Source organism: Tripterygium wilfordii, chromosome 10, assembly GCF_013401445.1.
Source record: "Tripterygium wilfordii isolate XIE 37 chromosome 10, ASM1340144v1, whole genome shotgun sequence".
In the NCBI taxonomy this organism is placed as follows: domain Eukaryota; kingdom Viridiplantae; phylum Streptophyta; class Magnoliopsida; order Celastrales; family Celastraceae; genus Tripterygium; species Tripterygium wilfordii.
In genome coordinates this window covers 4459394-4531482 of record NC_052241.1, presented here as the reverse complement: position 1 = coordinate 4531482, position 72089 = coordinate 4459394, and the positions used below count along the sequence as shown (strand labels likewise).

The window sequence follows — 72089 nt, the reverse complement described above, 5'->3', positions numbered from 1 at the left end:
CATACATGGCTTGTTCGTGAGCACACGGTAGTCCATAGCTCCTACGAAGGTGACATCCGCATTTGTAAGCAATTTGTTCAACATCTTTCAACCGCTCAAATTCGATCAACATTAGATTCAACGCCTTGATTGAAACAAAACCACATAAATCCCGAAGGTGCTGTATATTGAATCGGTGTTGGACGATGGTTCGACTTCTCTCAATGCTAGCTTTGATAGCTGTATCCTGAGACAAGATAACCTCATGGATCCATGACATGGATATCTCCATGTCTGACTGTGATGAGCTCAAATATCTTTTTAGCTTGGCATGCTGACTCTCGACCCTATTAGTCGTGTGATTCCCAAAATACAGATATCTGTCAGTCTAGGCGGATACAAACATCTTCTTATATGGTGTCAGCCATACATCTTTCAAATATTTTATCACTACCGGGAACTTCTGTAAGACTACTTCAAGGCGTTCCATATTACTTATGTATGCGCTCTCATTTTTAGACTCGATCACCGTAGTCCACATGTGGTAGAATGCATTCCATGCTCTATTGTCTTGCATTGATGGTTTGCACTTGGTTAAAATACTTTGATAGATGTGTCATCTACAAAGTAGTTTCGAAGCCTCTGGAAATACCTGAGCAATCGCTTTCGTCAGTCCCAACTCTCTCTCTGTAACGATAACTTGTGGGCTAGTGCATCCATGTATTGCGGATCGCAAACATTCCAAAACCGCAAACATTCCAAAACCCATGTATAACTGGCCTCTTTTTCTGAGTTTAAATATGCAAACACTATGCAAAAAGTCTGACTAGTTGAAGTAATACCAACAATTTCTACGAGAGGCAACCCCTACCTGTTGGTCTGATATGTCGCATCCATCAACAACACGTTCGGGAATGCACGCAATCGATCTAGCGAGCCAGGATGTGCAAAGAATAAATCTTGCGTGCATTGTATATAGTTCTGATGGTGCTCAGTTGTTTGGATCTCGTTTTTTCAACTCCGTCAATATGTCTCGCGACTTGGAATTCCGAGCAGACATGTCAACCATAATTTGAATTTCAACTTCAGAAAGCCGACCGGGGTATGGATGTCTCTCCATATATGATGTTGAATCATGATTATGCTCCGCACACACCACCTCCACCATCCAATCATCTTCGTGCGTCATTTTCCTCCCTCTCAATTTGAACGGACATTCTATTTTTTTGGTGTCAGTCTGCTTCAGTGAGGGTTTCTTGCTTTGATAATTGCCACCGCGATCACATTTGAATTGTAATCTGTATTTTTTACTGAGCCCACCAATATCTGATCTATAAATGACGATGATATATCCCAATTTACTTCCAGTTTGTTGAACCCAATCGATCAACGATTGCCGTGATTTGAACACCTGATAATGTGTTAGATCTTATTAGAAACTTACGAATATTCATTCAACATAACAAAAGAACTCATATTTTGATAGACTAAAACATTATACCATATCGGTTTCAAATTCACATCTATCGTCAACTTTGACATTATCTGCCATCTCATCCGCATGTTCGTCTTCTTGCTTTATTTCGGCTGAGATAAAATCACCCTACCAAATAAAAAATAAACAAAATAACAAATACACTAAATAAAAAATATTTACATAAAATTATTAAATCAGTATATGTATTTACATGTTTGCTTAAATTGTTTGGCAAATGATAGTCGAAAAGATCGCTGAAGTAATCCATATCCACAATAAATCTCAGCTACACTTTAGCGAAAGTGGGAGTTACGAACCGATCTCGTCGAGATGGCTAAAGGTGGAGATACTTGCACTAATTAATATGAGAAGTAGGCTCGATTCAAGGTAACAAGAGATGGGTCCTAAAGGCCCACTTTGGGAAGAGATTTCAGTAGGAATGACGAGGTTGGGTTACAAGAGGAATTCCAAGAGATGCAAGGAAAAATGGGAGATATATATAGGTGTATATACAAGAGGTACAAGAGGAATTCACGCTTGTTGGAGCATAGTGGTCTCACGTTTATTGACCATGAATTATCAAAAAAAGACAAAAAAAAAGAAGCAATTGGAGCTGGGTTATAGAGTTATAGGTGGGGGTCTGAATATATATGATTCTCATGAGGTGAGTTCGTGTTGCATATTTACCGCTCAAATAATTGAGATAACTTATAATTGTGGATCAAATGCAATTCTTTTCTTTTTTGTTTTTTTTTTTTGAGGAACCAATCAATATAATTCACAATAATATCTATCACGTATTCCCATGCAAAAAAAAAAGAAAAACAAAGGGATGGCGTGGGAATCTCTTCTCACATTTGTCTTGATGAAAGCTTTTTGAGATTCTTAATGTCATTGATTGATGAGATGATATAGGGACGGTTTGTATAGAGTTATAGGGAGGGGGTTTGAATAGTGCTTCCCTTTTGTCAGGTTTTTGTTGATTTTGTCGGTTCGATTTTTTGTGAAAAAATGTGTAAATTTTTTTTATAAAAAAACCCGATCAAGTCATTCGATTTTGACGGTTTTTTTAACAGTTGTACCAAATAGTATGTTTACAATATATATATACAATACAACCCAGTTGTAATGGAATTGCATGTGGTTGCATATTTAAATTATAAAAGTATGTCTGTTAATAGATAAAGTTGGTGAGGAGGGAGATATATGAAAGAAAAAAAACAATGAGATTGTAGATTCTTTCGGAATTTGTGGATTGCTAATAAGAACCACAAAAATCGATGATATTACACACAATATGTATACATCACTGTATGTGTGGGAGAAAACTTCGATAAAATATATAATTCTAGGGGTCACTGGCAATCTTTCAAAATTCACAAAAAGTGTTAGAGGTTCCTTGATTGGAGGGATTTTGGCTAAGATATCTCGAACAATCAAATTAATCATGTATTTTCTCTCAAATATCAGTTTGGTATTAGTGTAAGGATCACTTCCCTTTCTTTATTTTTCTTCTTCTGTTCTTGCTCAACTAGAAAGTGTCAGTTGCTTCTTTCTTCCTCTTCTTTCTTTTTTTGTCTCTTCTCTACCATCGGCCTCTCACGACTAGACAAATCATGTCTAGACTTCGAGCGATTCTCACTCTATTTTACCATCTTGAAGAGTATGTCCATGGATAACGCATCACCTTCTATATCATCAAACATCCCGTCTCCTGCAAAATGAGCAATTGAAAATTTAGGTAAGAATCCTACAGAATCATAGCATAAAGAAATCATTATGCACCAAATATTTGCTCGAGTACTTCCATAGACTAGAATTGTTCAAATTGTACTCAGTTAAAATATACTTGCACGATCTTGTAGCCTCGGATAAGTTGTAGAGTGCGTCTACTCGTCTGCTCATCTCTTCACTCTTTGGCCTATGTTTCTGAGTGTTTTTGGTTACTGCAAATGAAAAATATACAAGACTCAGTAAGATTAGACTTGAAATTAGAAAGATAAATACTTACTATTTGTCAGATGCCAATGAGATATCATATCCCCTCTAGTGCCATAAACCAATGGTCCTCTGGCGAAGAAATATTGTCTCTTCCGTGGTTGCTAGACACTATTCCAAGGATTAAATCCTTCTTGCCACGCCTTTCGTACCGAAGTGTATCTTCCTAGCTTTAGTATCTCTAATAACTCTTGCAAGTCGAATTCCTTGTTTTCCATCTCCCTCAAGCATTGAATCCTAAGAATTATTCTCAAACTGTTTGGCATCCACTGACTAGGACTGACTCTATAGAAACTACATGCGTCCGCTAGCAGTTATGGGATCGATGTGATAGAAATACCTTAAACATGATCTCGTAGAAAACAGACCATCCAAGAACCTCGTGATCCACACCTTCTTAATATGAAGTATGACAAATTTCCACCGATTTTGAAATTTGTACAATTTTTGTAGGCGTCCCATGTCATCCAAAGACATGAAAGACTTCGGGTTTGAAGCTTTAGGCAATATAGGCCCTACAATGGTATCATGTCTCTCTATTTGTTCCTCTTCTCCATCCTTCCCAGGAAGCCAATACTTGGATACATCTCTCTCATCGAAAATCCCTTTTGAATTAGAAGCAAAAGCCCTAAGACTATCTACCTTATCCTCACTGTCACTCCCAAAAGTGCTCGAACGAACCATTCTCAAAATTCAAAGAACAAGGGATTAGGGATTACCTTTATGAAAGCAGATTACTAGGAAAATCCTCTCTCTAAAAATGCTTTGATAAGAATTTAGTATCAAAATGGCAAAGTCTCACAGACCCTGTTTTATATCAAATGAAATGTCATTTTGAAAAGATACGACTCTCAAAACAAAACTAATCACTTGATTTTATGATTCTCAAAACGATGCCCTATGTGGAACGACGCATTTTACTTTTCAAAGAAATAAATAAACGTCACTTCAAAGTTAAACGTGTCTCTCCACCATTAATGCACACGCTTTTTGCTTCACACATGGCATAGTAAAAATCATATTTTTATCGCATTACGATGTAATGTCTGTGTCTTTATAATTACAACATATGAAACTACATTTAATTGACTCTGAAATATAGTCTTATTTGTTATACATTTAATCTTTTGGGTTTCGCGATTATCCTGCCTTTAGATTTCCTGAAAATTTTGAAATATTAATTTATGTTTATCATAAATATCATCTTCCTTTGGAAAATAAATATAAATCCATTGACTTTCTTCTTTCTAAGGCCATAGAAATCTTTCTATATGCCTTCTCAGGTTCTATACAGTTGATGTATAATTTCAACTTCCATACGCCTTCTTAGGCCCCATATAGATGATGCATAATTCCAGCTCCTATATGCCTTTTTAGGCACCACATAATTGATGATAATTCCAGCTTCAAATACAATTCTTACTTACTTTATAAAAATGATATATTGTAAACTACTCTCCAAGTTTCAACTTGGAGAGTGGGGGACAAAATGTAGTGGCCAAAATTCATATAGGCCCACTAACCTTGAAATTTGGGTCCAAACCCAATGCTTGTATGTTCTACAGGACCACAAACCATTTAGGCCCATAGTCCATATGGCGCCTCCATCTAGCACAAGAAACAAACGTCATTTTTACGTCATACCTGATATCCACAATGAGCATGATTTCAGACGTAATACCATCTGCACATTGACAACATAACATCATAGTCTGACACAATCCAACTACCACCCAATAGCCACCAATGTTATACCAATCAACAACCCATTAGCCGCCAGACGCCTAACGCCAATTCAACTCACATTGGGCCGTCACTCACAGATTGACTGCAAAACAGTTTGTACATCAACAACCTTACTTGAGAGGTAAGGCATTGTCAAGTATGATTACTCTCCCATATAATGCAGATAAAGCTTGCTTGTACGCTTCACAAAAAAGCTCTATATTTCACTCTCTACATAACACGTGCCCTATATACATGCCTTTTAAACATTTAACCTGACAACACCGTTTTTTTTTTATCCTGACTCACTACTTTATGCATTAACAACCTTACTTGAGAGGTAAGGCATTGTCAAGTATGATTACTCTCCTATATAATATCAGATAAAGCTTGCTTGTGTGCTTCATATAAAAGCTCTATATTCCACTCTCTACATAACACGTGGCCTATATACATGCCTTTTAAACATTTAACCTGACAACATCCATTTTTTGTTTATCCTGAGTCACTACTTTATGCATTACTTTCCACAAAGACTTTATCGAAATATTCATCCAAAAGAACACAAGTTGTTACACATAATTTCAAAATAGATACCACCTATATATAATGCTCCCCCATTTCTGGGAAGTGGATACTCATTACAAGCTTAAACACTAAGCCTACCCTCGAGGACTTTCTCATCAGAAATGTCAGCCCAAACACTATTCTCTAACCAGTTTTTCATCTACAGTCATCTTCTTTGTTTACCTCACTGACTTGACCGTTGGAACCTCTACGGTCGACACTCCCCCACTATGGTCTTGGAGCTTCTCAAGGCTCTATCTCTTGTGAAGTTTTTCTAGAATCAAGGTTGCAGACGATTCCCACATCATCGACAGCTAACTTGTTTCCACATGAAACACATGCAATAAGAAACAAGCACAACTAACCTATAAAAATATGTAAAATCCACATCAAATCAGATTTCAGATGATAACAAATCATAAACTTTCTAAATTATAAACCAAAACGACTCCTTCAATTTGAGGACTTTGTTAGTTAATATATCACTCTCTTTCTTTTTCTTTTTTCAAATTTTTAGTAAGTAATCTTATCTATCAGTGTGAGGTTTAAGTTTGAACAACACCAGATAAGGTTTTCATTTGGACATTCTATCAATGTGAGGTTTAAATTTGAACAACACCAGAAAAGGTTTTCATTTGGACATTGATATGGGCTTAAACTTGGGCTCTCAGACTCCAGTGCACAAAATGACAAAAATATATCACTTAAACGACAAGACAACTTGGGACAAAACCTAACACGTGGCCACAAGGATATTGCTAGGTGATTAACTTATTATGCCTCGTAACTTAAAATATGAATGCTAGGTATTCATGACTGGTTTTAATATTAAACTAAGAGCTCGTTTGGTTACCCATGTAATGTAATGGTAATTGTATTCACATTACATTAGTCAAAAGGATTTTTTTTTCTTTCAACTATTGATCGGGGTTTCATTTTCTTCCCCCAGCTTTTTTTTTCTCCATTTTTCGTCTTCCAGCTATGGGAAACTACCCCGTTTGTCCCTCGAATAAATTCGATGATGGAAAAATCCTATGTGACATCCTATTGTTCATCAGATCAGATTTTTCCGGCGTGCCACAAAGGTGCCACACAAGCATTTCTCAACCCCAATCTCACTTGAAGGACGAAAATGGGAGAAAAAGCTTATGGATGAAAATGAACTCGTCCCATAGTTAAGGGACAAAAAGTACCTTTTTGCCCATTACATTACAATGTTTGGTATCCATTAATTTAAAAATGTAGTGTAATCTAATTACTTGGTAATCAAGTCATTTTCAAAAACAAGTAATCCAAATACCATCTAAAATTTGGTATTGTGATTACAAAATCAAATATTTGTTCCTTGAACAAATACATCCCCATTGATTATAAATTATTTATAGTTGTATCCTTACATATTAAAGTTCGGATCAAGGATCGAGTCTGGGATCCAGGATCAGGCTCAAGATCCAGGCGAGGATCCGGGATCAAGGCTGAGATCCAGCTCGGGATTCGAGATCCAAGTTCAGATCTACGATCTGGGCCAGGATCCGGGATCGAGGCAGGGATTCGGGATCGCACCCTAGATTGGAGATCGGGGCTGGGATCCGGGATCGCGCTAGGGATACAAGATCATGTCAAGGATCTAGGATGAAGCCCGGGATCCGGGATCAGGGATCTAAGCTGGGATTCGAAATCGAGGTCAAGATCGATGTCGGGATTCAAGATCGAGCTTGAGATCGAGTTGAGGCTCGAGATTCGACCGGGGATCTAGGATCGAGGTAGGGATTAGGGATCGGGCTCATGATCCAGGATCGGGGTCGGGATTCGGGATCGAGGTCGAGATCCAGGCGAGTGTTTGAGATTTAGAACCAAGATCGGGATCTAGGATCTAGGTCGGGATCAGACATGGGATTCAGGATTGGTATCGGATCCAAGTTTGGGATCGAGTCCCAGGATCACGCCCGAGATCAAGGATCTAGCATCATGCCTGTGATATTGGATCATGCCCGAGATCCGAGATCACGCTTGGGATCTGGGATCTGAGATCGGGTTAGGCATGAACTGGGATCAGACCATGGTTACGCCCGAGGTTCGGGATAGAACCCGGGTCAGGTTGTGATCGGATCTGTGTCAAATCGGGGTTTGGGATCCGTTCCGAGTCATGTTGAGATTTGGGATTGGGTTCGGGTCATGCAGGGGTTCGGGATCGGGCCTGGGTTAGTCTAGGATCGGGTCCAGTACAGGAACGGGGTCGGGCTAGGCTTCAGGACTAGTTTTTGATTTTTTTCAATAATCTTTTTAATATATGTGTATAAGAGAGTAATTTTAGAAAACACTAAAAAATGGAATACATTTTCATTTTATAACCCAAACATCTTAATAGGATTAACTTGTAGATGACATTATCAGAATTGGATTACAATTACTATCGCTATACATTGAACCAAAAGGGCCCTAAGTGGATTTCAACATTTGTGAATGAACCACTAAATCTGAATTTGTTTCACGGTTAACCACTGGATCTGATTTGATGACACAGAAATGATACCATTCCAGATTGTCAAATGTACTATATTTCATATCTTAATACTCTTGAATCATTCAAATTAGGCAGATATGGTCATTATTAAACTTAGAAATTATGTCTATACTGTAGTGCTCATGTGGAGAAGTCTAGGCATTTTTGTACATACTTTCCTAAGAAGTTCAAAAGTATATTTGAAAAAATGGTATAGCGTTGACACATGCACATATAATATATATATATGTTCTCTGCATTGTTTTCATCACCCACAGTTTCTCAGTCTCATCTGGAGGAGACAAAGTGTAAAGAAAATAATTGACAACCCATGATATCTTGACCAAAATCCATTAGAAAACAAAGGACTCCTTTGAAAAACTCAAAAGAGGACAAACAAATTGAAATGCTACTTTTGCTTTCTTCTCAATCAACGACAAGGTTTGCTCACCTAAACAAGTCCCCAATATTTACCAAACAAGACCTTATGCCCTACCTTATAATGTGCATATATAGCCTGGCCTACCTTGATTATTTATCAAGACATGTATACATCGGCCTTTGTCTCTCTCTCTCGATCTCTAGATGACATAAATATGTCTTTGCTGGCTGTGTCGATCAGTGATTGGGCGAAAAGGAAAAGGCCAAAAGAGAACAAAATGGGGACGCAACTTCTGGTGTAGAGGGGCATACTGATGCTTTCTATTCAGCAACTACCCTTTTGAATGTTGCCTAGGAATTTATATATTTAAGTAGAGATGCGTAAGAACAATAACCGAATAGACAGAAAAGCATTCACACACACCAAGTTCTCTGTGCATAATTAATGTTCATAAAGAAATCCAAAGGCAGATGCGGAGTACCTTATCTTACAGCAGATAACCATACATCCAACTACTATCAGCCCAAAGCTGTTACTTGTCCTAACCATAAATAGCATGGAAAGTCTAAATCTTTCTGATAGAATTCTGTTTTAAGTTGTAGTGAAACGAAGTCGTATTATGTCTTTATTTCAAAGACTTGTATACGACATCGTTTCACATCTTCTTCTTCCCTTCTTCTATAGATGTTGTTTTCTGCCCGTTGGAGCTGTCTTGTCCTTGGAGCCGTTGTTCTCGTCAGGATTCAGCTCTATATTTTTGTACAATCTGTGTTCTTGTTTTTCTTAAGTTCTTTGAATGAAATGATTCTTGCTTCCGCTTCCAATTTCTGATTTTACAGCTCTGTTTTTCAAAACCTATTTCTATTAACTTTTATGGTATCGGAGGCGATCGATGGCTACTGATAAATCAAAACATCCTGAGAATTCAACCTCATCTGAGGAGTCAAGTTCTTCTTCCACTGTTCCAAAGCCAACTCCTGTCAACCCTAATTTTGAACTTGGGGGTCAAAATCAAAGTTTTCAAAATCCTTACCGAAATCCATATTACTTGTCTAATTCTGATTTCACTACAACTTTGGTTCCCCGAGTTCTTGATGGAAAGAACTACCACCTCTGGAGGAATCAGATGGAGACAGCTTTGCGAGCAAGGAAGAAGATGTGCTTTGTCGATGGATCTCTACCTATGCCACTTGAAACTCATCCTTCTTATGAAGATTGGATCCAATGTGATAGCTTGGTGAAAACTTGGATCACAAATTGTGTATCTCAAGAGCTTTATCCAAGTGTGGCTACTGCGTCTACAGCAGCTGATTTATGGATGGACCTCAAATCTAGGTATTCATCTGGTAACCCTACTAGGGTATTTGATTTATCTCGTTCCATTACAACCATTAAGCAGAATGGTGCAACTGTTGATGAATATTTTGCAAAGATAAAGGCTTATTGGAATGAGTTCTATCAGTGCAAGCCACTTAGAGTATGCAAATGTGGTAATTGTACTTGTAATCTGGGAAAGGATTTACTTGCTGACAGGAAGATGGATAAATTAATTCAGTTTCTGATGGGTCTGGATGATGCATATGAGCATGTTACAAACCAAATATTGATTATGGAACCACTGCCAGATGCAGACAAGGCTTGTGCACAAATTGGGTAAATTGAGAGAAAGACTACAATAAACCAGAAGAAGCAGCCTGTAAGCACACAGGAGACTATGGCTATGCAAGTAAGCACAAGCACTGCAACAAAAGACTTCAAATCAAACAAAAGATCCCACTCTGAAAGGGATAAGATTTCATGCAAATATTGCAAGAAAGTTGGACACACTGTGGATAAATGCTTCAAGCTAGTGGGTTATCCAAATGACAATGATGGTCAGCAAAAGAGACAGAAATCAAATCCTTCATCCCACTCTGAGAGGAAGAATTATAATGTTAATCATGTTGATGCTGGAAAATCAGTACAACTCTCACAAGATCAATTGGGTCAACAGCTGCTGGCTTTCATAAAAGCAAACATTGGAGGAGCTGAAAATCAAAACTCTTCTGTGTCAGCAGTTGGAGGTAACTTTTACAATCCTAAACTTGATTCTGAATGGATTCTTGATACTGGTGCCAATGATCATGTTGTATGTTTAACTGATTTTTACACATTTTTTAGGAAAGTTGAAAATGCTTATGTTACATTGCCTGATGGTAGAAAATATAAGGTGCATCATATTGGTGACATTAAATTAGGAAATGACTTGATCTTGAAAAATGTTCTACATGTGAAAGATTTCAATTTGAACTTGATATCTACGAGTAAAGTGACTAAGAATAGGAAACATGACTTGATTTATTCCTATAACAAGTGTGATCTACAGGACAGAATCACATTGAAGAGGAGTGGGATAGGAACCATCTATAGAGGCTTATACTACCTTCTTGAGCACCTGAAGCCAGTTAGGAGAAGTGTAGCAGCAGCTGAGCATCTAAAGCCAATTAGGAAGCACATAGCAGCAGTGACTTCTGAAAAAGAAAATGTTTTGTGGCACTTAAGATTAGGACACCCATCTACTAAGATTACAGAGATGTTACCCTCTGATTTTTGTAAAAGACTGGATGTTTGTAATATTTGCTGCTTATCTAAAATAAAGAGAAAACCTTTTATGCTTAGTGAAACCAAAACTACAAATTCTTTTGAGTTGCTACACATGGATATTTGGGGACCAAATGGGGTACCTTCAATTGATGGTTTTAGATACTTTCTTACTATAGTTGATGATCACACTAGAGCCACTTGGGTAATTTTGATGAAGAATAAGACTGAAGTGAAAGACCATATAGAAAATTTCAATGCTTATGTGAAAAATCAGTTTGGCAAAAACATCAAAATAATAAGGACTGACAATGGGCTGGAATTTAACATGTTAGATTTTTACAAAAAGGAAGGGATAGAACATCAAAAGACTTGTCCCTACACACCACAACAAAATGGTGTGGTTGAGAGAAAACATCAGCACCTTCTTAATGTAGCTAGATCATTAAGACTGCAGTCTAGTTTACCTGAATTCTTCTGGTCATATTGCATTTTAACTGCAGCATACATTATTAATAGGCTCCCATCTAGAATTCTGGACAAGAAAAGTCCATATGAAATTCTTTATCAAAGGAAGCCAGACTATGATGTACTGAAAATCTTTGGTTGTCTTTGTTTTGCTAAAATCCTTAAACCTCAAGGATCAAAATTTGATCCTAAAGCCAAGATATGTGTCTTCTTAGGTTACCCTTCTAATGTGAAAGGATATAGAGTTATGGAGATTGAAACAAATGAAATATTTGTTTCAAGAGATGTGATTTTCTATGAAGAAAATTACCCTTATGAGAATGCAAATGTATCTACTCAAGATATCTTCAAGGAACTTGAACCTCAAAAGGGCAGTTCCTTATCTCAACCAGAAAGCTCTTCTGGTCACCTTGACAACAAAAGAAATAGAAAAATACCTGCATATCTAAAAGATTATGATTGTAATGCAGTGATAGATTCAAAATGTGTGGCATCTGCCTTACCTGTGAATGACTATGTTGCATATAATAGTTTTATTGCTGCCATTAGTTCAGAACATGAACCTAAGAATTATTTTGAAGCTTCTAAATCTCCACAGTGGTGTGATGCTATGAATAAAGAGATTTCTGCCCTTAATGAGAATAATACTTGGTCAGTTGTAAAATTACCCCAAGACAGGAAATCCATAGGCTCAAAATGGGTATATAAAATAAAATACAATCCTGATGGAACTATAGAAAGATATAAGGCAAGATTAGTTGCCCAAGGGTATAGCCAAACACAAGGTTTTGATTATCAAGAAACATTTGCACCTGTTATTAAAATGGTGACAGTAAGAATTTTCTTAGCTCTTGCATCAGCTAACAATTGGATTGTGCACCATCTTGATGTTCATAATGCATTTTTGAATGGAGATTTGGATGAAACTGTGTATATGAAAATGCCTCCTGGTTTTGAAACTCATAATGCTAATTACGTATGCAAATTAAATAAATCCTTATATGGTTTAAAACAGGCCTCCAGACAATGGAACTTAAAATGTAAAGAAGCTCTAATTAATTTTGGTTTTATACAATCTAGATGTGATTATTCCTTATTTATATATAATAGAAATGAATCTAGAGTTTTGTTACTATTATATGTTGATGATATGGCTATTGGAGGCAATGACTTGAAATTGATTGAAGAAGTTAAATCTTACATAGCCTCTTGCTTCAAGATTAAAGATCTGGGCGCTTTGAAATACTTCTTGGGATTAGAAATTAATAGAACTAACCAAGGGATGACTGTAAGTCAGACCAAATATGTTCTAGATCTTCTTTGTGATGCCAATTTCAGGGATTGCAAGGACATTAGCTCTCCAATGGATATGAATTCAAAACTTTCCCAATCTCAAGGAGACATTCTACCAGATCCTATGACTTATAGAAGGCTAGTGGGAAAACTAATCTACTTGACATTAACAAGACCAGATATTTGCTTCACTGTGAATTCTTTAAGTCAATACATGAAGGCTCCAACAACTCAACATCTTCAAGCTGCATACAGGGTACTCAGATATCTAAAAGGAACATCAACTCAAGGATTATTATTTCCCAATGGCTCAACCAATACTCTCCAAGCTTATTGTGATGCTAGTTGGGCTTCCTGTCAAGATAGCAGAAGATCAATCACAGGTTACACCATTCTTCTTGGACAGTCTCTTGTGGCTTGGAAATCAAAGAAACAGCAAACAGTGTCAAGATCATCGGCTGAATCAGAATACAGATCAATTGCATCGGTTACAAGTGAAATCATCTGGATCAGGGCTTTACTTCAAGAACTTCATATTCGCATTAACAGGCCAATAGTGATTCATTGTGATAGTCAGGCTGCTATACATATTGTAAACAATCCTGTTTTCCATGAGAGAACCAAGCACATCGAGATAGATTGTTATTTTGTGAGAGAAAAGGTTGACAAGAAGATCATCACTCTTCAGCATACTCGTACTCATGCTCAACCTGCTGATATGCTCACAAAACCCATGTCAGTTGAGAAGCTTCATCAATTTATGTGCAAGCTCAACATGGTTAACACTAACCCATGTTGACCTTGAGGAGGGGTGATAGAATTCTGTTTTAAGTTGTAGTGAAACGAAGTCGTATTATGTCTTTATTTCAAAGACTTGTATACGACATCGTTTCACATCTTCTTCTTCCCTTCTTCTATAGATGTTGTTTTCTGCCCGTTGGAGCTGTCTTGTCCTTGGAGCCGTTGTTCTCGTCAGGATTCAGCTCTATATTTTTGTACAATCTGTGTTCTTGTTTTTCTTAAGTTCTTTGAATGAAATGATTCCTGCTTCCGCTTCCAATTTCTGATTTTACAGCTCTGTTTTTCAAAACCTATTTCTATTAACTTTTACTTTCTTCAAGTAATCAAGTCTTTCATCCCTCAACTATAGACGTGGTTTCATTTTTGTCTTTAAGCTTCTTTTTTTCTCCTTTTCGTGTCCCAATTATGAGAAAGTACCTCGATTATCCCTCAAATAAGTGCGATGATGGAAAAATCACATGTGGCATATGAATTGGCTGAATTTGCACATGTTGGAATGATATGTAATCATCCACATAGGACAACTATCCATGTGACGAAAAGAAGAAAATACCTTGGGATCAAACTACGGACGTGGCGCAACATTGCATAGTAATGACGCCAACTAGTCGAATCAATCCCATACCTAAAAGTTTTCACGAAGCATAATTAAAGACGCAAACCATGCAACCTATATAATCCATGCTTAACACGCATGATGAGAATTCATCAACGCATCCGGACATTCAAATATATGAATTTCTCATCCGGTGTTTAAACACGCAAATAACATAGGACATAATCTAAAATATATTTAGGAATACCATGCCAAACATCATAATATATTAAAGATCAGAATTAACCAATATCCTAGTAAATAAGATATTTCTACTAAAAATTTGAAGTACAAATAGAACAAAATGGATTACGTCCGCATCACAGTGTCCAGCAATTGCTTCCAAGGGCAGACCCAAGATAAGAATCAAGGGGGGAATATAAGAGGTGGGGATCCGGGAGAATCCCCCGAAAAAAAATTTTGGGAAATTTTTGTTACTTGTATGGAATGAGTAAAGAACTGCGTCTCGATGACTCAATCCATACAAAAGGCATTGGCTTTCGTGTTTCTTTTTATTTTATTAATAGCAGAAGAGACTGGCCCAAGCAACATACCTGTGTATCTCAATCTCGTTGAAAATCACGATACAAAAAAAGCCCTAATTTTATCCCCACAGGCTTCATTTTTACTTCAAATGGGGTACTTCATATGTATATAATGTGGGCTGCTCTATGTAATATTCATAATAAAGGCCCGATTATCTTACATGTTGCATACTTGCATCACTTGGACAATATAATAGCCTATTAGGGGGACACGTAATAATAAAATTAGATTTTTATATATAATTAGTACTAATTTTTTTAAAGGGGTCAACTGTCCCCCTTGGTACACAATAGGTCCGCCCCTAGCTGCTCCTCAACCTACTCACCTGAATACAAAGGTAAACAAGGAACAATGAAAAAGAATAGGGTGAGTCAAATGACCAATAAAATATAGAAAAACTAATGATTTATGTCAGAAAAGAATTAAAAGTAGAATTCGAAGACAAAAAGAATAAATCAGATGTGATGATCCATCAACTATGTCCATGCACTCAATAATATAATATTTTATCAACTTATGCTCAAATCCAATGTAATTATTTAGTAAAATAAGTACATTTTAAATATTACCAGTCATCGAGGGTGTAATAATAATAACCTCAACAATCAATCGCTCTTTAGCCCTGCCATGATCCTTTACCGGTCTTTCACTGGAAATCGATCACCAGTTAATGCTTAACTAGGTTATAAGTACACATAGCAGAATATCCAGAGCCTTACCTTAGGTATTGAAGTATACAATTCCAACAACCTACTTCTGACTAAAGAATCTTGGGCCGAGAGCTTTGCTCAATCCCCCATAGCTTTGGTTCCTCAGCCTATTCCTCCAAGCTCAGCTCAGTTAGGTCCAAGTTACCGGTTGTGTCAAACATTTATCCAATCCACAGTTCCAATGCAAAATTCCATCAAAATTCATGATGCATTTTCAAGAGTATAAAATATTTCCACATCAATATCCCTTGTGTTGGACAAAGATTTTATTCTAGGGTATAAAGAACACTGTCTATTCCATCTGCAACAGATCCAAGTTGTACTGTGATCTCAGTGATTGCTTCGTGCAATTTATCTGGGTCATGAGTACTTGCTTGTCTGCCCCATGACATATATCGAACACCTTGTATGGCATACCTTGAAACCATAAGTTGCCTTTTGTAGTCTTGAACTTTGTCGGTTGCTTTTTTAAGTCTCCTTTTGGTTTCCCTCAAAGCTTCTTGTAGAGATTCGATAGTTTTCTGGGGATCGTCCTCGTATACGTCTTCCCTTATAGGGGAGAGGTTGAATCTGGGATCACCTCCACCTTCTTCTTCTTTAGAAGTAGAACCTTCATCAGTTCTAGACCTTTTTACAGGTGGAGAGTTAGGAGTATCCATCCTTGAAGATTTCTTGAGAAAGATATTGGTTTATGATGATTCTTACTTTTGAATATTTATACGAATGGAATATGAAGAGATTGTTGGACCAGGACTTAGTGTCTAGTCAACATTGTGTTTTTGATGATTGTGTATGATTGTATACTAAAATGTGTGTGAGCATGCTTTACTTGAACATATCCTAAAATGCTAGAAAACATGCTTAAATGGTTATTTGGTTAATTGTTTAATATCTTAATTGTGCATATACAAATGAAGGCTTATGCATATCTCTATGTGAATTTGGTATCTATATATTTTTGAGATAGTGCTGGAAATTAAGTTTTGAAAATAAATATACAAGGACTAAGTTAGGGTATTAATCTTCTAATGATCATAATTTATCTTACTTAGGTCCAAATTACTTGAAACTTGAACCACATGCACATGAAGGTTTAATATATGTTCTAGGACTATAATCATGAGAAATTAAGTGCATCACATATATATTTGGTCATATGCTTAAATTCCGCCAAAACTAGGTTTTACCTAATTTTGTGCATATGTGTTCTTTGTGAACGTAGTGAACCAAATGAACTCCGATTTAAATGAAATTTCGTGTGCATCTTAGTTTCATCACTATGAACATATTTGATTTAGTAAAGTTCAAGAGAAAAGGTCATTTACACTGAGTTTGCAAAATGACTTTGAATTTACACTTAGAATTTATCGGTTTCACTATTAGTGATCAAATTGCTTGGTTGAGTGACCAAACGATTTCCGATTGTTATGAAATTTTATGTGGACATTCTAATATATATAAAATGATTTATCATGCAGTAATACGAATTTTCTGGGTTGTTTTTCTAATGTAATTAACCTATGCGCTCTATATGAAGCTCCTTGAGCTTACATGCAATTGGGGAGTTCTACCTCCTATTTCTTTGTAGGTTAATCATCATGAGGATGTTATATCACTCAGAATTCAGTTTGCTCAAGTGAATTGAAGTCCGGTTTTCAAGTATGAGCTTGGATCTCTAGAAAACCAAGAAAAACCTATGTTCATCAACCTTCCACTAAGGCATTTTGATTGATGTTTGGAATTAGCCTTGGAGCTGTATAATATGGATATATTGGTGCTGCCAAATTCAGAGTTTGAAGTCAAGATTGGAGGGACATGTTTGGTCATGTGAAGGATCTCTTATCTTCATCAAACAAGATCTTGCACATGCTTCCTTTATTGAGGTCAATGATAAGATTTTTGTGAGAAGAAAATTGATGAAGCTAAAGGACAAATGCAATGGTTGAAATTTGTAAGAGATGAGAAAGTATATTTTACAACTAGACAAGACTTAGATTATGAAGATATTCTTGAAGACTACAAGCTCCAACGGTACACTAATCTATGGCTGAGATTGAATTGTTTTGAATTATGAATGGATCAGATTACAACAAGACTTGAAGGGTTAAGATGACCATTTAAAAGGTGAATCCAATGGTTGTGCATAAGACCATATTCTTGCTTGAAACTTTTGACTTAAAAGAAGATCTTACTTGATTTTTGGAGTCAAAGATAGCTGCAAGTTGCTACACATTTTGTAGGAAATCGTTGGAGATACCAAGGCCAAGATTTGGTGTAAGTTTGATCAAATGGTCAAAGATGACAAAATTGTTGGAGATACCAAGGTCAAGATTTGGTGCAAGTTTGATCAAATTGTCAAAGATGGCTGCAAGTGCACATGACAACTCAAATCTTGGAAAGCTAGACTTGGAAAATAATGCAAGTGCAACGGCTACATATTGTAAGGTCAAGATTTAATGATCTATTCATTCAATGGCCAAGATTTGCACATGTCATTAAAGGTCGAGATTTGAAGATAGAAAAAGATCCAATGGTGGAAATCACAAGAGCTTGGTAAATTATAAAGAGGGGTTCTTCCTCATTCCAACTTGGAGAAGCCAAAATTACATTGAAGAAATTCTTGCTCTCAAAACTTTCAAGCTAGTTTGTGCCATTGAATCCAAGCTTCTACCCAAGCCACTCTAAAGGCTTCCTCACTATTTTGCTTTTGCAAAGAGGGAGTGCTTCTTATTTGGCTTCTTATTTTCAGATTCGAAAATCCTCATTATTCTTCATTTTCTATCCAACCCGTGAGGTGATATTGTGATTCTTGAGTGTTCCTCAACCCTATTTGCTTAGTGCAAACCTTGAGTGAACTATTTATACCGAACACTTGTAAAAGTCCCTTCATTGGGCAAAAACCTTGTTGAGGTTGAGTTTAAGGGAGTGCTTGAAACCCTTGGTTGTAAAGTTTGAAGATTATCTTGAAATCTTCAGTTTTAAGGGTGACCTAAAAACCCTTGTGAGTTTTGTGGAGCTCTTGAGAAAACCACATCCTTAGTGGAGGTTGAAAAATCCTAGGTTGGTGAACCTAGGTAGTAGATGTAGGAGAAGAGTCTCCGAACTACTATAAATTGCTGTGTGGACTTTCTTGATTGCATTGCTTGCTTGTTGATTGATTAAGTGTTTTGATTGCAGAATTTTCTGAACCACTAGTCTGTCCGTGCACTGTTCACATAGCTAAACTTTGAATTTTAATCTGAATTTTTGATATAGTATTCATTAGGGTGTTGTGATACTGCATACCAAATTTCATTGAATTCTGACTTGATTTGCTAGGTGAAATTTGAGTTGTTAAATCTGTGCGCAGTGTGTTGTTTAAAAAATCTGTTTTTGCAACTCCTTGATTATTTGATAATTGATCATTCACCATATTGTATCACATCTTGCATTGAAATGAATATTGATTAAGATAATCATTAGAGTCCAAATTTGTGTGCTAATTGTTAATTGACATTGATTTCCTTTTAAATTTTAAAAAGAGATTCCTATCGGAATTTGGGGACACAATTCACCCCCCCTCTTGTGTTAAGTACGATCCATCACCTTGATCCACTAATTTTTCAAAGACGTGCAAGTTTAAGAAAATCAAGTTATCTTCCCAGGCCTAGCTAGGTCCCACACCCATGGAGCCCAGAAAAATCAAGTGTTAAATATTTAACTACATATAACATTTAAACTTATATATTTAAACATATATAATTTCATATCAAAACCATGAATGCATGTACCACTTTATTCCGCAGAAGAAATAAAAAATATTCATCAATCAGGTGATCAACAAATTCCAAGGGAGACACCAAGGACAAACAATTATAAGAATAAGTCCGATAATTTGTAAGATTTCATAAACAACTCTAACAACCTAATCAAAGGAAGGCAATGAGTTCAATAATCCAGAATACACCAAGGAATATGAATTTAATCAATAGAAAGAGTCCAAGAATATCAATGATCATAATACACCAAGTACTCGGAATTTAATAAATTAGAAGTCCAAGAAAAATACACCATGGCCATTCAAAACACCAAAGCCGAAATAATGGTTAATAAAATTTTATTCAATGAATACCTATGGTCATGTAAAGAGTGGTTTCCACAAGGATTATCACCTCAAGAATAAGTAACAACAACAATATTGAAACTTAAGAGCCCAAAGATAAGAAATCACATACTTCTCCTCATTAGCATTTTACCAAAAAATCCACAAATTCACCCATGTGCGCACCAAATGTTTTTCGAGTACTATCCATTGAACCAATCACCCATAAACAACGCACTTTATCATTAACAACCTAAAATTATTGATTTAAACAAAAAATTCAAAAATACCCGTGAACCCTAAAATCTCAAATCACCCCAACTCCCTAATTACAACTTCTAGGTTTAAGAGCTTTACCAAGGGTGTAGGAACAAGTAAAAAGGAAGGAATTCAAGCTTTCTTTAGGCATTTAAAGGTCCAACAACTCAAGGATTTAAGTTTGGGTTCAAACCTTGAAAATTTGACAAAAGAGAAAAATAATGAAATAATAAACTCTAGAGAGAATCCAAAATCAAACTTGAATACAATTCATTTGAAGAATCTTACCTTAGGTAATGACCCTTTGATCATGGAGAGAATGATTTTGAGAGAAAATTGAGTTTTGGAGAGTATTAGGTCGAAGTGGGCGAAAAAATAAGAAGAACCCATGAAAACGGTGTTTTTAAAAGTTCATTTTCGTGTAGATATATTTTTGGGTTCCGTTAGGATGGCTGGACAGGCCATCTGGACGAGTACACACATCTCCCATTTTTGACAGATTTGAATGTCGATCTATCGGCTACAAACCCTGATCTATCGACTTACAACTCTGACATTTATTTTTGTATTTTTGTTTACTAAATATCATTCTTGTTCGATCCGAATCTATTTCTAAGTGATTTTAACACTGCGAATGAAACCCTGAACACATAATCCATTCCGAATCTCTCGGTATTAATTCTAATAATTTTAAATAACAAATTTAACTATTCAAACTTGTCTATCCAACTCAAATGAATACGTACTCAACACATGTCGAGCCTACAAGGACTCTAAAGGTACAGGGTATTACAGCTATTGAGCTGAATGAAAAAACCCTAGTCCCCTTAATTGCCTCATTTTCATTCTCCTCTCCATATTCTCCATAGGGCATATCGCAGCAACCATCTCACTCAGAGAGCTTCGATTGCCTCCTTGCAGCATACATCCCCCACATACTCTCCATAGGACATACCCCAAAGAGTTACCTCGAAGCTCGCTCGTCAAATCCAGGTCTAAATTATTGTTTCTTCTCTCTATTTTTGTTAATCCTCGTTTAGGGTTTCCCTTTCCAATGTTGTCCAAGGTATAATTGCCAATTCATGTCTTTTCACCTGTGTTGGTAGAGGAATATCATTTGGGAAAGCATGTGCATTTTCATTTGCTTTACAGCTAGGTTTGTATGCATCACTAAAGTTCCTATGGATGCTCTGTCATGGATTGGCAGTAATTGAGCTTGTTTGGCATTTTTCTTACAACTTTTCCATTATGTTTTTCCATTTTACTTCGTCCATTTCACAACTGGTGAACAGCACACTTGAACCTTTTATTCTCATGTTTGTTATGCTCTATTGCACCACCTGAGCCTACTTTGTTGTGGGAATTGTTGTTATGCTCTATAATTTCAAAAAGTTCTTCATTTTGTTGTTGAACTTGTTCTTATGGATCTTTCTTTTTTTTTTATTTGATGGATCTTGTTCTGTGAATTGTGATGGAGCTCATTGACTTATGTTACTCTGTTGGATTACAAATGGAGTTTCTTTTAATTTTGTTATGGCTGTCAAAGTGGAATGTCAATACATTGTTGCAGGTTTTAAGTTATGTGAACAGAGATAACACATATTTTTCTGTAATTTAAGGGATTAAAAGTCTCAAACTTAAATACTTTAGGGACATATCATTCAAATTATAAATAGATTAATAGATTATCACATTAAATTTCTCCGATGTGATGTGCCACATCATATTTAGGGATGAATATGAAACCACACCTATGATTAATGGACGAAATATTATTTTTTATCAAAAAAGAACCATAGGCAGTCAGTAATAATAGGCTCACTAAGTTGAGAGAAGCCATAGTACATAAATAGAATCCTAAACAAGGCATAATATTTTCTCAACCCTTATTTGAGAGCCAAAAAAGTTTTATTTGATAGGTGAACCAAAGGGGTGCCCACCTAAGACAACGATAACTGTATGTAAATTTGTTCCATAATAACTTCTGTTTGTTTCAAGTAAAATAAAGATTTTGAGAAATTCATAATTTTCCATTGAAAAATAGTTACGTGCTTTTGGTATAACTTCCAAAAATTATTAAAACAAAAATAAAAAACAAAAACATAAATAAAAAATTGAAAATGAAAACATAAATTTGACTACTTTTTTGGTTGCGTATTTAAAACAGAAAATGAAAACATAAACATAATTCAAGATGAGATCGTCAAGAGAGATGTCGTGAAACTCTGCTCTTGATTCAAAGAAAAAGTCAATGTCCGAAGTTTGGCCTAGGCCCAAACAGACACCAAAGCCCAGCCCGGGATTGACCATACACACAGCCAGCCCCGAGACTGACCCGACCCCTACAATAGTCCTTGGCTTGTAATCCGACTCAGCCCCAGACCATGACAACTATCCCTAGACCAACCCAATGACCGATACCAAAGTATGTGTGTACTTACCTCAAGTATAGGGTATCGACAAGTAATAAACCGATAAGTCCGGTATCGATCCATGAGGAAGTAATGCAAATTTGAAGGTGAATGGTATGCAAATGACTAACTAACACTACTAAACGAATGAATATCAAACTAAAGACAAGTAATAAAAATGGTCGAATGTCTCGGTAGCATAAGCGATTCTTGTAACCAAAGCAAGTGAGAATTTGATTTAAAACAATTAATTAAAAACCTAGTCTCTAATCCGTCTCGGTGGCTACTCGGTTCTCATACTCAAGATATCATTGCAAACACACACAACCTTACACAATGCATTGTGTGATACTATCAATCATGCATATGCAAAGAGAATTGGGATATAAGACTTCAATTCATACATGTATGCCATCGGGTCTCTTAATCTACGATGAACGCAAAGGGATAATCACCTCGTATTATGGATTAATGTTCCTCCTTGGGGCTCGGCTTGGCTAACACCCTAGTTTCACACTCACATATCAATTAACCATAACTCTCCCATGCACATTCCTAAATTAATCCAAAACCCCATCATCAATACACATAATTAATAGCTATGCAATGGAAAACTTGATTAATTAAGGCAATCATGCAATGGATTTAACAAATCTCAATCGAACACATTAGATGCAATCCCTAGACTAGACAATCCAAGAATACAATCAAATACGTCATTCTCATATATCCAATCACACAACTATCACGAAATTAAAAGAGAGAAATCGAAGCTACGATTCTTTGAGTATACCTTGAGTAATTGAAACCTTGCACCCACCGTTCGGGATTAGAAACTAGAAAGAGAACTTAGCCACTCATCATAATGGATATAAACATCAATTTTATAGATGAAAATCAATGTTTACAAACAAAATCACAAGAACCAAGCAAAACCCTAGAGAGAGAAAGAGAGAGAAAAACTATGAAAGCTAAATGTTCAAGAGTGAATGAATGCGGTAGAACCCCAAATCTTAAGGTTTTCTCCTCTTTTTACAATGGAAAATAGCTAATTACCCTTACAATATCAATCCCCATTGGTTACAATTAAGAAATACCCGAAAAACCCTTCAAAAATCTATGTTGCAGCTGCTGGTTCGTGACAAGGTGTCCGGACGGATTCGGAATGTGTCTGGACACCTAGGCTTCATCAATTCTTCGTTATAGGCTCTGTTTCATTTTTCAAAGGAAGTGTCCGGACACCTTGGGAGGTGTCCCGACACCTCACAGCAAAAAGTGCCTAAAAAGTGTTCCAACTTGCCCGAACGAGGTCTGATTCCTACAAAACCAAGGGGAAACATTTGTAAGTGTAAAACTAAGCTAAAATGCAATAAAATACGTTAGCTAAGTGCTAGAACATCCTAATTAAAGGATATTGAAACCTCAAAATAGAGGTCCAACCACCCAACCCAGAAGCCCGTCCCAAGACCTACATGACCCCGAAGACAATCCCAGGCCCGTAGCCCAACCTGGCCTCCATGATTGACAAGGTACATACCCGACCCTAATGACCATCCCAGGAAAAAACTAGGCCCGAAGACCGTCTCGAGACCGACCTGACCGAAGATTGTCCCGAGATTGACCCACCTCGAAGACGGTCCCAGGACCGACCTGGCCCCGAAGCCCACCCCGGGACCTAACTGACCCCGACGATCGTCCAAAGTTAGTAGCCCGACCCGGCCCCTAAGATCGTCCAGGGATAGACCCAACCCCAAAGGCCATCACGGGATTGACCCGACCCTGATGACCGTCCCAAGATTGACTCGACCCTAATGATCGTCCTGGGACCGACCCAACCAAAAGATAGTTCCGGGATAGACCGACCCCGACGATCATCCCGAGACCTACCCGACCCCTGAAGACCATCCCGAGATCGACCCAACCCTGACGATTGTCCCAGGACCGATCGACCCTGAAGACCGTCCCGAGACATACCCGACCCCGAAGATCGACATGACCTCGACGATCTTCCCAAACCTGAAGCTCGCTCAGAGATCGATCCAACCCTAAAGATCATCCCGAGCCCGTAGCTCGATGTAGCCCGACCCAGGACAGACTTGACCCTGAATCCTGACCTGGGACCAGCTTGGCCCAAAGCCCGACCTGAGATCGACCAGGGCCCGTAGCCTAGTCTGGGATCGACTTGAGCTCGAAACTCGACCTGGGCCCGTAGCCCAGCCCGGGCCTGTAGCTCTACTCGATATCGACATGGGCTCAAAATTCAGCCCGAGACAGAAGCACGTTCGAAGCCCAGGTCAAACCTAACTCGAAAGTGAGAAAATGAGAGAATGGTCAGTACTCATGTCTTTTGAGAGAGAAAGGAGGTCGTCATATGTGTGGTGTTTTAAAGGATCCGTTTAGTTCATTTTCTGTTTTCGGTATTTTCATTTTTTTTGTTTATGTTTTCTATTTCTAGAAAACGCCTTTTGCATTTTTTGTTTGCAAATAAATTATATTTTTGGTATCTTCTAAATAGGCAACTAAAATGTTTTCTGATTGTTTTATGTTATTCGGAAAGAGTATTGTACATACTCTCAAAATATCCCCAAATATGTGGCTTGCAAATAGCCATTGATTATAAACACACATATGGGGTTTACTTAACATCCAACACTCTACATTAATTGAGAGTTATATTTTGATGGTCTCATGCATTATTTTCCAGAAAATGAAAACATGCAAGACGTATAAAAAACAAGTATACCAAACACACATTTTCAAAAACTTTGATTTTCCTATAACAAATAGAGCATAAGGAAATTGAATCACTCATCGGTTCATAAAACCTAGGTTCTTCAAGTCATCACAATATGTTTTTCCCCCTCCCAAAACGAGACAATAAATCATTAGCTCATTAGCTCATTGACAATGGATATTCCACGGGGCCTTAATTTTTCAATGTTGGCCGGTCACAGACCGACACCAAAGTGTGTGTGTACTTACCCCAAGTGTAGGGTATCGTCAAGTAATAAACCGGTAAGTCCGGTATCGATCCACGAGGAAGCAATGCAAATTTGAAGTGAATGATATGCAAATGACTAGCTAACACAAATAAACACAATGAATATCAAATAAAAGCAAGTAAATGAAATGGCCCGAATGACTCGGTAGCATGAGCGATTTTGTAATCAAAGTAAACACGAATTGGATTTAAAACAATTAATTAAAAACCTAGTCTCTAATCTGTCCCGGTGGCTACTCGGTTCTCATACTCAAGGTATCATTGCAAACACACACAACCATACACAATGCATTGTGTGATACTATCAATCATGCATATGCAAAGAGAATTAGGATATAAGACTTCAATTCATACATGTAGGCCATCGGGTCTCTTAATCTACGATGAACACAAAGGGATAAACACCAAATATTATGGATTAATGTTCCCCCTTGGGGCTCGGCTTGGCTAACACCCTAGTTTCACACTCAAAGATCAATTAACCATAACTCTCCCATGCACATTCCTAAATTAACCCAAAACCCCATCATCAATACACATAATTAATAGCTATGCAATGGAAAACTCAATTAATTGAGGAAATCATGCAATGGATTTAACAATTCTCAATCAAACACATTAGATGCAATCCCTAGACTAGACAATCCAAGAATACAATCAAATATGTCATTCTCATATATCCAATCACACAACTATCACGAAATTAAAAGAGAAAAATCGAAGCTACGATTCTTTGAGCATACCTTGAGTAATCGAAACCTTGCACCCACCGTTCGGGACTAGAAACTAGAAAGGGAACTTAGCCACTCATTATAATGAGAATAAACATCAATTTTATAGATAAAAACCAATGTTTACAATCAAGATCACAAGAACTAAATAAAACCCTAGAGAGAGAAAGAGAGAAAAACTATGGAGGCTAGATGTTGTGTAATCCAATCAATGAGGAAGAAGACCCAATCTTAGGGTTTTCCTTTCTTTTTACAATGAAAAATACCTAATTACCCTTACAATAACGTCCCCCATTGGTTACATAAATGATTTTCCCCAAATGCCCCTGAAATTTCAGTGTAGAAACTTGCAGATTCGCGATAGGTGTCCGGACGGGTGTCCGGACACTTCATGCATCATTCAACTTTGTGAGCCTCTGTCTCGATTTGTGAAGAAAGTGTCCGGACGCCTAATGTGGGTGTCCGGACACCTTGGGAGGTGTTCCGACACCTCACAGCAAAAAGTGCCCAAAAAGTGCTCCAACTTGCTCGAACAAGGTCCGATTCCTACAAAACCAAGGGGAAACATTTGTAAGTGTAAAACTAAGCTAAAATGCAATCAAATACATTAGCTAAGTGCTGGAACATTCTAATTAAAAGACATTGGAACCTCAAAATAGAGGTCCAATCAGTCACTGGTTCCATTATTGCATCAAAAGCGCAAACAAGGGTACCATTGTAGCTTGACTGCTTGAGCAGCCACTAGCCAATGCCAGATCATTCACTTAAATGACAAAGCCGATCCAAGACATAACCATTACATCATTAGTACAGGGAGAGAGACCGTGAGGTTTTGATATATATATTTAGACGAATAAAAGAAAGGTTTGAGAGACATAGGCATACACAAGAGCGGGTGAATTGTGTCCTCAAATTCTAAGTAGGAATCCCCTAATTCACTTAACAATAAATGTGTATCAATTAACACCACACAAACAAGGTTGGTCTCTAATTGGTCCATCTAATTCAATTTCAGGTAAAATGATGAAAGTGATAAAATTATAGTGAGATGCACTGTAAGGCAATGTAGGACACTTGATCATGACCAAGAGTACAAGCAATATGTATTGGACACTATGAGCAACTTAATATCACCAAGATGACGATTATGGTAAGAGCATCTCCAATGGATGCTTGAAATTACAATTATCAGGCACTTGAAACAACAATTTAAAGTGCTAGATGGCTACAATGGGGAAAAACACTCTTGATATATGGTGTAAATTTTGAAGACCCTTGATATTTCAAGAGCCACTTAAGAGCACTATTTGGACCCACATAACCATTCAAAACTTGACACTTGTAAGCTGACCCACAAGAGAGATAACAAAATAAAAAAGAGGGAGGAAGATAGAGTGCTTGAAACATGTACTATTGTAGAGGAGACTCTTGATATATAATTGGGTGGTGCACGAATTACAAGACAAAATGGAGCGCTTGAAACACATGCACCATTGGAGTTGCTCTAAATATACTATGATAAGCAATATGTATCAATCAAATAACCAAACTCACAATCCAAAACCCTAAATGACCAATTGGTCTCCACTATGGCAAATTTGTACAAGTATAATCAACTGAGCACTAAATCAAGAAACGAGCAACCTAATGATCAAATGATCTCCACTAAGCACACAATGTCAACCTTATACAAATGTGTCAATACACAAGAACAGAAAACTGATTTTAATGCACAGGTCTATAATGACCAAAATAATTTTGAAAGCAATAAATACTTAGCACATCAAAAATCAACACAAGTGATTTATAGTGGTTAGAAGTCCCCTCCTACATCCACTATCTAGATTCACCAATCAAGGATTTCCAAATCCACTAATAAGGAATAAAGGTTTTCCAAGGCAACCAACAACGTAGGGTTTTAGCCAAGCTCCCCAAACTCACAAGGATTTTAAGTTCACCCTTGAAGCTGGAAGTTTCGCAAGACAACTTCCCAACTTCTCACAAGGGTTTCAAGATCACCCTACAACTTCAACCTCTCAAAGGTAGGGGACATTTTACAAGTTTGGATATAATAGGTAAAATAAACTAGCATAAATGAATTGGGAGAATTAAGATTTCATTAATCAGATAAAACAATGGTTACAAAGCTTGAGGCAAGCTAGAGAAGAAACAACAATTATATATGGCAGGGACGACCAACGGTCATCTTGCCAGAGATACAAAAATCAAACAAAGGTCTATGATAAGCTCATATATTCTCTCATTTTAGTACTCTCTAAACTTACTTTTTATTGGAGGATTGGCTTTAAAAATGACTTATTACTTTGTTTTCCTCATTTTAATTTTTCTCGAGCTTGGATGGTTTTTGATGGAAAACGGTCAATTTTGAGTATTATGAAGAACCATCAATTGGAGAATGAAGCTAAGACCTTGAAGAATATTTTGAGATTTTCGGTGAAGCCAATTAACCAGAATTTGAAGACAAGTTGACCTGAAATGTGATTTTGACATAACTGCGCTACCTGTGAAGAAGTGAGTCTAGAAGATTTCAAAGAATTTTGCTAGAGATGTATGAGATAGCCCTGGAAAGATAAGACATCAAGCTTCAATTTACATATTTTTGGAGATTTTTCTGAAGGCAGAACCTAGGAAAAATGTTCGAGACATCTAGCAGTCCAATTTCTCAATCAAAGAAGAAGTCAACCTCTTTTTTTTGTTGGGTTTATTGTTTTGGAAAGCAAGGGTAATGTGAGGTTTCTTTGGAGTTTTAGTATTTCTTTTAGAGGAAGTTTAGGGTTTGAAAGAATTTATTTAAGGACTTCATAAACTCTCACACATGTTCAGACACTCGGACACTCAGTCGACTTTTCTAGAGTATTCTCCAACCGTTCTTGTGATTTTCATTCATGATTATGTGTAACTAAACTCTTTTTCTAGGGTGTGATGAAGTCTTAATATGATTTTCTAATTTTTTATTACTCTTATCTTTGATTGTTCTTTTGATGTTGGATTTCTAATCAACGTGCTATATACTTGTTTGATTACTTGGATGATTGGCCACCAACTAAGTTCTCAATTAAGTAATTTGATGCAAGCTCACATAGATATCATATAGGGTTTGAGACCAGTTTCTTGTGATTAGGAATTGAGAACGCCTAGGGTAGATATCATACTCCTAGGGTTTACATGGCATGCTAATGAATTCTTGAACTTAAGGACATCTTGCATGTTCATATTTGAGTTAGATACCATAACCAAATTGCATGTGAAGATAAACAAATTAGCCTAGATATCATAGGTAATTCATGTCTTAGTGGATTCGCCAACAACATCAATTGAGTGGATTAATGGTGAGGTAAGAAACAACTAGAGAGGATTATTAAGATGGATTCATTGTCCTAGTATTTTCATAAATTTGCTTTCTCAATCAAAATCAACAAGTTTGTGTTTTTTTTACTTAGTTATTTAATTTCATTGCTTGCTATCTACAATCAATCATCTCTCAATAACTATTTCTTTTGCTAAATTTAGTACAATAGTTAATCGTATTGTTTGTCAAATCCTTGTGGTTCGATCTCGTTCTTGCATAACCTATTCTACTACGATCTTGTGCGCTTGCAAGTATTTTACTTTGGAATTTTTGTTTGTTTATTTTAAGCATTCAAAAATTGCTATCAGTCTAATCCAAAGAGAGAAGGACTCAACCTCTACGACATCGTTATGAGATAGGAAAGCGATGTCGTGTGGTAAAATAAGAGATAATAGATAAAACGATGTCGAGGCAACAAGACCTGCCAACATGAATAATAGGTAGAAAATATCATCTGAAAATCAATACTCTAACATCGCCCTCAAGCTTTACGTGATTTTCCATCATGTTAAGCATGAGGCTTGTAACTGAGATACTGTCATTGGCTTAGTGAAGAGATCTACTGATTGTGATGTGTTTGAATATGAAAAAGTTTGATGAGCTTATTCTCCACTTTTACTCTAACAAAATGGCAGTCGATTTCGATTTGCTTTGTCCTTTCATGGAAGACATGATTGGTGGCAATGTGAATAACAACTCGACTGTCACGGTGTAATGGAATTGGTTTGATCATTGGTTGTCGAAGATCATTTAGCAGGGCATTGATCCAAACAATTTCACTTGTAACAAAGGCCATGGGTCGATACTCTGCTTCTGCGAAAGATCTTGAAGATCTTGAGATAGTTTGTTGCCTTTCAGATTTTTAGGCGATAAAGCTTCTCCCAACATGATATGATAACCTGTGATAGACCTTCTGGAATCTTTACAAGCTGCCCTGTCTGCATCACAATAGGCTTGAATTATGAAATCTTATTTGACTGGATAGAAAAAGGCTTGATTACAAGTTCCTTTCAAGTACCTCAAGACCCTATAAGCAGCTTTGAGATGAATAGTGGTGGGAGTTCTCATGTATTGACTTAGGTTGTTCACCGTAAAATTTATGTCAGTCTTCTGTACACCATAGGATCTTCCAGTAGGTCCCCATTTGATAGACAACTTGGAATTAGCATCCATGGGGGAATTGGTTGTACTAGCGTCGTTGAAATTGCTATCAACAAGCAAGTCTAATATGTATTTTCTTTGAAATATAGTCATTCTAGAATCAATATTTAAGTCCCCCAAGTTGTTAGTTTTAAAACATGTGCCAATGTAATCTTTTACTTCTTGAATCATTGTAAGGTTATTACCTCCTATAGTCATATTATCAACATAAAGTAATAAGATAATTTTGAAAGATTTTTTAGTGTATATGAATAATGAGTAATCACGCTTTAATTTTATAAAGCCAAATTTAAGTAAGACTTCTTTACACTTCAAGTTCCATTGTCTAGAAGCTTTCTTCAAACCATATAGGGATTTGTTTAATTTTGCATACATGAACTGAGTCTTGAGTTTGGTATCCTAAGGGAATTTTCATGTATTCCTCCTCATTTAAGTCACCATTTGGAAATGCATTATGCACATCTAAATGGTGGACTATCCAATTGTTTGTAGAAACAATGGCCAGGAAGATTCGAACTGTTACCATCTTAACCACAGGAGAAAATGTCTCCTGATAGTCAAATCCTAAAGTTTGGTTGTAGCCTTGCTTTATACCTTTCCACAGTGCCATCAGGGTTATACTTAATTTTGTATATCCATTTGGAAACAACTGCTTTCTTATCCTTGGCAGTTGAACTATTGTCCATGTGTTATTCTTATTAAGAGCTATAATCTCTTTGTCCATAACTTCACACCAATGAGGATTTTTGGAAGCTTCTAGGTAATTTTTAGGTTCATGTTGAGAGCTAATGGCTCCCAAGAAGTGCTAAAGAATCTACAAACTGTGTGACATGAGAATAAGATGTAATGCAATCTGTCTTAGGCTTCACAACTATGTTACACTCATATTGAGATAAATATTCTGGAGTTCTTCTCATTCTTCTAGATTTTTTAGCATCATTTTGAATTTCTTTGTTCAAGATTTGTGTATCTACTAATTAATTTGTATCTTATGTATATGTGCCAGGTTGTGTAGTGTTTTCAAGAAGAGGAAAATGTTCTTGATAAGTTGAACTTGCACTCGACAAGCGTCCAATCCATGCTCAAGCGTAGATGAGCCCAAACCTACCCAAGAGTTACTCTCAATAGCCATTCAACACACGCTCAAGCATCTTAACAAAAAAAGTACAGAAGATCTTTGGAGAGAGAGCCACGCAAGAGTTGGGAAGATGAAGAAATTTCTCCGTTCTTGCAATCTTTAGTGTTTGATTCTTCCTTCTATGGATTCAACTTCTATTCTTGTCTTGTATTCATTCGTTATGAACTAAATCTCTTTGGCTAGAGCTCCTTGTAGCCCAACTATGTGAACAAATTCTTATGATTGATTTCATATGAGTTTATTATTTGGATTGGAGTATTTATCTCTGTTCTTAGTGCGTTTGAATTGTTTGATCACCATTCTATGAATTTGTTGATTATAATGAGACCGAGAGGTGATTTATGATGTTTGCTTCATCTGATAAGTACCTTAAATTGAATGTAAATTATGTCCCTTGCAAGTGCACAAGCTTGAAGAGTAAGGCAAGTATTCAGGGTGTTGGTCCACAAGAACTATTTCAGTAAATTGTGAGAATATGTCCAATTCACTCTCTGTTTAATCTCAAGGATGGAACAAGATTGATTGTTTTTGTTTTTCTTAAACTAAATGTTGAGAATTAAATGAGTGCAATGGATATGATGATTTTTAATAGAAAAAGCCTAGAGTATTGAATCCACCACTCTTCATGAATTATAAAATAATCTAATTACAAAGAACATAATATTATTGTTTCACTATCATATCTAAAATCACAGGTATTTAAACATGTTATTGAGTTCAACCATCATTAGAAAGAAGATTCAAATAACAAGTTTCATATGAAGATTGATATAGAATGATAGACTAATTATCCAATGAATAATCCTCTAAATAGAACAATAATCACATATAAAACAAATTGAAATGTCAAGTAAACTCAAGAAAACCAAGTTATTTGACTATTGGCTTTATCATATTCTAGAAAAGAAACTTACCTAGACATGGCAGAGGTAAGAACAATAAGAAAACATGAAGAAAATATGATGGAATGAAACTTCTTACTTGCTATATTGATATTAATCACGTATGCTTTGCTCCCTCTTGCTATCTATTTCTCTCTACTCATGGGCCTTTGTCCCAATATGGGACAATAACTCAAGTGTTGTTGGGCTTAACCTTTCTCCTCTACCCAATCTTTTCAAATTATCACATAGTATCAAAGCCTTTACTCAATCCTTAGGACCTTCACCCAATGGTGTTTGGGTCACCTATGGGCCTTTCGGATATAGACCACCCACAAGGTGAGAAATATCACATGATGGACCCTAACCGTCTAGTCTACTTTTTGGGCCTCGCGTAACCGAGCCCACAAGTGTGGGAGAGTGTTAAGAGCTCACATCGTTTAGATGTGGGATTCACATCCAATTTATAAGTGGTGCCTAACCCTCAAACACTCGAGGGTCCTTTTAGGGATAAAACTCACATAAGTCTTTGACCCAATATGGGACAATAGCTCAAGTATTGTTGAGCTCAAACTTTCTCCTCCACCCATTCTTTAAATTATCACACGTATCATGAACAGATATATACATATCATGCTATAAGAGTTCCTTCATTTCATCATATTGTAAAAAAAATCTCAAAACATGTCAACGTCATTTCCAACATTAGGTTGAGCGATGTAAACATGTACATTATGGAATAAGACAACAACTAGAGCATAGCTTCGAACTGGAGATTAATAGTGAGTCTACTTCAAATCAACCAATCATTGAAGACATGAGGATTCAGCTAGATAAATTGTAAAAGGATGATGCTATATTGTGGCAAGAACGAGCAAAACAATACTAACTTAAAGATGGGGATCCAAATGACAAATTTTTTCTATCATTTTGTTCGCCAAAGATGTTAGAAAAATCATATCCATATGTTGCTTGATTCAGATGGTCTCCTGAAACATTCAGATGTGGAGATGCTTGGTCTTTTTTCCATGCTTATTTTACTGATTTGTTCACATGCAGCAGCTTTGGCATGTCATTCTTTAATGGGTTAGATTTAGTGGTTGATGACTTGTCTAACGAAGTTTGGTGTCTGGAGATAAGCAAAGATGAGGTCATGGAAGCTGCAAAACAAATTGAGCAAACAAAGGCGCCTGGTCTAAATGACTTTACGTTTGATTTTATCAACTACATTGGGAGATGCTTGGTGGGGTACGAAGCCTAACTCCAGGAAAATTGCATGGCTTTCATGGGATGTAATGTGCCTCCCTAAGGCTCAAGGAGGTTTCGGTTTTCGTGATTTTTCCGCATTTATTGATGCTCTTTTGGCCAAGCAGGTGTGGAGGATTATTACGAAGCCTACATCCTTGGTTAGTAGGATCTTCAAGGCAAAATACTTTCGCCATTCAGATTATTTCAATACAAATCAGGGGTATAATGCTTCCTATGTATGGCAAAGTCTCCTTTCTATCAAGCATTTGGTTCAAGAAGCTTTGAGGTGGAGAATTGGTGATTGTTCCGCAGTTCTTATATGGAAAAATCGTTGCTTGCCAATTAAGTTGGTGTTCACTAGTTTGGCGAATGAAGCTGGGTTATTTGCATGGTCTAGGGTATCACAAAATATAGTAGCCCAAAAAAGCCCAAATCTAGGTGGCATGGTGACTGGATTGATGACTAGGCAGTGTGTGCAAAAAAAAATGGATTCTGGACTATATTTTTAGAAAACAATGGATTCTAGATCGTATTTTCAAAAAACAATAGAATCTGGACTAAAAACAATGGATTTTGGACTATGCTTTCAAATACAATAGATTATGAACCGTGTTTTCAAAAAAAAAAATAGTGAAATATGGACTAAATACAATGGTTTGTGGAATGTGCTTTAACAAAATTAGATTTTGGAATAAAATGATAAAATTGAAGTTTCAACTCTGAACCATCGTGCTTTATGCTTTCATGAGCAAATTTATTTTTTTAAAATAAGAAAATAACATTATATATTACGGAATTGACATTTTTTAGGTCCAATTTCATTGAAATGAGATATTAGAACGTATTTTTAACTGATTAAAACAATGAAATTGAGATTTAAACTCTAAACCAAAGTATTTTATCCATTCATGCACTAGTTCTATTGTTTTTTAAAACAATGAAATAGGCACAAATTGAGACGAAATTCAATTGATTTAGTTATTCCAATGATTTTAATTAGTGGAATTGGCTATCCCATTGATTTAAATCAATAAAATAGCAAATTCCACTGCTATTTTGCTGATTTAAATTAGTGAATTGGCTATTCCACTGATATAAATGAGTGGAATTAGTTATTCTATTGAACCATAATAATTGTAAACCAATAAAATGATGCAAAACATCATAAAAAAGAGTTCAAAGCATACCCGGTATCAATTGAAATTACAAAGACATCAATAGGAATTGACTATTCTTGTACTGCTATTTTGTTCTTCAAAATTGCTCAATCCTGCTAAATAACCCAAAGAAAATGGTCCCAATTGTTCCCAATCCCATGTGGCATGCCACATAGACTCCACATCATCTTTTTTGTCTCTATATAAACCTCACACTCTCTCTCCCTCTTTATTCTCTTTTCCCCTCTCTCTCTCTCCTCTCTCATTTTCTCCCTCCCACTCTCAAGAGCACCACCACTTCCCACTGGAGCTCCTCCGTCCGGCCACCGATCGGAGTCATCGACCCACCGATCGGAAGCGCCTAACCACCACGATCATTTCCCAACCCTCCACACCACTCATCGCCGTTTGTATCGTCGGAAAAAAGCATCAAAAGAGGGAGGTAACCGCGACACAAATCGTGTCGATCCGGCCACCTTCGGCGACATCTCCGACAACCGACCCCATATTTGGGCTCTACACACCAAGACACACCTTACCCAACCATTTTCCGACCATATAGCTGCCGGATTATGCAAGTTACATTGTTTAAAAACAATGTAATTTGTCAATTCGGGCATCTAGCCACCTCCAGCATGTCTCCGACCAGCTCCAGCTCCAGCAACAATGTAATTTGTTTTCTCACTTATTTTTTTTTACATATTTTGGAAGTTGCACTGTATTCAAAACAATGTAACAATGTGTTTGACACTTATTTGAATGAATATGCTTTTGAGACAATTTATTTTATTTTGTTATTCTTGATTGGCTTATAGACTATTTTTTCTCTAGCTTATATATGGAAAAACAATGAAAATTACATTGTTTTTGTTCAATTTGGCAATTTACGTTGTTCTGGAAATTTGACAATTTACATTGTGTTGGAAATTTGGCAATTTACATAGCTAGAAATTACATTGTTTTGATAAATTTGGCAATTCACATTATTCTGTAAAATTATATTGTTTTAATAAATTTGGCAATTCAAATTATTTTGAAATTACATTGTTTTTTAGCAATTTGGCAATTTACATTGTTCTGGAAATTTGACAATTTACATTGTGTTGAAAATTTGAAAATTTACATTGCTGGAAATTACATTGTTTTGGCAATTTCGCAATGTCTACATTGCTGGAAATTTGCCAATTTCGCAATGTTTGTGTGCAACAAAAACAATGTAATCACAATTTTGTATGCAAAAAAACAGTGTGCATAAAGGTATATGAGAGAAGATGAGAGTAGGAGAGAATATGAAGATAAAAGAGGGAGATTTGATTTTTAAAATTTGAACAAAAGAGAAGTGGAGAGAGAAGAGGGAAACTTAAATTTCAAATGTGTTTCATCCATGTAAGCACTTTCCATGTCAACAAGCTTAGGTGGCAATGCCACATGGGATTGGGAAGATTTGGGACAAAAAGTGTTGGGACAAATAACATTTTCCAAAATTGCTAGATGTTCCATACTAGATAAAAAGTTGAAAGTTAACTACAACATGACGCAAAGTTGTTGAGAACCATACAAATCCAATGACATTTGTCATACAACAGTAACGACACATGAAAATCCATGTATCTGAATCCAAAAGGTGGAAACAACCCCTTGCTAATAATATTTCAAGATGGAGTCAATAGGCCAAGTCTCCTTCCTCATTCTCTCCCTCTCGCTATCCTTGTACCATCTACAAGCCTCATATGTACCTGCTTCGACCACTACTATTTTCCAGATGAAGCTCTTCCCACCAAATCTGGCTATATCCTCGTCAATCAATCCACGAACTCTGCGACTTATTACACTTACTTGGCCTTGGTTGGAAAGCGGAGCAGCAACGCTGTTGGTGGGAGGATGGACGAATCAGCACAGCAAGGGCTCTCTTGACCAGATCTCCTACCACTCCATCGATCCTCACCAGGAATCGAAAAAATCCATGTAGACCCGCCGCTATCGATCTCAGAAGGGTTCAAGGTCTTTGGAAGAGAAAGGAATGAGAGAGAGAGAAACAGAGAAAGAGGGAGGGGGTGGTAGGGTTTGTGTAAGAATACGATTGTCATGCCTAATATAAAATTTTTGAAATTTAAAAAATCATACAGCCTGGCAAATGATGTGGGACTGTCACATAAACTTGGCTTGTTTGGGCTACCAGAAATTTGGGCTCTCCGTCATTTTCCTATCGAGTTATGTGATCCTCAAACCTCATGGTGGAACATATCTTTACTGTAGTATATATTTCGGCCTGAAGAGATATTGTTGATTCTCAAACAACCAGTGCCACGTAACTTTTTACCAGATTGCCTATTTTGGAGTGGGAAATCCAATGGTACTTTCACAATTCGTAGCGCGTATCACAAAGTTGTTGTCCCACGTCGAAAGATGTGGGACTTAAAGTCTTATTTATAAGGCTACAAAGCCCACCCTAACACATAACAAGGCATTTTCCTAGGCTTGGGTGGGTTGGGCCTAGCCCACCTGCTTGGGCCTAAGGAGAAACAAAGTCATGCGGGCCCGATGTATCTACGGGAACCGGACAACCCAAAGCGGACAATATTGTTGGTGTGTATGGGGGTGTGGATTTACAACATGGTATCGGAGCCAGGTTCCTGTTGGACATGACCTCTGCTCCACTTGTTGGGTCTGGCATAACCCAGCCGACAAGTGCGGGGGAGTGTTGTCCCACATCGAAAGATGTGGAACTTAAAGTCTTATTTATAAGGCTACAAAGCCCACCCTAACACATAACAAGGCCTTTTTCTAGGCTTGGGTGGGTTGGGCCTAACAGGTGTCCCACATCGACAAAAGTCAAGGAAATCTTACAACAAAATGAGCCTTTCGGTTCTTCATCCTTCGATACTATGCTTTGGAATGGTGCATCCAAGTTGCCAATCCATGAATCTTCTAAGATGTTTCTTTGGCGTGTTTTACATAATAGTCTACCTAAGAAGAACAAATTGAAGGAACATGGGGTGCTGATGGATGATTCTTGTCCTATCTGTTTATCTGCTCAAGAAACTATTTTGCATGCTTTATGGCAATGTCCAGCTTCTAGTGATGGTGAATTTGCACAAACTAAAGGCTAATTATTCATCCTTTTGAGCGTCTGGCAGAATGTATTGTCAAGACTATGTGGAGTAGATTTGGCTATTTTGGTTGCCACTATGAGAAGGATATGGCAGAGAAAGAATTTGTTTGTCCATCGAGGAGAGTTTTCCCATCCGTTGAAGGGCCAAGGAGTCGGCTATTCTTTTTTGGAGGTTTCAAGAGTTTCACGTAATTTTTCTCAAAGGATTAACACTGGTCCATAAGGTGAGAGTACTACATGTTTGTGGCATCCTCCTAAGCCAAGTTTTGTTAAAATTAACTGGGATGCAGCCATCAATATTCATCAGCAAAAATTAGGATACGGTGTTCTAATCAGGGATGATGTTGGGAGGTTTGTGGCAGCTTTAGTTTGTTCTCATTCTACTGCCCCGAATGTAGTTGATGCAGAAGTTGAGGCTTTGTTGGCGATTGTGAGGTTTGCTATGGACATGGGCTTTCATAAACTATAGTTGGAGGGGGATCCCACAGTCATTATGGACGTTATTACTGTTGGTGGTGGTTATTTTCTCAACTGGAGGAATGTATTGGAAGAAATCATCATCTGTTGAGGATGGTTGATACATGGGAAATTAATCATGTGAGGAGATTATCTAATTCTTTTGTGCGTCTACTTGCAAAGGAGGCTATTCTTATTGATTCGTTGATATCATAGGTGAAGGATTGTGCTTAACACAAGAGAGGGAGTGAATTGTGTCATCAAATTCCACTTGGAATCCCCTTTGACAATTTCAAACAATAACCACCAAAAATTCACTTAGCACACAAGTTAGGCCTCTAATGATTATTCTAATCAAATTTCAATAAAGTGTAATGTCTAATACAATATGTAGTGAATGCCAAGTCACCGAACTACCAATCATCACAACACAATATAAATAACACAAAAACTACGAACCAATTCGGTATAGAGAATTTGACCTAGCAAATCAAGTCGGAATGTAATGAAATTTGATATGCTATATCACAACATCTTAATGAACACTATATCCAAATTCAAATCAAAATTCAAACTCTACCTGTGGGAACAAATACGGGTAGATTAGGGACAGAATTTAAATGAACAAGTAAATCCATAGAACAACTAACTTAATGATCTAGAGAGATCTCCACTAATGCAAATAGTCAACCTTAGACAAATGATGAACATACAAGACATAAAATCGATTTTAATGCAAGGTATTTCAATGACCAAAATAGGTTTAGAAAGCTTGTAAACAAGTAAGCAAATAAGAGTAAGAAATCACAGAACATCGACACAAGGATTTTAGAGTGGTTCGGAGACCCTTCTCCTCCATTCACTACCTAGATTCACCAACCTAGGACTTTTCAATCCACTAAGGGTGTGGTTTTCACAAGAGCTCCACAAAACTCACAAGGATTTTTAGGTCACCCTTGAAACTGAAGATTTCAAGACAATCTTCAAACTTTATAACCAAAGGTTTAAAGCACTCTCAAACTCAACCTCCAATAAGGTTTTTGCCCAATGAAGGGACTTTTACAAGTATAAGCTCAAATGGGTTCTCACAAGGATAGCACTAAGCTAATGAAATGTGAAACTCTCTCAATACAACCAATATGCATCACAGGTAGGATAAGAATGAAGAATATAGCGGATTTCAAATCTGAAAATTCAAAACCAAATGAGAAGCACTCCCTCTTTTCAAAAGCAAAATAGTGAGGAAGCCTTTAGAGTGACTCGGGTAAAAGCTTGGATTCAATGGCACAAAGTAGCTTGAAAACTTTAAGAGCAAAGGATTTCTTCAATGTAATTTTGGCTTCTCCCTCTTTTTGATTCACCAAGCTCTTGCATTCTCAACCCTTGGATTGGGTTTAACTTCGCATCATGACCTTCCATTTATGTAGCTAGTTTTGACCATTGGATCAAGAATGACATCAAATCCTAACCCTTAGGATTTAGGATTGTAGCCGTTGCACATGTCTTCAGATCCAAAAAAATATCTTTGCAAATAATTGTTGACAGAAGCTCAACCATTTGATCTAATTTAGTCTTCAATCTTAACCTTAAATGCAGCAGGCAATCTCATCCATTTGATCAAAAATGATATCAGCCCTTGATCAGATAACGGTTGGCACCAAAATTGCTTCAAAATGTCTCTCTCATTAAGTCTTGTTTGGTGGCAGCAACTTGGTCTTTAGTACAGCTCACGGTTCTTCTCAAGTCACCCAAACAAGCCATAGTCCAGATATGATAGAGAGAGGTGATGGCTTGTCCTTTACAGCAGGAAATAATGGCACTTTTTTTGTAAGTGATGTACTGACAACACCATGGCCTAGTATTTTGACTCTACAAACTTTCTCTTTAATTCTGACATGAGAGAAAGAGGCTCCCTCCTTATGAGACAAGTCTTCTAGATGTCTTTATGGGTTAATACCACTTTTACACATCGAAAGATAGTTAGTGTTTGAATTTGCACATCGTTGTTTCAAATATTTCAATGTAGTCATCCAACGATAAATTTGTTTCAAGTTGGTCTCTCGAGCAATTTTTCCTAATTTTGGCCAGTCAAACTGCTCATGTGGCACATTAACTGCCCAAGTGGCAAGTTGACTATCCATGTGGCACATTGACCCCTTGACCAACCAGATAGAAACCGAAACCAACAAAGCAAGATCCTTAAAAAAATACCAAATTTACCCAGAAATTCACGTTCGATCATAACCTCTAAACTTTTTCAGCCTTAACAATATGATTTGCCTTTGCAATTGCATCATGGCCAAAGGTCTTGTAATCAAAGGTACAATCATGCTACTCAGGGTATTGATAAATCTTCCAGTACGTGCTCCCGCACTTGCACTTGAAACCCATCAACCTCCGCCTGTTGTTTCACTTTGAAACTGAAAGATTTCTCCATAGTGACTATCGCAGAAGCCTCTCAATCCTCCTTGGCATGAAGATCCCGATAGCACTTGGAGCAGAGATTCATGTTGGAAGGCGTGTCGAAGAAGTCGCAGCCATTGACGCCAAGCTTTGGTTCTGATGGTGGAAAGCTTGTGCCCTCATTCAGTCATTCTGCTTCAAACCCATCCTTGATTAGCTTGCTTTCTCTGCGAAAAAGAAAAAGAACTAGGGTTAGGGTTTTAAAAGTTTCTCGGGGGTTGAATCATTGTGTATTGGAGAGAATGTGATTATCCTGGGAAATCTGAGAGAATAGGTGTATGATATGAATTGGTCCACGTGTGTTTTTTAAAAAAAATGTTTATGTCCATGTGGAATATGGCTATGGACAGTCAACGTGCCACAAGAGTAGTTTGACTGTCCAAACTGGGAAAAATTTAACCGAGAGACCAACTTGAAACAAATTTATCATTGGATGATAAATTGAAACATTTGAAACAACGATGTGCAAATTGAAACATTGACTATCTCTCTCATTAAGTCTTGTTTGTTGGCAGCAACTTGGTCTTTAGTACAGCTCACGGTTCTTCTCAAGTCACCCAAACAAGTCATAGTCCAGATATGATAGAGAGAGGTGATGGCTTGTCCTTTACAGTAGCAAATAATGACACGTTTTTGGTAAGTGATGTGCTGTCAACACCATGGCCTAGTATTTTGACTCTACAAACTTTCTCTTTAATTCAGACATGAGGGAGAGAGGCTCCCTCCTTGTGAGACAAGTCTTCTAAATGTCTTATATATTAATTTCCGAGACCAAAATGTTGAACACCATGCTCGACAAACTTGATCAAATGTGCTTAGTGGTAAGTTGGTGAACTAGGATGTTCTTGGTTTCCTAGAGCTCTAAGCTCACACTTGAAATCGGACTTCAATCACTTTCAAAATTAAATGTTTTGTGGTAAGAGATCATCATAATAATTAACCTACAAAGAAATAGGAGATAAAACTCTCCGATTGTATATAAGTTCAAAAACCTTCATATAAGGCACTTAGGTTAATCATAATTTGAACCATCCCAGAAAATTCTAATTCATGCATGATAAATCATTTTAGGCATGTTGGAATGTGTATATAAAGTTTCATAATATTTGGCTAAGGTTTGATCATTCGACGAAACAAATATGTAATATCCTAACCCGATTATACACTGTTTATGGTATTTTGGCACGTTCATCGAGGTAGAGTGAACCTCGGTGATCGTGAATCAGGATTTGGGGAGAATAAAAATTAAATTACGGAAAAGTCTGAAAATATTTTTCATACATAGAGGATTTTAAAAGAACATTTTTGGCGCAAGAATTACTCAAATCGGATTTATTATAAATTCTTGAAGTTAATTGGAACAATTTAGTTAGGGGTGTTTTTGACAGGTGGGTGTTTTTGTAAGTAAAAGATTGTATAAAAGAAAATTTTAAATAATTAAAATTTTTTTTTTCAAAAATACCCTCTTGTTTCATGATTTTCCCTCTCTCTCTCCTCTTTCTCTCTCTAAAACGGGTTCAATGGCGATTTCATGAGTTCGGCGACGGTGGTGGTCGTGGTTGGTACCAGAAGAAGCGTATTGACGAGAGGAGTGTAACCGAACTTGAATCACGTCGAACGGAGCTCCGGTTTGGGAGAAATCTGAGATTGAAGTTCCGGCCGATTCCAGCGACGGTTTGGCTTGATTCAGGTACCTATGAGTTCATTTCATCAAGCTCTTCAATTTGATATAAGATTTGATAGGTTTAGGTAGCCGGATCACCGGCGGTGACGTTGGCCGAGTTTGACTGGGTTTGGGCTGAGTTCAGCAGAGTTGATCCGGTTTGACCCGATTTTGATCAATTTCACCCGGTTTGACTCGGTTTGACCCATTTCACCTGGTTTGACGTGTTTTTCGATGTAGACGGTGATCCCGGTTGAGATTCGGATTGGGTTGACTTTTAGGAGTCAGGGGGTAATCAGGAACGCGTGCTTGATATTTGCATCCTAATTTCCAGGTAGGGATTTCTTTGTCTCTCGCGTGTGATTCTAGAGTTCCGGTTTCACAGACTCTTATTATAATATGGTTTTATCGATTTTCGGGGGTGGAAATACAACCTGTTTGTATAATTTATACGTATTCTCTGTTGATTATCATTGTTGATATGTTTTTGGGAGTGGGGTGCTTGGAGGTGGTTGATGTACACTGTGGGACACATGTAGGAGCCAATCTATTGGATATGGATTTATGATGGATTATACAATAAACTGGGTACATACCTATAGACAATCTGAGGTGAGGTGCATCACAGGGGACGCTCTCTGGTGTAGGCTATGCTATCGGGATATCCGATCCTCATCCAGTTTCGATGTGGATCTGGACTGGGAGACACCCTACGAGGATTAGGGTAGGTCCAGGGGTGGATTATGGATTATAGATTACCAGAGATTGGTGTTTGTGGTTACGGTGCTGTATAGCCTTATCGGCTACCATATTACTTGGTTGAATTACCAATGATTGTATATTTATTGTGCTGTATATTATGCGTCATATTCCTGGATTTCTTATTTCTGGATATCGGTGTTCCCTTTCTATGTCCTACTGAGCTTCTGGGCTCACCCCTCTTCTTGTTTCCCTTTCAGGTGAGTTGGATTTAGGTGATGCTGGTTAGTGGCGGGACGCATGAGCTGGTGTGTAGTCTCGAGCTGTTTCTTTAGCAAGTTTTGAGGATTTTAGGTATTGTATTTGTTTATATATTACGTATTTACTCAGTTTGGTCTCGAGTAGGTATGTCTTCTTATTTCCGCTGTTGTATAGATACTCCGATGATTTTGGTGGATGTATATACGATGTTTTGGAGGGACTGTTTCCATATCATGTTTCAGGAGTTGTATCACTTTATATACTTTATTAGGTTTATATATTGGATGAAGGCTTGGTTTGGGGGTGGGGTCCCCTGTCGGTCACGTTCTTGTGGATAGAGGTACACTTTGGTATACCTTAGGAGAGAGGGGCGTGACAGTTTGGTATCTGAGCTGTAGGTTTAGATACTTACAGTGATTAGGTTACCTAAGTTATATCGTTGGCTACAATCATGCGCTTCCCGGCTAACCCGGTGAGTTTTTATTTCTGTGTTTCTTGCTTTTAGATTTATGTATATGTGTGTTACATTTTGTAAATATGGTTGACATACGTAATACTCGGTGTGAGGACATGGAGGGGTAGGGGACAACATGAGGCGGATGAGCCTCAGGAGGTAGGTGAGGCGGGTATGCCCGAGGTGGTTCCATTAGAGCGTGGGCAAGGACGGAGAGGTAGGGGTGCGAGACGTGAGAAGGGCGGGGGCAGGCGAGGAGCTTATGTAGCTCCAGTAGATGATATTGGGGAGGACCAAGAGGTACCACTGGTACAACCAGTACCACAGGGGGTAGAGGCAGTAGTGACTACATTACAGGAGGAGGAGTGATAGATCCAGTGGCAGCAGAGGAGTGGCTTCGTCAACTACTACTGGGTACATCTCTCTCTCTCTCTCTCTCTCTCTATCCAGTGGCAGCAGAGGAGTGGCTTCGTCAACTACGCAGGAAGATGACTTTCTTGCGGGTTCCTGAGGAGATGAGGGCTTTATTGGCTGTAGAGTTTTTAGAGGGTGATGCTTTTACATGGTGGGAGGTGATGACAGTTAGTTGGGGCAGGGAAGGTATGCCATGGGCAGAGTTTGAGACAGTTTTTCTAGCACAGTATGTACCACAGACAGTGCGTGTAGCTAAAGCTAAGGAGTGTATGCACTCGGAGAGATTGCCCACAGGGTGGAGGACCTGCTTCGCCAGCACCTCGAGGTCAGAGAGCTCCAGCTCCAGCACCAGCACCAGCACCAGCACCAACACCGAGAGGTCCTACAGGACGTGGTAGACCATTAGCTCAGCAGCAGCAACAGGTTCAAAGAGGTGGAGTGTATGCACTCGGCCCTGATGCAGTACCAGCAGAGCGAGATCATTTGGGAGGTAGGTTTCTCTTATTCAGTTCTTGGGTACGTGTTTTGTTTGATACTGGTGCTACGCATTCATTTATTTCTCCATCATTTGCTGAGGCATTGGGTTTAAGGATTATGAGAGTGGCGAGGAGATTTATAGTTGATTTGCCCCTAGGATCAGGTACTATGATTAGTGGTATCTGTAGGGACTGCGTATTTAGTTTCGTAGACTATGAGTTTAGAGCAGATTTGTTTATGATGCCATGTATTGATTTTGATGTTATTCTTGGATTGGATTGGTTGACTGAGTATGAGGCGATTATAGAGTGTGCTGAGAGGAGGATTACACTAACCACACCTACGGGGAGGGTTAGATTTCGTGGGACGAGACTTCTTCCGTGTCCACATTTTCTAGATAATCCTCAGTACACCGATTGTGTTGTAGCGGGTCTGATTACCTCAGAGTCTAGGGAGGAGTTTTTTGTGCCTATACCTGTTGTGGAGCACTATATGGATGTTTTTCCTGATGATTTACCAGGATTGCCACCGCAGAGGGAGATTGACTTTGTGATTGAGTTGTATCCGGGTATAGATCCTATTTTTATACCACTATATAGGATGGCACCAGCAGAGCTGAAGGAGTTAGACGCTAAGTTGAAAGGTTTACAGAAGTTGGGTTTTATTAGACCGAGCACTTCACCTTGGGGAGCACTTGTTCTGTTTGTGAAAAAGAAGGATGGTACGATGCGGATGTGTGTGGATTACCGACAGCTGAATCGGGTGACGGTGAAGAATAAATATCCGTTGCCGAGGATTAATGATCTGTTTGATCAATTGAGGGGTAGCCACTATTACTCCAAGATTGATCTCAGATCAGGATATCACCAGTTACGGATCCGGAAGGAGGATATTCCGAAGACAGCTTTTCGCACACGGTTTGGCCATTATGAGTACTTGGTTATGCCATTTGGGCTATCCAATGCACTTGCAGCGTTTATGGATTTGATTCATAGGGTATTCAGGCTGTATTTGGATCAGTTTGTGATTGTGTTCATTGATGACATATTGATTTATTCAGCCACTGAGGAGGAGCATGTTAGACATTTGGAGATTGTGCTGCAGATGCTCAGCGAGCATAGATTGTATGCCAAGCTGAACAAATGTGAATTTTGGGTGACTCAGGTGAAATTTTTAGGGCATGTGATATCCCAGGAGGGGATAACAGTGGATCCAGCTAAGGTGGAGGCAGTGATAGCATGGAGGAGATCGAAGAATGTAGGTGAGATTCTAAGTTTCTTGGGGTTAGTAGGTTATTATCGGCGTTTTATTGAGGGGTTCTCGCGGATTGCAGCGCCGATGACACAGTTGACCCGAAAGGTGTTCCATTTGTATGGACAGACGAGTGTGAGCAAGCTTTTCAGGAGTTAAAGACTCGATTCACGTCGCCACCAGTGTTGGTGATACCAGACAGAGATATTGGCTATCAGGTATATTATGATGCTTCAGGAGTTGGATTGGGTTGTGTGTTGATGCAGCTGGACAGAGTGGTTGAGTATGCTTCACGTTTACTGAAGCCGCATGAGAGGAATTATCCGGTGCATGATTTGGAGTTAGCTGCTGTTGTGTTCGCACTAAAGCAGTGGAGATATTATCTTTATGGAGAGAGATCGAGGTATTCTCAAATCATAGAAGTCTTCAGTATTTGTTTACTCAGAGAGATCTGAACCAGAGACAGCGTAGATGGATGGAGTACCCTGAGGACTTTGATTTTACTTTACAGTATCATCCAGGCAAGGCCAATGTGGTGGCTGATGCCTTGAGTAGGAGATTGGTTATAGCTCGGTTGGCTATCCGTGAATTTGAGTTAGTGGATACGCTTAGTTAGTACCAACTAGATATGAAGAAGCGTGGAGACTCATTGAGTTTATGGAGTTTGATTGCTCGTCCGACACTTGTACAACAGGTGTTGGATGCACAGTTGGGAGATGCACTATTTGATGACATTGAGGATGTGGAGGGATGGATGGTGTGTTTCATGTGTCTATGTTACGGAGATACCATAGGGACCCTTCTCATATATTAGATTGGTCTACCTTGGAGATTGGTGAGGACGCTACTTTTGAGACACGTCCTATCAGGATTGCGGATAGACAGGAGAGACAGCTACGATCGAAGACCATACCCTTAGTCAAGGTGATATGGCAGCACTATGGTGTTGAGGAGGCGACCTGGGAGTTGAAGTCTGACATGCGAGCTAGATTTCCGGAGTTATTCACTACCTAGGTATGATTTTAATTTCGAGGATGAAATTTTCTTAAGGGGAGAGGATGTAATATCCTAACCCGATTATACACTGTTTATGGTATTTTGGCACGTTCATCGAAGTGGAGTGAACCTCGGTGATTGTGAATCGGGATTTGGGGAGAATAAAAATTAAATTATGGAAAAGTCTGAAAATATTTTTCTTACATAGAGGATTTTAAAAGAACATTTTTGGCGCAAGAATTACCCAAATCGGATTAAATTGGATTTATTATAAATTATTGAAGTTAATTGGAACAATTTAGTTAGGGGTGTTTTTGAAAGGTGAGTGTTTTTGTAAGTAAAAGATTGTATAAAAGAAAAATAAATAAATAAATAAAATTTCAAAAATACCCTCTTGTTTCATGATTTTCTCTCTCTCTCTCCTCTTTCTCTCTCTAAAACGGGTTCAATGGCAATTTCTTGAGTCCGACGACGGTGGTGGTCGTGGTTGGTACCAAAAGAAGCGTATTGACTAGAGGAGTGTAACCCAACTTGAATCACGTCGAACGGAGCTCCGATTTGGGAGAAATCTGAGATTGAAGCTCTTGCCACCGTAAACTTTCTTTGGTCGATTCGGCCGATTCCGATGACGGTTTGACTTGATTCAGGTACCTATGAGTTCATTTCATCGAGCTCTTCAATTTGATATAAGATTTGATAGGTTTAGGTTGCCGAATCGCCGGCAATGACGTTGGCCGAGTTTGACTGGGTTTGGGCCGAGTTCGGCCGAGTTGACCCGGTTTGACTCGGTTTGACCCACTTCACCTGGTTTGACCCGGTTTGACCGTTGACCGTTGACTTTGATGATGACCATAGTTGACCGAACGTATTTTAACTGTTTTTCCGTATATCGTGTTTTTCGATGTAGACGGTGATCCCGATTGAGATTCGGAGTGGGTTGACTTTTCGGAGTCAGGGGGTAATCAGAGATGCATGCTTGATATTTGCATCCTGATTTCCAGGTAGGGGTTTCTTTGTCTCTTGGGTGTGATTCTAGAGTTCCGGTTTCACGGACTCTTATTATATTATGGTTCTGTCGGTTTTCGGGGGTGGAAATATGACTTGTTTGTATGATTTATACGTATTCTCTATTGATTATCATTGTTGGTATGTTTTGGGAGTGAGGTGCTTGGAGGTGGTTGATGTACACTATGGGGGCCCATCTAGGAGTCAATCTATTGGATATGGATTTATGATGGTTTATACAATAAACTAAGTACGTACCTGTAGACCGTCTGAGGTGAGGTGCATCACAGGGGACGCTTTCTGGTGTAGGCTATGCTATCGGGATATCCGATCCTCATCCAGTTTCGGTGTGGGCCTGGACTGGGAGACACCCTACGGGGATTAGGGTGGGTTCAGGGGTGGATTATGGATTACCGGAGACTGGTGTTTGTGGTTACGGTGCTGTATAGCCTTATCGGCTACCATATTACTTGGTTGAATTGCCAATGATTGTATATTTATTGTGCTGCATATTATGCGTCATATTCCTGGATTTCTTATTTCTCGATATCGGTGTTCCCTTTCTATGTCCTACTGAGCTTCTGAGCTCACCCCTCTTCTTGTTTCCCTTTCAGGTGAGTTTGATTTAGGTAATGCTGGTCAGCGGCGGGACGCATGAGTTGGTGTGTAGTCTCGAGCTGTTTCTTTAGCAAGTTTTGAGGATTTTGGGTATTGTATTTGCTTATATATTACGTATTTACTCAGTTTGGTCTCGGGTACATATGTCTTCGTATTTCCGCTGTTGTATAGATACTCCGATGGTTTTGGTGGATGTATATATGATGTTTTGAAGGGACTGTTTCCTTATTGGATTAAGGCTTGGTTCGGGGGATGGGGTCCCCTGCCGGTCACGTTCTTATGGATATAGGTACACTTTGGTATACCTTAGGAGAGAGGGGCGTGACAAAGTAGCTCAAAATAGTTAAAAACTGATGAAACTTCGTGTATAGCCACTGCACTATGCAACCGCTACGTGTGGTGGTCGAAATTCAGCCAATAAGAATTCAGATGAAATATCATGATGAATTTAATGCACATACCAGATTTCAAGTCAATTGGTTCACAAATGATAAAGTTATGGCCTAACCAAGTTGACTACACAAATAGGGCATATATAGCAAACTCAGTTTAAATGACATTTTCTCTTGAGCCATCCCTAGTCAAATATGTTCATATTGATAAAACTAAGGCGTATACTAAATTTCATGTCAATTGGAGTTCATTTGGTTCACCATGTTCACAAAAAAACACATGCACAAAACTCGAGTTTTACGCGAAAACATAGTTTTGGCGGAATTTAAGCATATGACCAAATCTAAATGTAATGCACTTACTTTGACTTGATCGTAGAACATATATTAGACACTCGTGGACATGTGGTTCAAGTTTCAAGTCATGAGAACCTAAGTCAATTAAATTATGATTATTGGAAGAGTAATACCCTAACTTAGTCCATGTATATTCATTTTCAAAGCTGAATTTCTAGCACTATCCCAAACATATATGGATGTCAAATTCACATAGAAATAGGCGTAAGCCTTGCTTAGTACATGTGATTACATATTCCTCAAGTAGGTGACACAAGGCCAACACTTGGCATATATTCAAGTTAAGCATGCTCACACACATTTTGACATACGATCATACACAATTATCAAAAACTCTTCATGTCTAAGCTCAACAACCACTTAGAATTTCTTCCATGTGATATAAATTAAACCAAAGTTAAACTCCCCTTACCTAAGCTCTTGATGTCTCCAAAAAAAACCTAGAGTTTTTTTTTTTTAATATGACATGTCTGTAACTTTTTATTAGGCATATATCACGCAGTTATAATTTATTAGTAATATAGCCCCATGACGCTGTTAGAAACAACGACAACATCTTGTTTTTAGCGAAACCGCTATTCTGAAATGCGGCATATTACATTTTGATTTTTTACCCCAATGTCGTAGTTTATAACAACGGCATTACAGATTGTAAAGTTCTTTTAAAAGTTCACGATTAAGAATAGCGGCATCAATTCATATATGTCGAGCGGCCGCTCCTCCACCGCCGACGCTTCTGCAGCCACCTCCTCAGCCGTTGCTTCCATAGCCTTCTTTGCTTTCGCTGTCCTCGTCAGACCTTTGCTTCCGCATCCTTCTCTGGGTGAGTTGATGAGTTGGCAGTTTATCTTTAGTTTGTTTACCAATTTGATCTGTAATAGCATGAGTTGCATAGATGATTTGATTAGTGCTCAATTTGATCTGTATAGATGATTTGATTTCTGCTCAATTTGACCTTTATAAGCAAGCCCTTTATTAGTTAGTAATTAAAATTAATAGAAGAATGTGTTTCTTGGTGGGTGAATAAACTACTTTAGCAACATCTTGTTGGGCTGAGTTTCTAACGCAAAAATGCCGTTGTTCATGGTTGTGTGATGCAGCACGAAACAATCAACGGAAATACAAGTGTAAATCCTCAAGAACAATCTTGGAATCCACCACGGAAAACTGGTTGTAAACCAAAGAGTTTATTAACGTCAATAATAATTCAAATAACAACCGACCAGTAGCTTAAATAGTCACTAGAAAACCCTAATTAAGTAAAAATACCAACAAAGACATTAACTAAAACAAAACAAACTAAAACGAAAAGTTGATCAAATTAATAAAACTTTGACCACCAACCAACCTGTCTTAAACAGGTAATTAAGCTTCAAAACGATCTCAACCGGGTAGGCCCCGATTGGGACGCTATGGAGGACAAAAATCAATCTTCGGAAATAAATAGCTAATCTGCTAACCGAGTCAAAAGTTATGATTGTTTCTTCTCTGTAGCTCTTTTGGGCTTTTCCCTTCTCAATTTCTTCCTGATTCCTATCAAATCCTTCCTCAAACGTAAACACCACTCGTTCTATGTCATGGTGGTATCACCTTGGATTCTTAGATGCCACTCTTTGAATAGAAGTGACAAACGGATGCCGTTACTGTAAGTAGCGGCAATATACCAGACAAATTAATGCCGCTACTTTCATTAACGGCATCAAAACAAACAAATTGATGTCGCTGTTGACAACAGCGACATGGTGTTATATTACTAATAAACTAGACCGGGTGTTATATGTATAATAAAAAGTTATAGGAATGTCATATTGAAAAAAAACTCAAAAACATACAAGTATTCTTCTTTTCCCTCTCGGTATTCACTGGTTACTCTCTCTTGTTTTTATTTCTCACTTCCCTTTCTACTCCTTACAAACAACTCAAGTAGTGCCAACTCAGCCTTTTGGGACACCTTTTTCTCCCCTACGTTTAACATGTGTTTAAGTACTTACCTCGTGATTGTTTTTCTTCTCCTTGCTTGGTATATTCTCCTCCATATGTCCTTCTGATTTTTACTTTTCCCTCTTTGGCTTTTTCCATTTCTTGCCACATGTTCCTTGTTAGGTACATAGCCTTACACGTTTTATACACCATTTCATCACATATCAAAAACCACTTTATCTATTGGTCATTTCTATTTTGTCCCACATTTTACCACGATGACAATTACCCCTTCCATGGACGACTACTTTTGGTGCTTAGAAGAATATGACAATCAATTATTTTTAGACAAAATGATATTTTTCATCCCTCAACTATTGATCGAGTTTTATTTTTGTCCCTTAACTTTGTTTTTTCTCCTTTTTTCATCCCCCAACTATGAAAAAGTACCCCTTTTGTCCCTCGAATAAATTTGGCAACGGAAAAATCCTATGTGGCATCTTATTATTCATCAGATCAAATTTCTCCGACGTGTCACATAAGTGTCAAACAAACGCAAGCATTTCCCAACCCCAATCTCACGTGAAGGACGAAAATGATACTTTCCAATAGTTAAAGGACGAAAATGTGAGGGAAAAAAAACTTAGGGACGAAAATGAACTCACCCCATGGTTGAGGGATGAAAAGTACGTTTTTGTCATTATTTTTATCATATATTTTTATTGTCACCGATGATATGATAAAAATATGGGCCTATACTAGTAGTTGTTCTAATAATATTATGATGATGGTTATTACTACTAATATTCTTATTATTGTTGATTTATGGTCATCTATTATAGGCAGGCATACTGTGTAATTATTAGTAACCTTTATATGGCATAACTCACTTGGTTGCGAGCAGCATGTTCCACGTGAATTCCTAAGAATCCTACACGTGAGTGTTACACAAACATTGATTACAAGATCCACATTAATGGAATTTGAATATATATATATATAGTTTTGGAAACCGCAGGCAAAGAAACAGAATGGTTAAGAAATATGTTATTAAATATAGAGTTGTGGTCACAACCAATGCCGGTCATATCCTTGCATTGCGATAGCTAAAGTACGATGTCTAATGTTTATAAAAAATATTTATAATGGTAAAAATAGATTCATAAGCATAAGACATGGTAGTGTTAGACAATGGATTAAATATGTAATTATCAATGTTACATATGTAAAGTCAAGTAATAACTTGGCTGACCCTTTTACTAAGGGTTTATAATGCAAATAACACTGGTAATCACAACCAGAATAGAACTTGCAGGAAAATAACACTAGCTTTTGAGAATCACTCTCTGATATTTTATTGAACAAGGAATCACTCCTTAATAAGAAACAGTCTTAACATCAAAACATAATACCAATAACAAAGGCAATGCATAACTTAAATAATAAAGGAAAGATGCCTGCGTAACTCTCTTATGGAAAGCAATCAAAGTATTGTCATAGGAATTAGACTAAAACAAAAGGTTCCTTTCAAGATGGATAAAGTGTCAAGTGATTGTTACGATAAGAAGGATGAGTTATATATGATCTTAATAAAGTTCAATTTTTTAAAACAAATGCATTTGTAACATGGTCATTATTAAGGAACTTTACCTATATTAACATAGAAGTCGTACCGCTTTCAACAAGAATTGAGAAGTTTATTCTTGTAAATATATGTTTATGAAATCAGGATGTAGCATATGGCCATAATAATGCTAAACCTATATATGGAATACATAATGGAATTTATAACTATGTGTGTATAATTTTCGGTTCTAACTAAACATAGTTTGGTTTAAACTAAGATAACCATAAACCCAGCAGAATTTTGAAGTTATTACAATATTAAGAGAAAGTTTAAGCTAAAAAAAACATTTTTTTATGCATAATTATATGGTAATGATGTTATATTCACTATTACAACCCCAGAGTAGGATTGATATATATTTGGACAAATATATGAAAGATTGTAATATAGAATAGAAGGAAAGTTTATGGTGGATATGTTTGGTGGTTTAAATGACTTAATCACATGAAATCATTATCCCTTGAGTTAGTTTTTTGCAAAAAGAAGTTACTTTGATTTTAAAAGCCAAACACGGTAACCTATGTCCAAAAACTACCAAGGAAGTATATACAAACATTCCTTCTTCAAAATATTGACTTAACTTTTTAGTACAATTCCATACAAATTTCTAAAAGTTTTCTCTAATTTTACTAACTGCAGAAGGCTAGACTCTGTTGTACCTTGAAAACTAATTTACTTCAACCCAATAACTATAATTCGTGTGAGTACAAATATTGTCTCTAAAATAGCGAATTATTCGCACTTCAAAAGTCTTCAATATTCTGATTTTTCTATTACTCACATTTGTTTTTTTCTAACACGTTCAAAGTTGAGTTTTTTTGACTTCAAGCACATTACCTCTCCTGGGAATTCAGGCATCTCAGTCAATACCAACCTCCAATGAGTAAAGTAAGACTCTCAATCCACTCCACAATTTTCAAGACAACAACATTTTTTTTTATCAATGAAAATTATCTTTCATTAAATAAGATTACGTGTGGAATATATATATATATATATATTATTTATTATATTCTTATCAGTAGTGTGTTGCTTAATGGTAGGTAGAGGGATATTTTATGATGCCAGGTCCTTAGTCCATACACTTGTGTTTATTTATTGCTATAATTTTTATTTTCGACCCGCGAAATTTGATTCATCAAATTTCGCGGAAATTTTTATTTTGGACCCATTTGATTCATCAAATCACGTGTAACGTGTTTTTACCGATTTTGGCGTGCCAAAACAAAAAATGTCATACTCAATTTAAAAAAATAAATAAAATCAAGTACACATTTGTTCAATTGCAATCATGCTATTATTAGGATGGGACGGTATTTTTTTTTTCCTTTACCATGGCACGTTATTTTTGACTTTACGAAGTTGAAAAGAAATAATTTTCAACACACATAAATATAAACAATTATATGTATATATATATATATATATATATATATATATATTTGCTAGACAATGTAAGAAATAAGAGTATTAAATCTAAAAAGTTAGGAGTAACACCCAATTGAAGATAAGTTGTTTGAAAACTGTGTAAGATTATATTAGCATGTACAACGTAGAGATATCAGTGCGACAATAAGAAATTTTGAGAAAATTTGTATAAAAGAAGAGTAGGAAAAAAGGAGTAATACCCAAAAAGATATGATTTGAAATTGTAATAAATTACATGGATTCAATAAGTGTTAAGAGTCTCACATCTAAATCTCACATCGTTTAGATGTGAGATTCTCATCCAATTTATAAGCAGTGTCGAACGCTCAAACACTTGAGAACCCTTCTAAGGACAAAACTCTTATGGACTTTTAACCCAATGTGGGACAATACCTCAAGTGTTGTTGGGTCCAACCATTCTCCTTTATCTATTTTTCAAATTATCACAATAAGAGTTGATGAAAGCATGATTATATAGAAGTGAATGGCGGAAACGAATACATGTAATGTATTCCTTTGCTTTACTCATAAATTCCCCATTTTTCAAATTATCACAATAAGCATTGATGAAAGCATGGTTATATAGAAGTGAATGACGGAAACGATGTATTCTCTTTGCTTTACTCATAAATTCATGTAGCTGACCTCAAATTTTTGAGATAAAAGTTCGGATAATGATGATGATAAGCGTCGTTAAAGATAATTAATAATATTGTACATATAAAGGAAAAAAGAAAATAGGGAATCCAACCCAAGTGTTGAAGCCAAAAGGGTATCATTTATCTAGGTGAGTTGTGGACTTTGCCATAAGTGAGTCCTAATTTCAAGTAATTTACTTATAATTCGGTCAACCTCTGACCGAATTAAAAATATTTAATTTCCAGTTTTCTAAAAGGGTTTTTTTGAAAAATAACCCTCGTTTATAAACATTTTTCAAATCTAACCCATCTTTTTAAAACACTTAAATATAACCCTTTTGACAAAGGAAAAGACAAAATTACCCATTGCACAGTTCAAAATCCTAAAAGTCAACAGTTACCGTCTCGAATTGCGTAAAACCCGTCCTTTCATCTTCTTCTTCGTTTATTCACACACGAGCATAAAAAATTCTCTCACATCTGTATCTTCTTCCTTCAACTTCTTCGTTCTTCCGAGAATATTATTTGTTGGAATTTCTTCTGGTTTTTTACGAACGAACAACAACAACAACAAACGCGACTCTAAGGTTAGTTTCATTTCATGGATTTACGGTGTTTGAATATTCGTTCATATGTATGAGATTTTTGGAAGAGGTTAGAGAAACAGTACAGTCATGCGTGTAATATATATGTTATAGGGTGTTGGGTTTCGTTGGTAAAGGCGTGCATGTTCGTTGTTATCAGTTTTGCAGTACACGTAGAAAGTTGTTGTACTGTTCATGAAAGTTTGTACCTTTTTCGTTGATAACTGCTTTTATTTATGTTGACAACTGTATTACTTTTTGGTTGATAACTGTATTAATTTTTGGTTGATAATTGTATTACTTTTTGGTTGATAACTGTATTACTTTTAGGTTGATAACTTTATTACTTTTTCGTTGGGAACTGTATGACTTTTTCGTTGATAAATACATATATATTTAGTTGATAACTGTTTTGGTTTTGTGTTTATGTTTGATAAGCTTATTTTCCACCTTTCATATACATGCAGATTTAACATAAAATGGCATACAAGATTCCCATCAACGAGAGATTTGGTGCCAAGGTTCTTTCTTTTTCAAAGTTACATGAAACAATAAGCGATATTAGGAGTAAGCTGAGCGAAGATCAGCTGACTTTGTTTAGGGGAACCTGTTTTGGTACTTTCTTACAACTGAAAAACATTAAATGGGCTCCACAGATTGTACACCAACTCCTCCTTCGGCAAGTACAATCAAAAGAGGATGAAAAGAAAGGGAAGTTGGTGTTTTTGATTGGTGGAAGAGAAACTAGTTTTTCAATAAGGGAATTTAACCTCATAACTGGATTGAGGTGTCATTCCCTACCAGACATCTCATTATATTTGAAAGAGATGGAGAAGTCTGGTGAACCTAGGGTGGGCTTGCAGAATAAGTATTTCAATGGAAGCTATCATATTTCATGCCAAGAGTTACGAATGACTTTTATGCAGTGCCAAGATCCAGAAGATGTATATAAGTTGGCACTTGTATATTTTGTTGAGTATGTACTCTTAGGTAGAGATGTGAAGCTGTTGATTGATGTTGATTTCTTGAATCTGGTTGATTATGTTGATGAGTTCAACAAGTACCCATGGGGGACTTTGTCCTACAAGAAGACAATACAGTCCCTAACTAATTGTCTTGTTGGAAGGTCCGACAAATTTAAGGCCAAGCAGAATGATTTTGAATGGTACAATCTATTGGGCTTTCCTTGGGCTTTCCAACTATGGGTATACGAGGTTATTCCAAGTATTGCAGCAAGTTTTGCAGACTGTGTTGATCTGAATTTGTTGCCTAGAATGTTGAAATGGTCATCAACTAAGGCACCAAAGTCCAAGACTGTCAACGATATATTGGAGGCGGATGAGGTAATTATATTTTTCTGGTTTATAATGAAAATGTGAAGTTTGATGATTTACAATTTATATGTTTTATTTGTTATTGAGAATTTTACGTTGGTATTGTATATAGTTTACGTTGGTATTGTATATATTTACGTTGGTATTGTATATATTTACGTTGATATTTTATTTTTTACTTTGATATTGTATATATTTACGTTGGTATTATATATATTTACGTTGGTATTGTATAATTTTACGTTGGTATTGTATAATTTTACGTTGGTATTGTATATATTTAAGTTGGTATTTTATTTATTTACGTTGGTATTGTATATATTTAAGTTGGTATTTTATTTATTTACGTTGGTATTTTATTTATTTACGTTGATAATATAATTTAGATGTTTTATATTATATTATTGTTTCATCTTCAGGTTACAGTCTTTGAAATGGTTAACACACACTCAGAAAGTGAGCAAGACTATACATTTAATTGTGAAGGGAATGTTGGTGTCTTGTTAAAGAAGGCAAAGAAAGCCAAGCAACCCATTCAGCACCCTGGAGCTGACTCTGATGTCAGTTCAGTTAAAAAGTCAGATGATACATTTGAGATGGGATTGCTTGTGAGTTCGTTGATCAGGGGATTGGTCAAGGATACTCTTGCTGCATTAGAAAATAAACTGGATGAGAAGATAAATGATATCTCGGTGAGACTCAGTTCTATTGAGCACGAGATTGTGAGCCTAAAATCTGCTCAGAAGTTGAGCAAAACAGAAGAAGAAGAAAAGAAAATTGCACATGATAAAGTTGAGGAAAATGAAGAAAAGGTGGGGATTAAGAGGAAGATTGTGAAGATGAGGGCGATAAAAAAGGGGAAGCATGTAAAGAAAAATACTCTGAGAAGGAGCTCACGTTTAATGCCGAAGGCAGCCAAAGAAATATCAGAGTTACAAGAGTTGGAGAAGAAGAAAAAAGTGGGTTTGGAAGAGCTGATTTCCAGGAGAAAGAAGGCTTCAATGAAGAAGAAGCCTTCTTTAAATGATGATAAAGATGAAGTTGAAGCTGAGCAGGTGGAAATTGGGCACCTGGAGAAGGGTGATATAACATTCATCGAGGGGGACGAGAACTTGGCAACTGAATCCAAAGAAGTTTTTGATAAAGTTATTAGCGATATTATTGAAAAGGTGGATCAGTTGCCAACTGAAACAACCGATGATGATGATGATGCAGATAGATTTTATGTTGCCCCCCATGTCGATGAGATTGTTGATGATGATGATCGTCATCTTGATAATCCTTCTGTAGCAATTGAGAAGGGTCACAGTGTTGATATCAAGGTTGATGATAAAGTTGATAATTACCAGTTTGAAGTTGATAACAGTGAACTTAAGGTTGATAACCTTACGTTTATGGTTGACCACACGGTTGCAACGACTTCAGATAAGGTTGATACCAATGAATTTATGGTTGGTATCTCTGAAGTTAAGGTTGATCAACCTGATGAACTGGTTGATGCCTCAGTCGAAGAAATGGTTGATGGGAGTAGTTCAATTGCTAATGAGGAGGATGATACTGATGCGAATAAATTACGTTTGTTGGCAAAGCTTGCAACAGAAGGTCAACAGTATCAGAGCAAAAGATTGAAGAAGAGGGGTCCGTACCAAGTGTCACCATATACTGACCCTTCCAAGAAGAAGAGAAAGATCCTCCCAGAGTTCAATCCTATTTCAGAGTTTCCTAACGAATGGGAAGTTGAAATGAATGAATTCTTTAAGAATCCCATCAATCATGATAAGACAATTGATCTAAAAACAATTGATGCAAAAAAGGATTGGTTTGATACAATCATCGACCAAAGCAAGTGGCTACTAGACACGGTACGCACTTATAACTCTTAATTTGTATATTACGTTTTCTGTTAATGATATAGAAATTTATAAATTAGTTATTATGTTAATGAAAGTTTTTAAATTATGTTTATAACTGAATTACTTTTACGTTGACTACTGCTTTTATTTAGGTTGGTATATGCATATAGATTTGGTTGATATATGCATATAGATTTGGTTGATAACTGTATTTGTTTTGGTGTTTATGGTTGATAAACTTACTTTATTTCTTATAATGATATAAATATGTTCTGCAGCATCTTGACGTTGCATTCGAGTTCATTCGTAAAAGAATGTCTGAGAATACTGATATTTTCAGACAAAAATGTGCGATTATGGATACACCTTTTCATGTAAGTATTTTAATTCTCGTTGATTTTATCTATGTTTAGGTTGACATTTATATTACACTCTTCGTTTATAATATACACTTTTTCGTTGATAACATAAATATTTTTTCGTTGATATTTCAATATAATTTTTTTTCCAGACATATCTCAACATCCGTTACAAATTGCACGAAGAGAACAATGAGCCTTCACATTGGGACCGTGATGATCTTCTACTGCATTTTGTTGACGGATCTAAGGAAAATATGGTCTCTTGGTCCAATTTGGATAGGGTTTATTTCCCAATTAATATAACTGCTGATCATTGGGCTGCTGGTGTGATAGACCTTCAAGAAAAGAGGATCATTTGTTATGATTCACTTATCAAGCACACCAGACAGGAGACATTTAGTAATGAAATGAAATCCATTGCAACATTGATCCCCAAGATGCTGAAGCGGGCCAACGTCATCGACGATGAATCTCCATGGACCATAGAGCGTCAACCTGAAGTTCCTCAACAACAAAATGGGTAAGGTTTTATATTCCTTTAATAAATAATCTTCTAATAAATAATTGACCTAATTTCGCTTGCTTTTTCGTTCAGTTCGGACTGCGGCATGTTCTGTATAAAATTCATAGAGATTCTCTCAGCCGATAAGGACGTGACCATTTTGAAACCTGAGAACATGGGATTTATTAGGAAAAAATTTGCAGTCGAGACATGGAAAATGGGCACGATGAGAATGTAATTTCTATTTGATTAACATATTATGTTTATTTAATATATACAACTGTAATTATTTCATTTATATATATGATATTCTATATTTACCAACGAAGACAGTATGAGTAATCAACGTTACAAGTAATAGTTATCAACGAAAAACTATGCACCATAACATAACTACCAACGGAAACAGTAAGACTTATCAACGTTACGAATAATAGTTATCAACGAAAAACTATGCATCATAACATAACATAACTACCAACGGAAACAATAAGACTTATCAACGTTACGAATAATAGTTATCAACGAAAAACTATGCACCATAACATAACTACCAACGGAAACAGTAAGATTTATCAACGTTACGAATAATAGTTATCAACGAAAAACTATGCACCATAACATAACTACCAACGGAAACAGTAAGATTTATCAACGTTACGAATAATAGTTATCAACGAAAAACTATGCACCATAACATAACTACCAACGGAAACAGTAAGACTTATCAACGTTACTAATAATAGTTATCAACGAAAAACTATGCACCATAACATAACTACCAACGGAAACAATAAGACTTATCAACGTTACTAATAATAGTTATCAACGAAAAACTATGCACCATAACATAACTACCAACGGAAACAATAAGACTTATCAACGTTACGAATAATAGTTATCAACGAAAAACTATGCACCATAACATAACTACCAACGGAAACAGTAAGACTTATCAACGTTACAAGTAATAGTTATCAACGAAACATGAGATAGCCTAACAAATAAATACCAACGATCAAGTTCAATCATAACTCATTGTGCTGACGTGCTAGGGTGTAAACAAATGGGCTCGCTACAAGTTTGACGGTTGTGACCATCTTGTTTGCAACGACTGCATTTTCTTTTTTGTATTTGCTCACCGGATGATGGAATTCGACGTTTCTTTGGTCGTCCACTTTTTCTCCTGGTTTCTGGAGGTAAGACAACCCTCAATTCCTCAGTTAGAACATTAGCATCTGTGTTCAAGACAGGGTTGATTGGTTCTGCGTATGCCAGCAGCAGCATATCAGTACGATAATATTGCGAACACAATGAAATTATTGGTAATTTTCTAACTCTACATGCTGCAAAGGCGTGGATGCAGGGTATATGGTCAATATCAAAAACTCTGCAGGAGCAAGTCTTGCTGGCCAAATCCACTTGTCCTCCATCATCACCATCTTTAACAAGAAAAGTATTTATACTAATAAGCTCCACAGTCATGACCCTAGCCCTGAAAAGTTTCAAAATTTTAATTATCAACGATAAAATTGTAATAGTCAACGAGAAAATAATAGTTATCAACGAAACTTTAGTAAACGAAAAACACAATTCTCAACGAAATATATAAATCATCAACCAAAATCATCAAAGTTATCAACGATACATTTTATCAACTACAACAACAAAATTCTAAACGAAATATTTAAATCATCAACGAAAATTCTCGAAGTTTTATCAACCAAAATAACTAAATTCTAAACGAAATAAACAAATCATCAACGAAATTTCTCAAGGTTATCAATGAGAATTAAATTACTTTAAATACCTATTCCTTCTTTCTTCTGCAACTTTATCGTAATAGTCAGTCAGTTCACCTTTCATTTCAAGAGCTATTGATCGTCTCTCATGAAACCATCGTTGTAATAAAGATTGCAGATGATCCATCAACTTCGTAATAGGTAAGGTTCGAGCATCCCTCAATATTCCATTTAAGCATTCAGCTATATTTGTTGTCATGATGTTATACCGTTGTCCAGGAAAATAAGCCCTAGACCATTTCTCAAAACCAGCTTCACTTAAATACTTGAAAACATTACCTGCATCGAATCTGAGTATTTGATTCATGATATGGTGAAACTCCACCTTATTGTATGACTTTGCTGCCTTGTAGAATAGAGGGATGACAGAATCACTAAACTTTTTGGACTTCAAATTCTGACCAAGGTGATACATACAAGCACCATGTATGGCCTCTGGAAAAACTCTCCGGATACTTTTTTCAATACTTGCATTCCTATCCGATATAAAAACAAGTGAATCCATGCTTCCAATAGCTCCATTCAATTTTTCAAAGAACCATGTCCACGCATCATCATTTTCTGAATCCCCTACTCCAAAAGCCAAAGGATAAACCTGGTTGTTTCCATCCAAACATGTGGCAACGAATAATGTTCCAAGATACTTACCTTTCAAATGAGTTCCATCAACACAAATTACAGGTCTTATACAAGTACGAAAACCTCTTAATGATGGTCCAATGGCCATGAAACAGTATTTGAATCGATTGATAGAATCCAACTCAATATGTGTAACCGTTCCTGGATTGTTTGATTCCAATTGTGCAAAAAAATAGGGAAGTTCAGCAAAAGATTGTTCTGGCGTACCATGTAATGAATGTAGGGCACTTTCTCTAGCCCTCCAAGCTTTCCCATAAGTGATTGAAACTCCATGCACTCTCTGAAAATCCTTGACAATGTCATTTGGTCTATAAATGCAACTAACCCCCTCATATTTAGACTTAATGCATTCCCCCACAACCCAACCTGTTGCTTGACGAGCTTCATGAAATTCAAAACAAGAAGAAGACAAATGTTCGTCACGATATACCTTTATGACGAAAAAACAAGTGTCATCAACTCTCGTTGCTCGAAGCCACCACTTGCATTCACTTACTTTGCATCGAACAACAAAAAGAGTTTTTGTCGATTTTGCCACTTTGAATTCGAAGTGCAAATGCAGCGCATGCATGCATAACTTTTTAAACAAGCTCTTCTTGTCTGGAAATATTTCTCCGACTTTCAAAACAGCATATGAATCATCATGTACAACAGGTGAGATCATATTACCACAGCTTTGTGACGCACCAATTGAATTAGAACCGGCAAATCCAGCATTACCCTCAGAAGAAAAATTTTCCTGGGCAGTTGTATGATCATTGGCGTTAACTTCTGATATATTTATCTGAGGTTCGTTACGATCATCAATGTTCCGGCTGAATCCAACTATGTCAGGTTCTTCAAACAATTCTGTATCTGCAATATCATATCGATCATCATTTAACTCAAAATTTACCTCAGTATCATCATCATATACCTCTCTATCAGTGTTTGAAATGCATAGAGATGTCCCAGGTATGTTCTTGTCGCTGTTGCATCGTACAAAAAAATGAACATCCCTGTCACCTTCAATCTCAACAGGTTCAGTTGGACCATGGACATTGAAAATATACTTCAATTGGATGTTATGTGTCCGACGATCGATATTCGTCAATTCGTACACCATATCCAATAATTGGTTGTAGGAAATGTCATTTGGAATGATCATGCCCTTACTCTTCCCACCCTTATATGCATAACTGAGACCAACCTTTTCCCAAGACCCACAATAACGAACCAATATGCTAACCTCTTCCATTTCTGAATCACAAAATAAGTGAGTATTCAACCAAAAAACTCAACGAAAAGTAACAGGTTTATCAACGAAACAGACATAAATTATACACGTTTAGCAACGAAAATTTAAACAGTTATCAACGAAATAACTGCAATTGGTATGATATAAGAAAAGTAAAACAGTTATCAACTAAAAAAGCTGTCGATATCAACGACAATACAGTCATTTAGATACGAGATTACACACGTTTAGCAACCAAAATATACACGTTTAGCAATGAAAATACACAAGTTTAGCAACGAAAAATATTTACTGGAGTTTTTATTACACTAACAGAATGGTGAAGTGTAAGTGTAAACTTTCTGCCATTTACGATTGGTCGAACATCTTCTGCGCTATACATCTAGCCATGGTTAAAGTTGTTGGGTGAGAAACCCACTTCATTGAAATCGTTATATTATCAACCATATAAATGTTTTATCAACGAAAAATTGTCTGAGTTAAACGAAAACTAACGAAGTAACCAACGAAAAATTTGTCTCACATCAACGAAAAATCATTTATCAACGAAATATTTGTACTGGTATATTAACTCATAAAATGCACTACACTAACCTTAGTTTGGTGCTATCTGCCTTCTCGACTTAAATGACAAGATGTTTTAGCACAAGATGTTGTATGGTAAAATACAAACTCGCTGAAGTAGGAGACGAAGGGTTGGACATGTAGCGACCACGGTGAGCACTTATATGTTCTAGGGGAACGAATTCGGAGATTGCGTTGCCGACTTTAGGCTCGTTTGCGTCTTCGACGACGTCGCTATGGCAGCTTACCGAGCTTATACGTCCCGATACTTCAACCTTGAAGATTTGAGCTTTTGGCTTATCGATTTCACTAGATCTGTGACAAATTTCGAATGAAAGAGGTATACATGGGCGGTTTTACTGGGTTTGAAGGAGAGAGAGAGTGGTTTCGCAGAGGGAGATGAGTGTTTTTGGGAGGGAAAATCATTTTTAGGGTTTAAGAGAGAGAGGTGGTGCATGAAAAGACGTGAAAGGATATGAATGTCTTTTCCTTTGGCAAAAGGGTTATATTTAAGTGTTTTGAAAAGAAGGGTTAGATTTGAAAAATGTTTATAAACGAGGGTTATTTTTCAAAAAAACCCTTTCTAAAAAATGTCTGCCAGGGCAAAATTGTAATTGCAACTACTACCCAGAAAAAATAAATAAACAGCCATTTCAATTCAACGATGGCGTGCCGTTGGGCTGTTCCATCATATATGTGGATCCTCGATGTCAGTGCTCTCTGGCCTTTTATATACGACGCTTCGTCCCTTCAAAGCTAACTACTACTCCTCTCTCAGATTCGCCTCTCCAGCTCTCGCTGGATGTCCCTTACATCTTAATTCGTCTTCTCCTCCCTCCGCAAGGTCAGTTTTTGCCTTTCGTGCAGCCACCACGAGCTCGGCAATGGGAGACGCCGCCGATGTTGGTATGGACGCTGTCCAACGACGCCTCATGTTCGAGGACGAGTATGTTCTCGTTTCTTCCCCTCTCTTGTTTTCTTTTCACATAAATCGATTTTCATATCTCTTTCGAACTTTTATCTGTTTTTTTTGCCCTTTGAAGTTTAAATGTTGATCTGGTTGTATCGATTCTTGATCAGTTTTTTCGATTGCCTAGCCGGATTTATTTAGCAGTATGTTTGGTTCTGGGAATTGGAATCCTGTGTTAGCCAACTTAGCTATATCAATCGAAGTTTTCTTCGCGTTTCTCGGCAACCTAACGGAAAGTTGTTTGTTCTGATTTCGTCTTTTCTGCATCTACTATTCAAAACAAATAGGGAAACAAGTGCATATGTTTTACCCATCTCTGAATGTATTTGTATTGCCTTTTTCATATCAATCGATTTCTGTTCGTCACGGTTCTTTGCCTTTTGACTTTTAAATTTAACAAAGCGTTTTTACTTTGCAGATGCATTCTATTGGACGAAAGTGACCGTGTGGTTGGGCATGATACCAAATACAATTGTACGTAATGTTCGGATTCCCAGTTTGCTTTCTGGATTTTAATCTTACTGTAACTGAGTTATTTGTACCAGATCTGATATTCTGGATATTTGGTAAATTTTCTGTAAAAATGAATGGAAGAGAGTTTCTACTGGGGTTGATGGTTCCAAGTAATTTTTGTTTTCCTCTGGATTTAGTTTACTAAATGGGTTGTTCACTCTCAAATCTCAATACTATTCAGCTCCTTATGCGACTTCCCTTCTAATAAACATGAACTAACTAGAAAGTTAGCACAATTTTCTAATTACTTGATGCTTTTGCAAATCTGCAGGTCACTTGTGGGAAAATATCTTAGCTGGAAATGCACTGCATAGGGCTTTCAGTGTATTTTTGTTCAACTCAAAATATGAGCTTCTTCTGCAGGTATGTGGTAATCTTTTTAAGGGTGGAAAGTGTTTGCGGCTTACAGGTCTTGCTAACTATTTTTTTGGGACCCAACATAGTTCATAAAATCAAATATTTCTTTGATGTAATGGGAAATCCATCACTAATAGTAGGTTAATAGGAGGATGCTATCAAAGTATGAGGAAACTTGAAATGCTATCAAATTGCAATGATTATAATTTTAAAATAAGAATGTTCGTAAGATGCTTATACTTTGGAGATGGTAAATGATCAACACATGTTGTGAACCGTTTCCGATCCTTCTTAGTCACAATTTGGTGGCGATCCTTAATGGGTGACTAGGTGGTTAAAATAAATTAAAATGGCCATTTTAACACTGAATTATACCATATTATGAGGCAGGGGATTTTATTGTGGTTCTCTTGATATCCTGTTTAATACTTTAGTGCGTTGTCCAATATCTTTCATAATGGTGCAGTCTCCTTTGCCCAACCACTTTGTGGCTCCAAAATATTGAAAATATTGTGGATTAGCTATATTGCATTCTAAACTCGTAGCATTAGTCCCTTCATGAGATGTGGGGGTGTGATAGGATTTTATTTTATTTCTTGGCAGCAACGATCTGCAACAAAGGTTACATTCCCTCTTGTGTGGACGAACACTTGCTGTAGCCATCCTTTATACCGTGAATCCGAGCTCATTGATGAGGATGCTCTAGGTACATATTCATGTATATGGTTTATCAATTCCAAAGCTAGGAATTGGTTGTAAGAGGATATATGTTCATTTCTTTTAATCATTTACCCAGGGGTGAGAAATGCTGCACAAAGGAAGCTTCTGGATGAGCTTGGTATCCCTGCTGAAGATGTGCCGCTTGACCAGTTCACCCCGCTAGGTCGAATGCTGTACAAGGCACATTCTGATGGAAAGTGGGGGGAGCATGAATGTAAAACTCCTAACTTGTTTGTTATTGCATTTTATTTTATCGGTGGTTTATGTTCCTTTCTTTAAGCTGGGTAGATGATATTGACGCTGCTGCAGTCTTGGTATACTAGTTACGTATTTACATACAGGCCATGTTTCTTTCACAAGTAATATAATTAGGAATAAGGTGATGCCATCAATCTTATTTATAGGATTGGAAGATGGAGTTTTTTACCAATATAGCACTATGGGTATAATTTTATACCAATATAGCACTGGTTTCAAATTATTTACCAATATAGCGCTATACGCCAGTTTGAATGGCGTGACTAGTTTCATTCACGCCGTTTACGTTGGCGTGATTGAATCTTGCTCAATCACGCCATTCAAAATGACGTTATTAGGCAAAAATGTCATTGACGCCACTGCCAGTGGCGTCATTACTAATTTTGTTCAATCACGCCGTCTACAACGACGTGATTAACAAAAAAACCACACCTGATTCTTCAAGGCTTAGCCTTGAGAGAACTTCCGTTTCTGAATCGAGAGCAGCACACTTCTTAAATGTAATATCAGAACTCCAAATTCCACACCACAATTGCATGCGAACCACCTGAGCCCCCAAATCGTCATCACCAGTCTCATTTTGACACCCAAAAACACAAATCTGCTACCCATTTTGACGTCGATAAACTCTCATTTTGACGCTGATAAACTCCACCCATAATCATCAACATCCCTTTCGTCACCACCGGAACCGTCAACCAATCTAACACCCAGAAACTCAAACGCCTAAAATAGCCAGATTAGATCAACCATACCAAGTTTGGGTTTAATCGAAACCCACGAACCCACCAGATCCGTGGATGAGAAACAAGGATGGCGAAGGTCGCAAATCGGAGAAGGAAGAGACCCGCTCAAGAGTATCGTCAACCAATAGAGAAAAGAGGGGCGGACAATCCATCGTCAATTTGCTTCTGTAAGATTTCTTTCATTTCTGCAGTAAAATTGTTAGCATCAGTCCAACTAGAGGCTTTGCTTGGGTGCAGCCGTTTAGTCTTGGAATCATGACATCTACCACAGGAAGCAATTTGAACAAGATTTGTCCATGACCAATTGAGGAAATGAAAGCTTTTTTTTTTTGGTTAATCACGCCGTTGACAACGGCGTGATTAACCAAGATTTGTAATACCGTCATCTTCAATGGCGTGATTGAGTAACATTCAGTCACGCCAGTGTCAACGACGTCAATGAAAAAACACAATACTAATCACGCCATTCAAACTGGCGTATAGTGCTATATTGATAAATAATTTGAAAGCAGTGCTATATTGGTATATAATTAGACCCATAGTGCTATATTGGTAAAAAACTCTTGGAAGATGAGTGTTTTCATATATTGCTTTTTTCGTCAGATATTCATATTATTAAAATTTCATTGTCTAGATTATCATCATATACCATTTATTATGGCCCGATATAATACTCTTTTGAAGCAACACGAACAACAACAACAAAAGGTTTCGGTAGGGTTTGAAGGGGCGTTTAGGGTTTTTCTCCCACACATATGGGTTGCAGGGTAATGGGATCGCCCATAGTAGTTTAAATTGATAAGTCTCTTTTCTTATTAAGTAGCCTATTTTTACCTGGAAATGAGATCGTGTATTTTAGTTCTTAGGAAATCCTACTATTGCTAAGCAAAGTGAACCAAACATGGTCTTGCAATCCGACTTGGCATTGTAATTTGTAAGTGTAAACATTATGTTTGCAGGTATTGACTATTTGTCTTAACTCATCACTTGACTTTGGTTTCATCTGTAAACCCTTAGTGTCCTTAACATTCTATATTTTCCTCTTAAAATTTTTATATTGAGCATGTTTATTCTTCACTTTGTATGCAGTGGATTACCTACTCTTCATCGTCAGAGATGTTAATGTTAATTCCAACCCTGATGAAGTGGCTGATATTAAATACGTAACTCGCGATCAGTTGAAAGAGCTGATGAGGAAAGCAGATGCTGGTGAGGAAGGTCTAAAACTCTCACCGTGGTTCCGACTAGTCGTGGAAAACTTCTTGTTCAAATGGTGGGATCATGTTGAGAAAGGAACTCTCAAGGAAGCCGTTGACATGAAAACCATTCATAAATTGACCTAAGAATGTCATAGAGACTACTCGAGACTGTCTAATAATGGTAGCACCAGTAGCACTTAATCCAATAAGCCTAAGCATGAGGAGAGTTCCATGCAAATTGGTATTTTTGTTGTCATTAGCTTCTCATCTTCCTTGATTGAGATTATGACAACATATCTTGTTCAAGTTATATTTATTTGAAAGTCCTTTAATCTTCCTGAAAACTGTTATTTTCCATGGATTATTATGTCGAATTTGGGTACTGGTCCGGCTTGTGCTCTTGTTAAGGATTACTTGATCTCTCTACCTTAATTCTTGATTTGGTTGATAATGATACAGAGTCACTATGATAAGAAGATTTTTTTTTATTATATGTTTACGCAGTTGATGAGTAAATTATCGTTCTCACGAGAATGAGGATGTATTGACAATTAAAATTAATGTCAAACAAGCAACAACTATGTAAATTGGGTGAAAATGATGAGTGATTGGTTTTGTTTTTAACTAAACTAAAACAAAGAACAAAAGAGCAATTAAATAAACACAAATGTAATCAAAGATGGGAAATATACAATTCTTAGACAATATCAATCCTCAATTCACTTTTAGAACCATAAAATACCATGTAAATGGTACGTAATTATATGTATATAATTAGCACAACAGTAGTCATTTACATTTTCATTACCCAAAACACGAACTAATTATTTTGACATTTTTCCTGAAGCGTAATGATACTTATCAATGGACATCTTATCAAGAAGGTACAAAATGGAAAATGAGTAGATTTCATTATAGGAGTAAGTTTGGATTTAGCCTCTGTATTTTGCTTTTTGAGTCGATTAAGTCCCTGAATTTTATTTTTTGGAATCAAACAAGTCTTTGCACTTATCATAATGAAACATGATAAACCCTTCTGTCTAATGGCCGTTACAAAATGCTGATGTGACACTTAAGTGTATTTTTTATTTTTTTATTTCTAATGTGACATACATGTGGATGTAACCTATAAAATGGTGACACTTGACTACATTTTTTAAAATAAATTTTCAGACATGCTCTGTATGTGAATCACCATTTGTGTGTTTAAGTGCATAAATGGCTCAAAGAATCACTTGTTACTTTGATAAAGGGTCATTTAAGCCCCTTTAATTCGCTTGAATTAGCCCCTTTTAACTTTTTCTCGTGCAGCAAGCACTTCATCATTTTCAGATGAATTGTCTTTTGGCAGGAACTCTTCTTCCTCTTCTTCTATGTCTTCACTACCATGCCCACTATCAGAACTAGTATAGTCCTACAACCACTAAAATCAAAAGTACTCCAAAATCAATAACACGACAGAACAACAACCAAACCAAAATTCAAATGCTACAAAAATACTCACCTGAATCTCTGAAGGAGGGAGCCGAATAGCTCTGCTCTTCCTCTATAGTCTTCACCATTTTCATTTTAGTTCTACAAAATATGTACATTTAAATTTCAATCAATGATGAACAAAACCCTAACAAAACGAAACTTAATACTAGTGAAGGACAAGGACTAAATCCATACTTACCTCTTCATTATATTTTGTTAAGAAGAAATGTGTCGTCATAATCTCAATCACAAAAGATCAAATGATCAATCATATTCACTTAATGGGGACAAGACAGGACGAGAAAGAACAAATAAGCAATTACTTTTGTCCATGGTAAAGCCTCCCACATAGGGGTCATCATTTGGCCCGTGGTCCAAAGCCCTGCCTAGGCCCGAAATTACATCGGGCCTGGGCAGCCCAACCCTAGCCTTGGGCAGGCCTGGACTCCATTTTTGGGACTGGGCCTGACACCTTGGGCCAACGTTGGGCTGACTCGAGCCCGAGACCGAGACTCGACCAATTGCACCATACATTATATATATATATATATAGATATATATATATGTCTACTGTGTGTTAACACCAATGTTTTAAAAACCGGATTTCGAATCGTGCCGGTAGACCACTGATAACCGGTTTAATCGGTTCAACCGGTTTGACGGGCCGGTCCATTTGATTTGATTAATTAAATTTTTTGATAATTAATATTAAATTATAGAAAATCTGTAATTTTTATTAAAATACTAGAAAAATTAGAAGACACCTTCAATAATAACACTCTCAATCTCAAATCTATATATATATATAAAAGTAGAAGACACCTTCATCTTCTTTTCCCTCCCAAACTTCAAAGATTTTTACAATATTAATTTTTTTCCTTCCTCAATCAATATCAATATTAAAATATTTTTAAATCAAAGATATAGTTGATAATAGGATATATAGAGAATGTTAACTAAAACAATATCTTTTTAACCAACTACATGATTTTTTCAGATTTTTTAAAATATATTCAAAAAATTGTGATAATCTTTTATGTAATTTTCTTTTATCACTATGTAATTTAGTTACTTAATTCAATATCAATGATGACTCTTTTATGTAAGGATAAAGGAGTTTTCTCTGTTATAATTAAAACATCAAATCTTCTTCCCAATTATGATGATATTGTTTTTAAAATTTTAAACATTATTTCATTAACATTAAAATGTAAGGATAAAGGAGTTTACGTCGATTATCATTAAATGATATTTCCAATTTAAATTTTTAAATATTCAAATACATCATGATAATATTATCTCTTGAATTTTGAATGTGATAATATTTTCTTTAAATTGTGAGGTCTACGTATCATGGGTGAGAGAGAGGGAGGAAGAGAACATGTGGTGAAGTCATGGATCTAGATCGAGACATCTTACTTTGGTGGGTGAGTAATTTTGGTTTGAGTTTCTCTCTTTTATTTTCTAAATTTTCTTAATGTGGGTTTTGGTGATCACTTATGCATGTTGATTGAAACTAATTAATTTAAACATTTTGTTTGGAGGATGCCTTTGTGCAGTTTGTTGTGCAAATGGCATGCATTGTTACCCATAATGGATTTCTTCTTCTTGGGTATATATGCGTCTATCCATGTTGGATTGTTTGCTTTTGAGACCTAACAAGGTAATAGTCTCCTGAATA

At 36.9% G+C, this 72089-nt stretch overlaps 3 protein-coding genes and 1 pseudogene across 3 annotated transcripts; 2 read left to right on the top strand and 2 right to left on the bottom strand.

Moving 5' to 3' along the window:
* Window positions 1–40867: 40867 nt before the first annotated feature.
* LOC120007279 lies at window positions 40868–41662 on the bottom strand (annotated as a pseudogene).
* Window positions 41663–56355: 14693 nt separating this feature from the next.
* LOC120007277 lies at window positions 56356–60165 on the top strand. Its single transcript, XM_038857479.1, has 6 exons — window positions 56356–57219; window positions 57630–57902; window positions 58023–59072; window positions 59342–59437; window positions 59575–59945; window positions 60021–60165. The coding sequence occupies exons 1-6, from the start codon at window positions 56356–56358 to the stop codon at window positions 60163–60165; spliced, it is 2799 nt and encodes a 932-aa protein (XP_038713407.1).
* Window positions 60166–60962: 797 nt separating this feature from the next.
* Window positions 60963–64268, bottom strand: LOC120007276. The gene is made up of 4 exons (XM_038857478.1): window positions 64200–64268; window positions 61939–63607; window positions 61738–61812; window positions 60963–61422 (listed from the first exon to the last, which is right to left on the bottom strand). Exons 2-4 carry the CDS (start codon window positions 63603–63605, stop codon window positions 60963–60965), a joined length of 2202 nt encoding a protein of 733 aa, XP_038713406.1. The 5' UTR covers window positions 63606–63607; window positions 64200–64268.
* Window positions 64269–64838: 570 nt separating this feature from the next.
* LOC120007948 (isopentenyl-diphosphate Delta-isomerase I-like) lies at window positions 64839–69345 on the top strand. Its single transcript, XM_038858441.1, has 6 exons — window positions 64839–65115; window positions 65558–65613; window positions 65924–66015; window positions 66613–66715; window positions 66806–66943; window positions 68823–69345. Exons 1-6 carry the CDS (start codon window positions 64877–64879, stop codon window positions 69074–69076), a joined length of 882 nt encoding a protein of 293 aa, XP_038714369.1. The 5' UTR covers window positions 64839–64876; the 3' UTR covers window positions 69077–69345.
* The last annotated feature ends 2744 nt before the right edge of the window (window positions 69346–72089 follow it).

Coding starts and splice junctions, on each gene's coding strand:
- LOC120007948 (XM_038858441.1), top strand. CDS start 64,877: ATGTCAGTGCTCTCTGGCCTTTTATATACGACGCTTCGTCCCTTCAAA. Junction 66,016..66,612: donor AATATGAGCTTCTTCTGCAG/GTATGTGGTAAT, acceptor ATTTCTTGGCAG/CAACGATCTGCAACAAAGGT. Junction 66,716..66,805: donor CATTGATGAGGATGCTCTAG/GTACATATTCAT, acceptor TCATTTACCCAG/GGGTGAGAAATGCTGCACAA.
- LOC120007276 (XM_038857478.1), bottom strand. CDS start 63,605: ATGGAAGAGGTTAGCATATTGGTTCGTTATTGTGGGTCTTGGGAAAAG. Junction 61,813..61,938: donor GCTTATTTTCCTGGACAACG/GTATAACATCAT, acceptor GTTTCATGAGAG/ACGATCAATAGCTCTTGAAA. Junction 61,423..61,737: donor GCAGAAGAAAGAAGGAATAG/GTATTTAAAGTA, acceptor GAAACTTTTCAG/GGCTAGGGTCATGACTGTGG.
- LOC120007277 (XM_038857479.1), top strand. CDS start 56,356: ATGGCATACAAGATTCCCATCAACGAGAGATTTGGTGCCAAGGTTCTT. Junction 57,903..58,022: donor AGAAGATAAATGATATCTCG/GTGAGACTCAGT, acceptor AATGAAGAAAAG/GTGGGGATTAAGAGGAAGAT. Junction 59,946..60,020: donor GTTCCTCAACAACAAAATGG/GTAAGGTTTTAT, acceptor TTTTTCGTTCAG/TTCGGACTGCGGCATGTTCT.